Source organism: Oncorhynchus clarkii, chromosome 8, assembly GCF_045791955.1.
Source record: "Oncorhynchus clarkii lewisi isolate Uvic-CL-2024 chromosome 8, UVic_Ocla_1.0, whole genome shotgun sequence".
Taxonomy (NCBI): domain Eukaryota; kingdom Metazoa; phylum Chordata; class Actinopteri; order Salmoniformes; family Salmonidae; genus Oncorhynchus; species Oncorhynchus clarkii.
In genome coordinates, this window is record NC_092154.1 from 23,058,844 (window position 1) to 23,119,791 (window position 60,948).

A 60,948-nucleotide genomic window follows, 5' to 3' on the forward strand; every position below is an offset into this window, starting at 1 on the left:
CTCTAGTGGTGTGGGGGCTGTGCTTTGGCAAAGTGGGTGGGGTTATATCCTTCCTGTTTGGCCCTGTCCGGGGGTATCTTCGGATGGGGCCACATCCCCTCCTGTCTCAGCCTCCAGTATTTATGCTGCAGTAGTTTATGTGTCGGGGGTCTAGGGTTAGTTTGTTAAATCTGGAGTACTTCTCCTGTCTTATCCGGTGTCCTGTGTGAATTGAAGTATGCTCTCTCTAATTCTCTCTTTCTTTCTCTCTGTAGGAGGACCTGAGCCCTAAGACCATGCCTCAGGACTACCTGGCATGATGACTCCTTGCTGTCCCCAGTCCACCTGGCCGTGCTGCTGCTCCAGTTTCAACTGTTCTGCCTGTGGCTATGGAACCCTGACCCGTTCACCGGACGTGCTACCTGTCCCAGACCTGCTGTTTTCAACTCTCTAGAGACAGCAGGAGCGGTAGAGATACTCTAAATGATCGGCTTTGAAAAGCCAACTGACATTTACTCCTGAGGTGCTGACTTGCTGCACCCTCGACAACTACTGTGATTATTATTATTTGACCATGCTGGTCATTTATGAACATTTGAACATCTTGGCCATGTTCTGTTATAATCTCCACCCGGCACAGCCAGAAGAGGACTGGCCACCCCTCATAGCCTGGTTCCTCTCTAGGTTTCTTCCTAGGTTTTGGCCTTTCTAGGGAGGTTTTCCTAGCCACCGTGCTTCTACACCTGCATTGCTTGCTGTTTGGGGTTTTAGGCTGGGTTTCTGTACAGCACTTTGCGATATCAGCTGATGTACGAAGGGCTACATAAATAAATTTGATTTGAAGCACACATGCTGAAAGTGTTCCATCAAGCGTGGAGTGAGTGCAGCATTATTCAACCTGGTGTAGTGGTAGATCATGAGCCTGGATAATCAGTTTAGTATAACAAGAATCACATCAGAGCTATTAGAATGTTGAGACCGGTGCATAAATGTGCTGTTAAAGGAAAACAACATTTGAGTCATTCGGACAAAAGATGTCATGAAGAATAGAGAATTTGCGGTTGTAATTCTCTATCTCCGTGATGGAGATGAAGAAGAGCTCAGTGTAAGCTCATGAGGATAGTGCCAGCCAGGTCCAGGGCTCAGAGAGTAAAAGTCAGACAGGATCACTGAAGGAGGGCTGACTGTTCTGTGCCAAAGCTGGGCTGTAAACTCTCAATCAGCTTTTCAAAACCCTCTGGACAAGTTAACCAAGGTTTCAGACAGCACATCTGTTGACACAATAAAGGTCATATGTGCTTCTAATCACACAATATTTGATTGCCAATAATGTAAGTGTTCATCAACAATTGTTTGATGTTTTTAGTTTTGTGTTCATCATATTTCTGAATAAAACCAAACTTCAAGGATACATCTGAAAATTCCTGAGCTGTATTAGTTTTCTGGCGTTAGCAGAACCAAGGGAATTTATTGGTGTTATGTCCCATTAATTGCTCAAGCTTTGTGGTGAGCAGTGTGTTTGTGGTCTGTGAATGTTGGCACAGCCCAGTTGTACATAGCCCATTGCTTGTGTTGTAAACTGTCCCACCCCAGCGGCAGAATTACACATACCTTGGATTTGCTTTCAATCAAGATTATGTTAATCTACCACAATCTCTTAAACAGGTGCTCAGCCCAGCACAGAGGCATGTTCACTACAGGCTGCATTCCAAAAGGCAGTGGTGTAAAGTACTTAAGTAAAATTACTTGAAAGTATTACTTAAGTAATTTTTTGGGTATCTGTACTTTACTATTTATATTTTTGACAACTTTTACTTTCACTTCACTACATTCCTAAAGAAAATTACCTACTTTCTACTCCATACATTTTCCTGAAACCCAAAAGTACTTGATACATTTTGAATGCTTAGCAGGACAGGAAAATGGTTTAATTCACACACTTATCAAGAGAACATCCCTGGTCATCCCTACTGCTTCTGATCTGGCGGACTCACTAAACAAAAATGCTTAGTTTGTAAATTATGTCTGACTGTTGGAGCGTGACCCTGGCTATCCGTAACTTTAAAAAATAAGAAATGGTGCTGTCTGGTTTACTTAATATAAGGAATTTGAAATGATTTATACTTTTACTTTTGATACTTAAGTATATTTGAGCAATTACATTTACTTTTGATACTTAAATATATTTAAAACCAAATACTTAAACTTTTACTCAAGTAGGATTTTACTGAGTGACTTTCACTTTTACTTGAGTCATTTTCAATTAGGGTATCTTTACTTTTACTCAAGTAGGAAAACTGGGTACTTTTTCCACCACTGCTAAAAGGGTTACTTCATGCTAGTCAATATTTACCCCTACTTCTCCTTTGAATACAAGTAGCTCATATTGTACTCTAAGGGACACACGCTGGTGTATGAAGTGTGAGTGTGTGAAGAGGGGATTCATTCAGATCTGCCTTAATTTTAGCTGCCCAGCCGGATTGGTTGCTTTATAACGATGGTTGACCGTTGCTCTCTGTCTGTGAGAAGATACAGTAACAGGGTAACTATCTGAGGGTCCACCAGTGTTGATCACATGACTTGTCTACGGAGCCTTGACCTGATAAGAAAACACTTACATAGCCATATTGTGCAATAGCTCTCTACTTCACCTAAACTGCAAATTCCAGAAGCTTTGCTTCTTAGTTTTCAGTATGAGATAATAACAATGTTACCTTCAGCTGTACATATAAACTCAGCAAAAAATAAACATCCTCTCACTGTCAACTGCATTTATCTTCAGCAAACTTAACATGTGTAAATATTTGAATGAACATAACAAGATTCAACAACTGAGGCATAAACTGAACAAGTTCCACAGACATGTGACTAACAAAAATGGAATAATGTGTCCCTGAACAAAAGGGGGAGTGAAAATCAAAAGTAACAGTCAGTAACTGGTGTGGCCACCAGCTGCATTAAGTACTGCAGTGCATCTCCTCATGGACTGCACCAGATTTGCCAGTTCTTGCTGTGAGATGTTACCCCACTCTTCCGGACATTTCTGGGGGGAATGGCCCTAGCCCTCACACTCTGATCCAACAGGTTCCAGATGTGCTCAATGGGATTGAGATCCGGGCTCTTCGCTGGCCATGGCAGAACACTGACATTCCTGTCTTGCAGGAAATCAAGCATAGAACGAGCAGTATGGAGCCTGCAGGAAGGGTACCACATGAGGGAGGAGGATGTCTTCCCTGTAACGCACAGCATTGAGATTGCCTGCAATGACAACAAGCTCAGACCGATGATGCTGTGACACACCGCTCCAGACCATGATGGACCCACCACCTCCAAATCGATCCCGCTCCAGAGTACAGGCCTCGGTGTAACGCTCATTCCTTCGTTGATAAACGCGAATCCGACCATCACCCCTGGTGAGACAGAACCGCGACTCATCAGTGAAGAGCACTTTTTGCCAGTCCTGTCTGGTCCAGCGATGGTGGGCTTGTGCCCATAGGCGACATTGTTGCCGGTGATGTCTGGTGAGGACCTGCCTTACAACAGGCCTACAAGCCCTCAGTCCAGCCTCTCTTAGCCTATTGCGGACAGTCTGAGCACTGATGAAGGGATTATGCGTTCCTGGTGTAACTCGGGCAGTTGTTGTTCGGATATACCGATCCTGTGCAGTTGTTTTTACATGTGGTCTGCCACTGCGAGGACGACCAGCTCCGTCCTGTCTCCCTGTAGCGCTGTCTTAGGGATCTCACAGTACGGACATTGCTATTTATTGCCCTGGCCACATCTGCAGTCCTCATGCCTCCTTGCATCATGCCTAAGGCACGTTCACGCAGATGAGCAGGGACCCTGGGCATCTTTCTTTTGCATTTTTCAGAGTCAGCAGAAAGGCCTCTTTAGTGTCCTAAGTTTTCATAACTGTGACCTTAATTGCCTATCGTCTGTAAGCTGTTAAGTGTCTTAACAACCGTTCCACAGGTGCATGTTCATTAATTGTTTATGGTTCATTGAACAAGCATGGGAAACAGTGTGTAAAACTCTTTACAATGAAGATCTGTGAAGTTATTTGGATTTTTACGAATGATCTTTGAAAGACAGGGTCCAGAAAAAGAGACGCTTTTTTTTTCATGAGTTTAGATATAAATTATATAGCAACTTCAGGGATGCCTCTTTTGAATAAGATATTTATTTTTAAAATGAACAGCATAAGTTGTAGTGAACAATTCTCCAAAACACAAAGGATGTCTCTATAGCAGCTATAAAACTAAACTATTTAAATTCACTCTCAGGAAGTGCAATGATCTAAGGTTGATCAATACACTATAAAAGTGGTGAGTGCTGACCTGTAAAGCCAAAGCTAATTTTAGAGCTACACAGTAGACAGTTGTGTTCAGTTGCCTCATTGAATGAGTTTCATGCAGGAATAACACACAAATCGGAGTATCAAGTCATTTTATTAAATCCATAAGTATAGCTATCACATGAGCATAATAACAATCTTCCAAAAACAGTAGTATGGTCATTCGCTGAAAAATAACAAACATGAGGAATACAAAATACACTGAGTTTTGTATCTGAGGGAACACAATATATTTTTAAATCCTCCACAGATTCATAGATGAAATTCATATATTATTCCTTTGATGACAGATTCATCTACCTTGACCTTGCCACTAGACTGATATCAATGTTTAATTTTCTTGGCTTGAGGCCTATATTGACTCCTTTAGGTCTGTAGATTTGGATTCAGAGGCAACAACTTGAGATGAACTGTGGTACAAGAACACAGCTTTCTGATTGGATGAAATCAAGACAATATCCATCTGGATATTGCCACATGAAAAAGAAACTAATCAGGATGCTCATGTACATTTCATATTTGGATTATTGACACTGGTGAACATAAGGTTTCCTTTTAGGTGGGAATTGAACTAGTAACTGGAGTTACAGTATGCGGTGCACAACATGTTTGCCACGAGACTGTCAAAAAGACATGACCAGGTTGAGGAAAGTGCTATGAGTTGAAGGGACAGACAACAATAACCAAGGTCTGAGACCAAAAAAGGCACTAAATGGAGATTAAGTATTCTGTTTAAATACAGATTTTCAATTTGAGGCTGGTGGCGGTAATATACATTTACAGTGAAGCTGGAGGTAGAAAATTCAGTACATGATCACTCACATTGAGGCATAGAAGGTACCGTGAACATTCTTTCAACTCCCCATTTTGAAAGCATGCTGTTAATGACCTCCAATCGTCCTCTGATGTGTATATTGTTCAATTGCATTAAATCAGTGAAGAAAACATACATAACAGATCAAACACCTGTATTATAAAACATTCTTGATATATTGTTCGGAGAGTAAACAGACTAGATGCATCAGGAAGAGCATTGCATTTTACAGTATCATTCCTAAAAACCCAATACATTTCAGCAAACGAGCATCAAATATACTCTTTGGTTTACGTACCAGAAGCACATGAATTGTGGACCAGTTTACACACAAAATTGTCAAAGTTAAAGAATGCATTTCTAGCTTAAATCATTTTGATACAGTCTATGCAATTAAATGTTGAGTGCGCATAGAAACTCAAGATAGGGGTCAGTTGGCTATGGGAGACTAGTCAACATTGCCATACGTGCACTAAATGCATGTCCTGGTGGGGTCAACATACTTTGACTTCGTAATGGGTACCCTGTATTGAGTTAATTGAAAACAAGGTTTATGGAAGCAACTGTACTTAATTCAACAATGCAGACTTCCCAGTCGCATTGAACTATTAACTGAAAAGGTATGGAGCCACAGCACATTATGAAAGGAAGCACAGTCTGGCGTCTGCACACCATAAACAGGGCTTCTGAGAAGCACATGCTTTACCCCTGTTTTTTTAAACCCTTCCAGAAGTAAGCAATTTCCAGCATGTTATACTTTTCTCCAGCCTATGCAACACAAACCAGTCACAGCTGCCACTACATGCCATCTAAAAGTTGATTTCCTCCCCTGATTGCAGGGACAGGAATCCCATCCATTTTGTTTATCAAGACTGTCCCAGTGTCTGGGATTTCAATCCTGTAAACATTGTGAAGATGACAAGGAGCTTGGCAGTACATACAACCCAATCATAGAAAACTCTAAATGTCCATAGTAATAAGGGAAAAAACATTTATAATAAATAATTAATTTCTGTATATATTTATATGAAAAAAAGTCTGCTGAAAAAGGACTATAAGCCAGCAAAACTCAATGCATGGCACAGCTCTTTATAAAAAGCGTATTGCCTCAAACGTGTAGAGTCAAGCTAAGGAGCAAACAGCTCAGCTCTTGGGTCACTCAAATGGTGATGTGAAAAGAGTCTTGTAGCCAGGAATCCTTGCTTGTCCCATTTTTGGGAGATGTTGCCTCACTTCCCTCCGGTTGGTCAGTTGGTGTTGTGCTGGTCTCCTGGTAGTATTCATCATCTTCGTCAAAGTAGCCGTTCTCTATCCCATGCCCGGCGCTGAGATCCTGGCAACTGCCTTTGTACTCTTGGATTGACTCATGGAGGGACCAGAGCTGACACAGCAACGACATATCCTGCTGACGCAATCCCACCTGGAAAGATAAAAATGACCCCAGAATTATTTTAAGATCTCCCAAACAAGTGCTTGATACTATACTTATGCCTAACCGTTAGCAATTAGACAAACGTTGGCAGAGGTGCTTCATGACTTTAACTAGAATTTTTTTCTCTCAATTAAGCAGAAATATTTTATGGGTTCAAATATTAATCCCAACGGAGGATAGGCCTACAGTGAGGCTGAAAAAGTTTGATTTGTAAACTTTCAAAGAGATACTCCTAATCCTCTTCACACAAATCAATGGAGTATAGCTTGTGTAGGCTTTCAAATGAAACCAAACTGGCAGAGCTGCCATGGTATATGTAGGCTATCAAATTCTACAAGCAACAATGTATAAATGTGTCATTGTTGTGGCACCGTTACTAGCAAATGTTAAAACACATACATTGGCAACTGCCAGTGTAAAATTGTTGGTTTACGTGTTAACGCAAGAGCTAGGATACTAATTAGACCATGAAGTAATTAACAGTAACGAAGTGATTTCTTGATTCTGTCAGAACAGCTGTTACTCTCATTTCACCTCATAAAAAGGAACCCCCCACGATTCTGTTTGCGATCATATATTGTTCACCTCCCCTTCACTTCTTACCATTTCTTTTCGGAGGAGTGCTAAAGCCGCATCAAGATTGGCCGGTTTATTTACAAGCAGATTGTCGGAATTGTTTCGCCCACGGCTAAGGTCGTCTTGGATCATGGTTTTCTTTGCATACATCCTCTCCATCTCTCTCCAAGACCCGCCGCTTGAATTCAGCAAGCCGCTTAGGCTCTTTGGCAGTGGGGGTAGCCCCTCAATGGAGGCCAGTGTTCCGCCCGCTGTGCCATTCGCAGATTTACCGTTCATCGTTAAACTTTTTTTTCCCTCTCACTCAAACAAATATAGTACTTTCAGTTTTAGTCGTTATAAATCACCACATTCGGGAATGAAAAGCACATCTCCGACAAACAACAGGCAACAGCCGTTGACACCAGACAGCAGTAATCTTCTCCTTTCGAGCTCTGGCTAACTCGCACTTCCTGTCCCTTTAACACAGTTCGAGGCTGATTGGGCGTTACCCGCAGTGACGGACAGGAAAGGGAGGTTGAATATTCATAACCTAATACCAGTGTTTTTCGTTCGTTCGAGTGACGGTCCTATCTAATCCATGCGGTGTATGCCGCGTTCAAGTACTAGTCGGAACTAGGAAACCTGGAAAAGTACGATTTACAAGCTGGTTGTCGTTACACGTGCCGCATTCAACCAGTTAGCAAGTCGGAAGTGTCCGAATTTCCTAGTTCAGACTAGCGCATGAACGCGGCATTATTCCTGAAGTAAATAACAGCTCTACATTTAGTGGAATGATTTATTATGAAGACAGTTATAATGAACCAAATAGCCATCATTCAAAATTGTATCAAATTAAAGTTCTCAAGCTTATTTTCTTTAGGATAAAGGAACACTTGGAAAAGAAACAAACTTGACATGTGCAACATGAATACCATTGACTGAGAATAATACAACAGGCATTACTGAGTGTGGGTGAGGTCATCATGACAAGTATGTGTCTGCAGAACAAAGGTGTCAGTATGAAGGACAGATGGTGGGCTGTCCATCCATGGTCCTTCTTCACTAACAACAGACCCTCAACAAAGAGATGAAGCCCAAACCACAGAGGCACATAGGACCTAAAAAATGGCAGATGTAATTGAAAAAGCAAGGTCTCAGCAACTGACATGCGTCATTTTAAATGTGAAAAACTAAAGAATGCATGTATTCCCTCAGTTAAAACAGATTAATTTATATGAATTGGCATTGCATCAATATGAGTTGAAATGAACTCAAAATTAGTTTTTAAATTGTGTAGTCAAGACAAGGACAGTTAGTGACTACCCCATACAGCCTTCATAATCAACATGAGTGCTGGTGCCTTTTCACTGCACTCAAGCTGAAAGGATTGTCAATTTACCCCGGAGGAAACATTAAATACAGGGTAGAGATAACAGGGTGCAACTAATTTTAGCGCTGCTCTTTTGTCTGTTTTCTTCCTAAAATCAATAATATGCTACTTATTTGTCATTGTGCTAATTGTCTGGGTTGTTCTCAGTATCTTGCAGGTCAGGAGGAGCAGAAGTTGGGACACAGCTGCCGGTCTTATTGTTGGTCTTTGACTCCTTGAACTCTGCTGCCTTCCTCTCTTCTATGACATTTAGCTCACCCCACTGCCCCTGCACTTTCCTTCCCTAAATAACATATTCCTTGGTTTTATTCTAGGATAAACATTCCTCAATGCATGTGAGACCACAGACTCAAATAGTACTGTACTTGAAAAGAGCACTATCGGTATTAAATTGCACAATAAGTTTGTCTTTACGGAAACTGTCATTGCTCTCTTGACCAGTCTAGTTACATCCTCATGAAACCATCCTGCACTCTTTGAATGTGAATCAACAGACATTTCTCATCGGTGGTCAACACCCTTGGGGAGGCAGGAAATCTATTCAAAAGCATCTGAGCATGTATGGGTATTGAAGAATATGTGTCCGAGAATTATGTTTCAATTGAATTAGTTTAGTGATATGATGAAAGGGTACTTGAGACTCTTATTGATTTCCATTAGTCTACCATTGTAGTCGGACATTGAGGAGGACTATGAAAAGGCACATTCAGCCAGATGATACTTAGGGTATTGTAAGAACATTTTATTATTTAAATTAAATTCATACCAGTGAATAGCAAGCATGTGTGAAATGTTATAATACCAGATCAGCATACCAGACAGACATATTTCAAATTCAAGACCGCAGCAACTATATAAATTGCCTATGTCATATCAATATTGCCTTGAGCCATCAAGTAGAAGTGGTACCAATTAAATCAATTATTCCTAAGAGAGGACATTTCCAACGCTAAAACATTTGGATAGTTTGAGTTAGAATTTCACAATTGAACAATGACATAGTAGATGCAAGCAAAAGTCAAACTGGAAAACTTCAAACCTGTATCTCTTACAGCAGTCCTACATGAGATAGAAAGTACATTTAAACTTATAAGCAAAATCGGCTTTGAATTCAAGGAAACAAACTCTAAAACTTCACCTATGCTGAGACTTGTGAAAAGTTTTGCAATATAAAATGGTTTCCGTTTCCGTTCTCATGAGAGACAGGAATCTAAATGTGCATTGATTATTGACTATTGCACCATGGCTTGGCATACTGGGCCGCTGACGGTCACATTAAGGCTTGCAGAGCTGGCAGTGCTGTTCTGAACAGCAGAAGGGGCTGCTTTGTCCTCCGTTGTACACCTAGACGTTGATGGTCAAAGATGTGAGCAGAAGTTTAGTCTTCCCAAGGCCTCTTCCTAGAAACTGGAATGTTGACTCTACTAGGATTTTCAGGGCCTTCGAAATAGTTGGAATGGTAAGGCTCGGGGGACCCAGGTTTTGATGCGGCCGGAACACCAGAGAAATGGCTGTCTGGTATCTGAGGAAATGGCAGTTTGTGGCTGGTTTCCCAAAGTTCAAACCACCCACAGATGAAGATGCCCTTTTGGTCTCTGCTGCTGGTTTTGAGACCGTGGAGGTACTAGTACTAGCTGCAGTTCCAGACTTCCAGCCACTTGGCATTAACAAGGCCTTGGACAAAACTTTGTTTGGTCTTTAAAGCATCTGAGGAGTCACTATGTGGCTTGGTCACAGTGCTGTTGGGTTTGTAAACCCTAGCAGGTGAACCATTGATGTTTAAAAATGCCTTGGTTTTGCTGACATTTTTGGTGATTTCTGTCCTCTGAAGGAACCATGGGCTCCCCCTGCTATGTAAGTTGTGGTGCTCCCCTTCTTCTGTGGGATAATCAGACCTGGCCGTTCAGGTGAGTTGATTCCTTTAGCTGTTGCCTGAGGTGGAGGAGACAGTACAGGTCTGGGAGACACAGGAGTATTGAGAGGTTTTGTGGGACTGTTGACAAGATGTTTTTGAGTTGATGATGGTGGCTGTGAACTCCCTCCAAGCAAAAAACCTTTGTCACTGAATGGAATGATATTCCTTATATCCTGTAATCCAGAGCCTGAGACCAAAATATAGGGTTCATAGATTCACGAAGACACATTCACAAAGCCATATTTTGAATTGCAAATAATATTACTGCTCTCAGCACTCATTAGAAGATTAAAAGACATGTATTACCTGCAGTAGATGTGCTGGAAGCTTTGCACTTGCTTGTGGGCTTGTCTGTAGGCTTCTTGTCTTTGCTGGTGTCTGTCTTGCCTTGGCTGTTGTCTGTCTTTTTTACTTTCTTTCCATAACCCTCTGGCTACTTGACCTTTGTATAGGTGCCCCCACAGGAGCATAGGTGATCCCCCCACAATGTGTCTTGGGCTGAGGGGGCACGGTTCATTACCCTCTTCACATATCCAAAGTAGGGCTTACGAGTCTGACAGGGCCCATCACACCGTCATCAGTGCGGACGGTAGAGATCCACTTCATCATGGAAAGTGTGATAGACCTGGTGGAACACAGTTGATTAAGGATTCAGAGACATATTAACACAAAGTACACTGACAGTTGACATTGATGGGACACCGAGCATAACTTACTGCGATTTCAGTTCCAGCGGCTTGGTTGATTCTTTCCATGTGCTTGCAGAACTCAGGTCCATGCCCATCATGACCTCTGTTGTTCTAACTCACGAAGAGCAGTGCATGGATTATCTCATGCAGAAGTGTCTGGAATAACAGGGTATTTCCATGTTATGTTATACTGAAGAAATTACATCAGCTACTTTGCTTACGTTATACAGTTGAAGTCAGAAGTTTACATAGCCAACTACATTTAAACTCAGTTTTCACAATTCCTGACATTTAATCATAGTAAAAATTTCCTGTTTTAGGTCAGTTAGGATCACCACCTTATTTTAAGAATGTGAAATGTCAGAATAATAGTAGAGAGAATTATTTATTTCAGCTTTTATTTCTTTCATCACATTCCCAGTGGGTCAGAAGTTCACATACACTCAATTAGTATTTGGTAGCATTGCCTTTAAATTGTTTAACTTGGGTCAAACATTTCGGGTTATGCCCACACATTGTCTATAGGATTGAGGTCAGGGCTTTGTGATGGCCACTCCAATACCTTGACTTTGTTGTCCTTAAGCCATTTTGCAACTTTGGAAGTATGCTTGTGATCATTGCCCATTTGGATGACCCAAGCTTTACATTCCTGACTGATGTCTTGAGATGTTGCTTCAATATATCCATATAAATATCCTACCTCATGATGCCATCTATTTTGTGAAGTGCACCAGTCCCTCCTGCAGCAAAGCACCCCCACAACATGATGCTGCCACCCCCGTGCTTCACGGTTGGGATGGTGTTCTTCGGCTTGCAAGCCTCCCCCTTTTACCTCCAAACATAACGATGGTCATTATGGCCAAACAGTTCAATTTTTTGTTTCATCAGACCAGAGGACATTTCTCCAAAAAGTACGATCTTTGTCCCCATGTGCAGTTGCAAACTGTAGTCTGGCTTTTATATGGTGGTTTTGGAGCAGTGACTTCTTCCTTGCTGAGTGGCCTTTCAGGTCATGTCAATATAGGACTCGATATTTAGTGTCAATATAGATCATTTTGTACCTGTTTCTACCAGCATCTTCACAAGGTCCTTTGCTGTTGTTCTGGGTTTGATATGCACTTTTCACACCAAAGTACGTTCATCTCTAGGAGACAGAATGCGTCTGTACTATTTGCGTACTATTGTTTGTACAGTTGAATGTGGTACCTTCAAGTGTTTGGAAATTGCTCCCAAGGACGAACCAGACTTGTGGAGGTCTACAATTTTTTTCTGAGGTCTTGGGTGATTTCTCTTCATTTCCCCATGAAGTCAAGCAAAGGGAGGTACACCTCCAATTGACTCAAATGATGTCAATTAGACTATCACTTCTAAAGCCATGACTTCTAAAGCCATGACATAATTTTCTGGAATTTTCCAAGCTGTTTAAAGGCACAGTCAACTTAGTGTATGTAAACTTCTGACCCACTGGAACTGTGATATAGTTAATTAGAAGTGAAATAATCTTTCTATAAACAATTGTTGGAAAAATTACTTGAGTCATGCACGAAGTAGATGTCCTAACCAACTTGCCAAAACTATAGTTTGTTAACAAGAAATTTGTGGAGGTTGAAAAACAAGTTTTAATGACTCCAACCTAAGTGTATATAAACTTCCGACTTCAACTGTATTTTATACAATTGCCATCAATCTGAAAAGGTTCAGGTTGGTTAGTCAAAGTACCTGTGCAAGATCCCAAAGGGGTCTAAGTTTCAGTAAAGGCTCACTGAGTCGAATAAAACACAGTCCACCTCTTCCTTCGTAAGAACACACACCTGCATACCTACAATTGAAGATTGTATAAAGAGACAGGTATTGAATAATGGAAAATTAACCACAGTAAAACAATCACATGGACCAGTTATAGCCATGACAGCCAACGTTCCCACATGCTTTAAATTCTGAGTTGATGGGCAGCCATTAATCTAATGTATGAGATATAATCATAGACACATTTATCATATCAGATGGTTGATACAACACTGTGAATCGTTCAGACTTACAGTATCATTCAGGGGCTCCATTTGACTTCTACACCACTGAGCTTTCCCCCGAAGAACGTGTCATCGAACTCCAGAAGCATTGCCCTCACATCTGGACTTGGGTCAAGATGGACATAAATAGGGAATGACATCGTTGCTGCTAGACTCAACTTTCATTTTTTTGCTGGTTTAGCCATAGTTATCATCAGTTGGTGTGTATGAGGATGCCTCGAAGTCAAACTGCTCCTGCAGCTGAATGGCAAGCACAACATCTTTGTCCATGTTCAACTAGCTAGCTACTGGTGTTGAAAAGATAATTCAAGTTAGATGGATAGCTACAATGAACAAAAATTAACACAACAAGATTTTATAGAGTTAGAGTTCATATAAGGAAATCCTTCAATTGAAATAAATAAATTAGGCCCTAATTTATGGATTTCACATGACTGGGAATACAGATATGCATCTGTTGGTCACAGACACCTTAAAAAAAAGAGTTAGGGGTGTGGATCAGAAAACCAGTCCATACCTGGTATTGACCACCATTTGCATCATGCAGTGCGAAACATCTCTTTCGCATAGAGTTGATCAGGCTGTTGATTGTGGCCTGTGGAATGTTGTCCCACTCCTCTTCAATGGCTGTGTGAAGTTGCTGGATATTATATTGATTTTTTAAAACCTTTATTTAACTAGGCAAGTCAGTTAAGAACAAATTCTTATTTACAACGACGGCCTACCCCGGCCAAACCTGGACGATGCTGGGCCAATTGTGCTCCGCCCTATCCCAATCACGGCCGGATGTGATATAGCCTGGAATCGAACCAGGGACTGTAGTGACGCCTCTTGCACTGAGATGCAGTGTCTTAGACCGCTGCACCACTCGGGAGCCCAGTTGACATATTGTTGGGAATTGGGACAAGCTGTTGTACATGTCGATCCAGAGCATCCTAAACATGCTCAACGGGTGACATGTCTGTTAAGTACGCAGAACATGGAAGAACTGGGACATTTTCAGCTTGCCGGAATTGTGTACAGATCCTTGCAACATGGGGCAGTGCATTATTATGCTGAAACATGAGGTACTGGCGTAAGATGAATGGAAAGACAATGGGCTTCAGGAGCTTGTCACGGTATCTCATTCAAATTGCCATAGATAAAATGCAATTGTGTTCGTTGTCTGTAGCTAATGCCTGCCCATACCATAACCCCACCACCACCATGGGGCACTCTTGTTCACAATGTTGACATCAACAAACTGCTTGCCCACACAACCCCATACACGTGGTCTGTGGTTGTGAGACCGGTTGGAAGTACTTCCAAAATCTCTAAAACGAAATTGGAGGCGTCTTATGGTAGACAAATGTACATTCAATTATCTGGCAACAGCTCTGGTGGACATTCCTGCGGTCAGCATGCCAATTGCATGCTTCCTCAAAAGTTGAGACGTCTGTGGCATTGTGATGTGACAAAACAGCACATTTTAGAGTTGTCCCCAGCACGAGGTGCACCTGTGTAATGATCATGTTGTTTAATTAGCTTCTTGATATGCCACACCTGTCAGGTAGATGGATTATCTTGGCAAAGGATAAATGCTCACTATCAGGAATGTAAACAAATTTGTGCACAAAATTCACATTTTTGTGCGTGTGGAAAATGTCGGGGATCTTTTTATTTCCGCTCATGAAACATGGGACCAACACTTTACATGTTGCGTTTATATTTTTGTTCAGTATAGTAGAGTTAGATTGGTAGTACTGACTAAAATATCGTTGACCTATAACGTTAACTAGCTAGCTATATAACGTTAGCTAGCTAATTAATGCGCTTTACTTTACCAACACTCAGATGACTGTCATCGTGGTCTGATAAATATTATTGTTATCTACGTAAGCTTACCTCAATATCCAGCTTAAGTCAAATATAGATTAATGTTGGTAATTTTTAGGTAGATAACAGCACAAACTACATAAAATTCTCGCTTGTTCAAAATATGTGTAATTTCAGTCTATGGTGCTTTTGGGAATTCTGGGATAGGTTGTCCTCCACTGAGATTTCACTAGTTACCACAGCCACAAAGCCAAGTCTTAAACCGCTGCACCACATATATATATATTATTTTTTTACAGACATTAATTTAGGGTTAGGCATAAAGTTAGCAGTGTGGCTGAGGTTATGGTTAGGTTTAAAAATCACATTTCAAGAAAAATAAATTGTAGAAATAGGCGGAGTTTATGACTTTGTGGCTGAAGTAACTAGTGATGACACGCTACAGCAGCACTCGCGAATAAATGTTGTCCAACTAAACATTTACTCGGGATTTTGCATAACACTTACACTGAAATAAAATAAAACTTTTAAACTAATATTGACTGTCATTTTGATCTCTCAATATCAATACAACTTCGATGACTGAGCACACCATGTATTTTCTGATTCAATGCATTTATTTTTTAAACCATACCAGAGAGGAGAAGCGGGAGGGTTTACTCTGCCCAAAATCTGTCCACGAAAATAAGACCAAGTGAGGAATTTTTTTATGGCGGTCAAAAAGAGTGTCGTATTTATATCGGGTTGTGCCTGTTGTACACGTGAGTATCTGCCCTCTTATTGGCTATAATGGTTACACCTGATCTCACAACCTTCTGCCTGCCTTCCATCTTTAACGACATGTATTTCGATTGTTAGAGCGGTCACTCGATTATCTTGCCATTTTAATCGAAAGTCTTTGACCATAATACACATTTTGTTGGCCACCTAGTCGCCGGACGTCTCGTGACGTTTTGGGTGTTAACCTATTTCCCTCTTCCTGACTGTTAGCACTGTGCAGCTAAAATTTAAAAAAGAACAAACTGGTCAGCAGTTGTTCTCACCTATTTCTGTATATTATTATTGTTCTAGCACATGTTTGTAATCTGAAGAATATACCTTAAAACGTTGGAGATGACAGACCAGGCGAACAGACTGCGCAAGCAATTGGAATCAGCTAATTTCGACCCCCAAAATTATGTCAAGCATCTCTCACAACAGTCTGATGGCGACAGAGATTTGCAGGAACATCGTCAAAAAATACAGACCCTAGCAGATGAAACGGCTCAAAACCTGAAGAAAAATGTCTACAAGAATTACAGACAGTTCATCGAAACTGCCAAAGAGATTTCGTACCTGGAGAGTGAGATGTACCAACTGAGTCATATTTTGACAGAGCAGAAGAGTATCATGGAGAGTATTACCCAGTCTTTGCTCTCAACAGATAAGGATGAAACGGCAAAGGAGATGCTTGCAGCATTCCCCAAAGAGACAGAGGAAGTGAAACAGAGAACACTGACTACACTGCTTGAGAAAGTAGAGGGGTGCAAAAACATTATGGACACCCCAGGCAGGTATTTAGTGTACAATGGCGACCTGGTTGAATATGATGTGGACAACATGGCACAACTTCAAAAAGTGCATGCCTTCCTGATGAATGATTGCCTTCTTATTGCCACCTGGTTAGCGAATCGCCACGGTACAGTGAAGTACAAATACAATGCACTGTATGATCTGGAGAGCTTTGCAATCGTCAACGTGAAAGACCATCCCCCAATGAAGGACATGTTCAAAATCCTGATGTTCCCCGAAAGCCGCATATTTCAGGCAGAGAACAGCAAGATTAAAAAGGAGTGGCTGGAGATCCTTGATGAGACAAAGAAAAATAAAGTGACTAAGGAAAAACATAAGACGGAAGAGGTAGAGTTGCCCAATTCACCTGTGAGACCAGAGGTCTTGGTCTCGACCAACCCTTTTGATGACGAAGAGACCAACCCTTTTGACTCAGAGGAGGCAGTGGATCTGGGATTGGAGTGGATCCAGGAGCTTCCCGAGGACCTGGACGTGTGCATTGCCCAACGGGACTTTGAAGGTGCCGTGGACCTCCTGGACAAGCTGAACGAGTACCTGAAGGACCAGCCTGTCAATACGAGGGTGAAGGAGCTCAGGGTGAAGGTGGATGAGCGTGTCCGACAGCTGACGGAGGTGCTGGTGTTTGAGCTCTCTCCTGACCGTTCCCTCCGTGGGGGACCTAAAGCGACCCGTCGGGCAGTGTCTCAGTTAATCCGGCTGGGGCAGTCCACCAAGGCCTGTGAGCTCTTCCTGAAGAACCGAGCCGCTGCTGTGCAGACCGCCATCCGCCAGCTGCGCATTGAGGGGGCTACTCTGCTCTACATACACAAGCTCTGCAACATCTTCTTCACTAGCCTGCTGGAGACGGCCAAAGAGTTTGAGATGGACTTTGCCGGTAACACAGGCTGCTATTCTGCATTTGTGGTCTGGTCGCGCTCATCCATGAAGACGTTTGTGGATGCCTTCAGTGGGCAGGTGTTTGACAGCAAGGAGAGCCTCTCCACTGCTGCTGAGTGTGTCAAGGTGGCCAAGGAGCACTGCAAGCAGCTCAGTGAAATTGGCCTGGACCTCACCTTCACGTTGCAGTCCCTCCTGGTGAAAGACATCAAGGCAGCCCTGCAGAGCTACAAGGAGATTATCATTGAGGCCACCAAGCACCGAAACTCTGAGGAGATGTGGAGGAAGATGAACCTGATGACTCCAGAGGCTCTGACCAAGCTGAAGGAGGAAATGCGCAGCTGTGGCATGAGCAGCTTCAATCAGTATACAGGAGATGACTGCTGGGTCAACCTCAGCTACACCATCGTGGCCTTCACCAAACAGATGATGGTTTTCCTGGAGGAGGGGCTGAAGCTCTACTTCCCAGAGTTGCACATGGTCCTGCTGGAGAGCTTGAGGGAGATCATCCTTGTGGCTGTGCAGCACGTCGATTACAGCCTGCGGTGTGAACAGGAGGCAGAGAAGAAAGCCTTCATTCTCCAAAATGCCTCCTTCCTGCACGATACTGTCCTCCCTGTGGTGGAAAAGAGGTTTGAGGATGGAGTGGGGAAACCTGCTAAGCAATTACAGGACTTGAGAAAAAGTGCACGGCACATTCGTGTCAATCCTGATAGCACTATGTCTCAGGTCTAGTGTGTGGATGATAACCTGTTTCTGAACAGCACTTTTTGTTGTATTGATGCCACTGTTGAACTTCAAATCTTTGGCCAGAACTGATGAAATCTGTATTCTGCTATGTCATATAGGCTATTCCGTGATGATTATTTCTGTTGAATGTGATGTTGAAGACAATGACATCGATATAGTTTGTGGTTTTAGAATTTCACTAATTTTTCCTGTGCTTGATGATATAGCATTATGAATAGTAGGCTAACTGGAATAAGATGACTGATTCATAAAGCCATGTATTAACTTAATGTAGTTAGGAATGTTATTGATTTGTATGAATGTGCCTCTGAAAATCGCTATGGTATCCCAAAAATTATCTTTCAAAATAAAAAGTGTATGCATTATAACAATTTTGTCCAATTAATGAAAAAACTATTTGTTAATATACTGTTTGATTAACTTTCTGCAAGACAATGGAAATTCTAAGGATTACTGAACCAAATGGTGAAAAAGGATGTTGACCCTACGATTGAGTGTTATGATTTTCAAAATATCAAGAGGGCAGGGAATTTTTTTGACACTATAATCTTCTTATACAATCTTTTTCATATCCCTAGTGAAGATTTTCAGAACAAAGCCTCAAAAAGACCTTTTGTTATTTCTGGATAAAATAGGGGTTTTATGTTCAATGTTTTCCATCATAACTGATTATATTCTTCTAACATGGCATCAAAATTCACATAGTAAGTCTCAGGATTTTCTAAATGGATAATGGATTGGATATTCAAAATATTTCAATTATTGTTGTAACAAACTCAATTCACATTGTAAAGACAACAGAGGGTAAGGTGATAAATATTATTTTGTGTGACAAGCTCTTCGATAGGCAATTCTTTTCCATTTGAAATAACTGCTATGGATATTATTGACAATTTTGGGGAGAAAGAAATTCTGGCGTGCAATCTATGACAGCTACCATATTTCCTGCATCATTGGAATACATGTTTCATCATTAAATCAAAGATAGCCTATAGTAAATTTTTTGATAGTCTAATTTGGGATTGTGTCATACAAAGCATTAGTTATAAATTGTTCATGTTGTGGCGTTTTTCCCATTGTATGAAGCAATTATACTCTTGAAATGCCAGCCCCTTGACTGGATCTCAGATAATCTGAGACCAATTGATTTATAAAATGCCACAATGGATGTAAATTATTCCAAGCCTGCTGCATTGCACACATCAGGGCAAGGGAACGCATTGTCCTGACTAGTTAATTATGCCTGACAGGACATTTCATTGACAGTGTGCTCACAGGGATGCCAACCAATTTGTCAAGGACAATGGGTGCATATGCAAAACATGTGAATCATGAATAGATATAGCTTGACCTACATATCAGTAGGTAAAGGGAAACGTTCTGGGAAAATGTGCCACATTTTCAGAATATGCATCCAGCATTTAATTAAATGGTTAGGTTGAAAATCTATATTAAATTAAATCACCACCAACATGCATTGCACATTCAATAGCCTATGAAATGTGCAGGCAGGTGCGTCTGCTACCCATATGGTTTAAGACAGCCTACTGGTTAATAACAAATTCACCGATGTGTAAATAGCCTACAATGACCATATTTTTCACAAACGTTGGGGCTCCTCACTGTGATTAAGGGGGTTGTAGTTTTTTGTTGTTGATAAACGTGAAATTCTTATTGTGAAGCTGCAGTTGCAGAACTGATCCACTCGGACTACAACGCCAACAATTCCCACTCGCGCGCGCCTGCGTAAAACGGGCAAGGGAGCTGCCAGTATTAAATAGTGCTTGCTGCTCTTGCGTTCTGTGTGAGGAGCGTTGAATAGAAGACGTGATGGATGAAGAATTAAAATGCCCCGTTTGCGGTTCTCTTTTCAAGGATCCTATTCTTTTACCTTGCTCGCACAATGTGTGTTTGGCGTGCGCCCGAAATATCATTGTACAGACCCCAGAAGGCGAAACACCACCGCATAACCGTGCCTCCAACTCGGACTACGATTATTTGGATATGGACAAAATGAGCATGTATAGTGAAACGGACAGCGGTTATGGATCATACACGCCGTGCCTCAAGTCTCCAAATGGGGTGAGGGTGTTTCCTCCGACTCTGGTGCACCGCCACTGCTCCATAACGTGTCCTCTCTGTCACCGTAGTGTCTCTCTGGATGAGCGGGGGCTGAGGGGCTTTCCACGTAACCGGCTACTGGAGGCGATCGTGTCTCGGTATCAACAGAGCCGCTCTGCCAACGTGAAATGTCAGCTGTGTGACCGCAACCCTGTCGATGCCACTGTGATGTGCGAGCAGTGTGACGTGTTTTACTGCACACCTTGCCAGCAGCGATGCCACCCTTCCCGTGGACCGCTGGCCAAACATCGATTAGTGCCACCGACCCAATCGCCAGTTGCAGGAGGACAGCAGATGCCCACCGCCACCTTGCGCAAACAGGGAACATGTGCAGACCATGACACGGTGAACTTTAGCATGTACTGCATCAACTGCAAGACTCCAGTGTGCATGAAGTGTCTGGAGGGTGGCAAGCATGGGAGTCACGATGTAAAACCTTTAGCGGCCATGTGGAAACAGCACAAGGTAAGGATGGAGGTGGTGGGGATGCCTTGGCCATAATCCGCTGCTCTGTGCAGCATCACATCACCGATGTCATCAGTGCCATTTAAATCATACCAACAATTTACTGTAAGGGACAATTCATCCGTGGTAACCTATAGTAAGCCTAGCCAGCCAGCAACATTATAGCCTATTCACAGATGAATAAATAATTGGAGCCCACAAGTCTGACTCACTAGTGTCAGTTTACTAAACTCCAGTTTCTAGGCCAGATTTTCCCTGCCTACAGTACAGCTCTTGGTTTGTGAAAAGGTCACCAGTGCTGTGTAACATTCCCCATGGTTTTCTCAGCTCCCACTACATGGTGAAGGAGCTGGAGGAGGAGTAGGAGGCTGTGACTCAGAGCTGGGCTCTGCTCCTCCCAGGCATAGCATTTCTAAAGGCAGATTGTGGACTGAGAGATAGTAGAGTAGTACCCAATCACACACACATTACATTGAGCTATTACACAGCTATCACAAATGAAATTAAATGCCTTTATCACCCTCAGAGCAAACTGGGTCACTAATCTCACATTTTGCATGATTGGGACTGTATGTATGCCCCACGACCTTCCTTCCATCCATCATTTATCAAACAGCATGCATCCGTCTTCCCACTCACCCTCACTGTTTAGAAGGGTTGCTCTGAGTTCAGTTCACTTTTATCACACTAGCCTACTGTCCCACAAAAGGACTGTGAAAATCACATAAGTGTGAAGCAGCATGTATAAGTAATGAGCCCTATAAATAAAAGATGCAGAAGCGCGTAGTCCATATATTTCCTGGGGTTGAGTGAGCTCAATTAGACACCAGTACATTGTCCATTTTGTGTTTTTATGGCCAACATTCTGTATTGTCAAGAATGGGATGGTCAAATGAGCTCTTCTCAGGTTGGATGTGTGTGTGTGTGTGTGTGTGTGTGTGTGTGTGTGTGTGTGTGTGAGCGAACGAGAGAGAGATGGAATGGGAGTATGTGTTGATGAAGATGGGGAGGACATGATGTATTGGTCTGCTATTGTGGCAAATGATCTCTGTACTGTTGAAGTTACACTATCACTCTTCACACCTCTTCTTGAATGAGTCCACTGCACCAGACAGCTCCCCATGTCACTGCACATTTACATTGAAGTAATTTAGCATATGCTGTTATGCAGAGCAACATACTTTAGTGAGTGCATACATATTCATACTGGTCCCCCATGGGAATTGAACCCACAGCCTTGGCATTGCAAGCACCATGCTCCACCAACTGAGCCCAAATGTAAACGAGCCCAAATGTATGAATGAGTCCACTACACCAGGCAGCCCTTCATGTCACTGTCACTAGGATGTAATTCTGTTGTGACATAGGGGACTAATTCACATCTGTTACTCACATTCTCATCCACAGCTCCAGATCCACCCTATGCTCTGACATGCTTTATCATTTGTCCTCCTCTAGGAGCTGACAGAAAACTCAATTGAACAGACTCAACAACCAGTCTGTTAGTTAGGGCAGGAAGGCCTGGAGATTGCAGTGTTGATAGGAGAGAGAGAGAAAGGCTGCTGGTCCAAGGTTTCTTTTATGACCACAGATGGATTGTGGCATGTGGCCCAGAGGCAATTGTCATCCTTCATGCTGCAGAGATCCTTCATGCTGATAATGGAGAGGCATGTGTGTGCTGACCGTCTGTGGACTGTGGAGAACATAATCAGCACTGAAAGTCCAACTACACACACACACACACACACACACACACACACACCTCCTCTGCCGGACTGCTGCTGTCTCACTCCTCAAATCTGACCCACGTCCACTGGGAATGAGAGACAGTGTGTGTGTGTGTGAGCTCTTGTGTGGTGGGGTGTGTCTCTTATTACAGTGCTCAAGCTGTTGTATTGCACTTGGCTTGCTAGTGAGAATAACAATAAACCCCCATTAGTTTTTGTTGGACCTTCAGTTGTCAATCTTATCTTTCTATATGGGGATGCTTTTACAAAAATGATTTGAAAGTAATGTAAAGAAGGACATCGTTATGTTTATGTTATTTACAGTATGTCAAATGAAACAACGAAACACAAGGGACTGCCTTAGGGTATCAATTATATTTTTTCTCTCCTTTTACAGTGCCACTGTGAGTTAGTGAAAAAAAATATTGCCAGGAATACATCATGAATATGTATTTACTAGAGGATAAACCACAGATGAGGGATTTGATGGTAAGTCACAGGGGTGTAGTTTCCTGTGAATGTCCTGTGGGCAGCCAAGCAGAGGCATCCAAAGTCCCCCCCCCCCCCCCCTGCATGCACAATTCCAGGGCATTGCTCACTAGGCACCAGCAGGCAGACATGCGCAATCGGGCCCAAGTCCAGAAGGGCAGCTCGCCGATTGTTAAAACCAACTTTGTTTTGTCCTGAATTCCCAAATACTGCACATTATAAATAGCCACAAAGACTCTTTTAGGAGATTAGAGAAACCATGGTTCCTCTTTGTAGATACAGATGATACTGCAGCTGGAGACAGCTTGCTATGCTACCTCAGGCATACAGAAAAAGGGAGCCCCTCTCCCATACCCAGCAATGGCGTTGGCTCCAGAATGTAGGTCATGTAAAGTACAGTATCTCCCATCCCATTGAATATGTGTGCTGCATAGTTCCTGATACACTAGGCTTGGTAAATGCTGTGATGAATAAACGTTTGGTGATGGGGGAGCCAGGGGTAAAAGGATGAGTGCGTATACTTTATGTGTGCAACTACTGTAACCAAAGGCATAGGAACAGGAACATTTTTGAGCTATTTTTAGAGGAGAGAATGAGTGCTTGGGCAAGACCTTTGTGAAGTGTGTGGACATGAGATTGTAGTGCTGTGCGCAAATACTGCAAGTGTTACCATGGCTACACAGTGGCAAGTTACCAGAATGTTGGAAAAAATTGGGATTAATATATCCTAACTTTGTAAGTGTATGTAACAGGTTTTACAATATGTGTATCAAATCCAATCAAATCAAATTTCTTTATATAGCCCTTCGTACATCAGCTGATATCTCAAAGTGCTGTACAGAAACCCAGCCTAAAACCCCAAACAGCAAGCAATGCAGGTGTAGAAGCACGGTGGCTAGGAAAAACTCCCTAGAAAGGCCATATTAATATCTCAAATAGCAGGAATAATTTATGATCAATGCTTTTCGATGTATTTAGCTACACAGCTGAAAGCTGACTGACCCATAGTATGAAAAAATAATTAATTCATTATTCCTTGCAAGTGTAATTTGAACTGGGCTTTATGTCATGGAAATTGTCCATATTCTGCACGTTCATACATATATTAATGTAGCAAATCCTATCAATATTTGATATCTTGTTAAGGCGCTTCCTTTTAAGTATATAACATAACGTTATTACTATAACTACTGTTCACTGAAGGAGGGAAATGAGGTCAAAAATAGTACGGGGAGTCGCACTCTTGCGACTTCTGTTGAAGGATCTACAATCACAACTGACAAGGCCAATGAAATCTGCACCTCGCTGGAAGTCCGGCTGGAAGTCCGGCTTTCCACAGGTGATAAGTGTGAGGCTCAAATTCATTCCTTCAATTTAATACCGCTCTTCACCAAGCCCAGGAACAGACGGTGCGGGGCCAAACAGGTGTTGTACCTCCTTCAGGGAACAGTAGTTATAGTCATAAAGTTACGTTCCCTTTGTCAGTCAACTTCGGTAGAACATACTATGGGGAAATATAATCGCAACCCAAGCCGACCCCAACAGATACTAAATGAAACGGCCCATGACAGACCACCCAGACCTGATCCCGCCAAATGCGGCAGTCTGGGTATTGCGCACACGGCACACTGCCTGGTGACTTTTCCCTATCCCAGCCATTAGCACACTGTGTGCTATACTGGGAGCAGTGAGATCCAAGCGATAAAACCTCACAAAGTGTGTGGTGATGCCCAACCTCCCGCAGCACAAATATCTCCTATAGTCAACCCTTTAAACAACGCAGTGGTTAAGGGCGCTATACTGCGGCGCCACCAGAGACTCTGGGTTCACGCCCAGGCTCTGTCGTAACCGGCCTAGCGTCGTCCGGGTTAGGGAGGGTTTGACCGGTAGGGAAATCCTTGTCTCATCGCGCACCAGCGACTCCTATGGCGGGCCGGGCGCAGTGCGCGCTAACCAAGGTTGCCAGGTGCACGGTGTTTCCTCCGACACATTGGTGCGGCTGGCTTCCGGGTTGGATGGCGCTGTGTTAAGAAGCAGTGCGGCTTGGTTGGGTTGTGTATCGGAGGACGCATGACTTTCAACCTTCGTCTCTCCCGAGCCCGTACGAGAGTTGTAGCGATGAGACAAGATAGTAGCTACTAAACAATTGGATACCACGAAATTGGAGAGAAAAAGGAGTAAAATTCAAACAAAAAAATATATATGAAAAAAAGAAGCTGGAGATGATGGAGTGGGCGTGTAATGTAAACCTGGCTCCTTACTGGTATATCCAGAAAATCCAGTGGGATTTGCATAGAGAGCGCCCTGCCGCGAGCTGGATTAGCAAAAACAGACAGAAAGTTGGTCACATAAGCGGATATCCCGGTTACGTGCATAAAGCTCACACCGGACACAGGGCATGCAACCTTTGTTGCTCTTCAGAAGCAAAAAGGGAAATAGCTCAAAAGCTAAGGACCTGCAGGACTTTCAGAGCGAAGGACGCATTTGGACACAACGCCAACTTAGAGTTTCCCGAGGCGAACTGAGTACAGGAAGGGTGTACGGAAAACGCATGGAGGTCCCCAACATGTTTAGGCAAAGCCATGAGCATGGAGGTTTTGTAGGAGAGGATTTTCAGATCCACCAATTCCAGAGGCTCAAAGGGGATGCACACAGTGCGTCCAAAACCAGCGCCAAGTCCCATGTGGGCGCAATAGGTTTAGAGATCGGTCTTTAGAGACCGGTTCTCTCTTTCAGGAACTGCCCCACCAGGTTGCTCCCAGTGAGGTTCCGTCAATTCCCACATGACACGCTGAGACAGCGGCCATGTACACTTTTAACGTGGAGAATGCTTGAAAAGCTACTGCAGGAACATCAGGATGTCCCTAAAAGAGCACTGAAAAGGAACAAGTCCTTTATCTTGGCACCAGAGCTCAAATGCATGCCACTTATGCATGGAGGGCACCCTTGCAGACTGAATGGTAACAATAACATTCTGAGGTAATTCTCTAGCCATGAAATTGGCCCTCTTAGGGGCCAGGCCCATAGGAACCAAATCTCTGGCCTCGGTGCCAAACCTGCCCTTGTGCCTTGGACAACTGGTCCATGTGCTACGGGAGTTTCCACGGGTCCCCGCCTAAAAAATTTATGTCTCTGCCTGGGCCACTGGAGAGCCACAAGAGTCAATGGTAAGAACTCCTGGTGCACACACTCCAACGTGAGGTGAATCAGAACCACTGGCGGAAACGTGTAAAGGAGGTTCCAAGGCCACTGGTGCATCAGACTGTCCGTTCCCAATGGGGCACTTGGGTCCTTCATCAAGAAAAATGCTGAAAATGTCCCATACCTGGGAGAGAGGGTCCCACCTAGATAAAATATCTGCACCCGAGTAAAGGCAACTGGGGACATGCGTCACCCAAAGCAAAAGCATGTGCACACTTTTCCCCAGCAATAGGGAGTGAGTAAAGGTTAGGCGGGAGAGAGACAGTCTCTTCCCATCTGTTGATGCACGCCACCACTGAGATATTGTCGGTTCTGACCAGCACAAGCCAGCCCAACAAAAACTGGGGGAATCGCCTGAGTGCCAGATACTCTGGGTAATTGACATGCAATGCGCTCTGCACAGTGCGCTCTGCACAAGTGTCCATGCCCCCTGAATCGAGTTTCCATCTCCGCCGCTACCAGCCAATTGCTGTGAAAGCTGGTTGCTTGTGAGCATTCTGAGTTTATAGACTCTGAGGTCCTTGCTGAGGGCTTGTAGGTCTACAATGGGAACAAAAGTCCCATCTCTTTTCGTAACCAGGAATACCGGCCGTATGGACATAGGACCCACTCAGATTCCCTGCTTCTGGAGATGGGAGGATTTTTCCTCCCTCAAAATGGGCTCTGAGGCCTCGGAAACAGTCGATGTGATGACGTTGCATAAGCGTGGGGGATGCACAACAAGTTGTAGCTTGATGTCACTGTTCCCATATTTACAATGACGGTCTACCCCGGCCAAACCCTAACTCAGATGACATTGGGACTACCAATCTCGGCCGGTTGTGATACAGCCTGGAATTTAACCAGGGTCTGTGGTGACGACCCTCTAGCACCATGACGCAGTGCCTTAGACCCCTGCGCCACTCGGAAGCCAGAAAGACTGTGCTTCCGTGAGACTGTTTGCCAAGATGGGGGCACTGTTGTCACAGTAATGTTTTTGCGGAGGGGCACACTGGTCATGGCCCCTTGCTCCGGGGGTTACCCCAGCCAAGTGCTCAGGGGGCTACTTTTTCATTGGAGGTGCGCGCAGGACTCTAGGACCTGAAAATAGGAATGGGGTTGCCATAATGCTGGGGAAAGCTAGTAAATTTGACTTGCCAGAAGTTAAGCATGCTTGCCGACTTTCACCAGGAGGCTTTTTTAGCATAAGCTAGGCTAGCTTGCGTCTTTGACCTCAGCGCGGTCCGTTTAGAATAACCAAGCAATTTAACACTACATACGGTATACTAAACAAGAGCGCTAACCCAGCAACACCACTGTGGCGAGGCAGGGATAGTTAGTAATAGCTAGCTTGCCTCAGATAGTTAGCCAACCTGGCTAGCACGCTATGCAGGGCTCATTTAGCTAGTCCGGTCTCGAAAGTCCACGTAGGACCGTATCACTGAGGTGGGACCGGACCCTTCATCAACAAGTCTGGGAAGAGAAGCAAGCAGTGCTTGACCGAGGCAGACACAGGTGGCGGGGGGTACACACCAAACCTGGCTGCGCTCTCTTTTTCGAGTAGCCTCCCGTAACTGGCATCAGAGTGCACAAGAGCCGGGTGCAGGCAGATGACATTTGCTCCCACCACCTAATCCGTCTCTGCTTCCTGTACCTCGGTCCAAGCTGAGGTACTGGCTTTCGGGAAAGGAAAGTTGCCATCAGTAATTCCAAGCTTCCTCAAGAATGATACATGTCCTTCCAGGGAGTTTGTACACAGTACGTGGCAATGCAAACACAAACTGTGTGCATTCTCTGTGATGCTGTACTGAGCTGGCTGTGCTGTGAAGCACTGTGCTGTGCTGGCTGTCGTGGACATGCTGTTGAGCGTTAGTCGGTCGTGGAGCAGCAGTGTGCCATACGGCCAGAGGATTTGTGTGAGGCTGAGCTGGGGAGGGAGATTGGTTCTGCTCTCATCCAGATGTGGAGTGCTAATGACACAGCTGCTGAGAGAGGGAGAAAAGGGAGGAGGTGGAGACAAAAAGAGAGGGGAAACAAAAAAGGAGATGGAGGCGATAAGAATCTAAGCTCTTCCTCCAGGAGTGTCCCTAAAGACCCATTTGAAATCATGGCCAACACCGCAGATGAGCGCTGCAGCTTTGCATCGTCTTACCCAGATCCCCAAACACTGGGCTGGAAATGAATAGCTATGCTCCTCCACTGTTGAAAGCCTCTGCTCTTGAATGTCATGCACATTACTTAAGAGTTCTCTCTCTAATGACATTACTGGGTCTCTTCATTGCATTCATTGCATCAGATAATAAGAGAGGAAGGATTCTGCTGGCTGCCCTCTCTCTATGCTTCACGGAATTGTGGCTGAATGACGACATGGATATTCAGCTAGCGGGATACACGCTGCACCGGCAGGATAGAACAGCACACTCCGGTAAGACGAGGGGGGGGGCGGTCTGTGCATATTTGGAAACAACAGCTGGTGCAGGAAATCTAAGGAAGTCTCTAGATTTTGCTCGCCTGAAGTAGAGTATATTGTGATAAACTGCAGGCCACACTACTTGCCTAGAGAGTTCTCAGCTATACATTTTGTGGCTGTTTATTTACCACCACAGACAGATGCTGGCACTAAGACCACACTCAGTCAGCTGTACAAGGAAATAAGCAAACAGGAAACCACTCACCCAGAGGCGGCGCTCCTAGTGGCCGGAGACTTTAATGCAGGGAAACTTAAATCAGTTCTACCAAATCTATATCGACATGTTAAATGTGCAACCAGTGGAAAGAAATTCTAGATCACCTGTACTCCACACACAGAGACGCGTACAAAGCTCTCCCTCGCCCTCCATTTGGTAAATCCAACCACAACTATATCCTCCTGATTCTTGCTTACAAGCAAAAATTAAAGCAGGAAGCACCAGTGACTCGGTCTATAAAGAATGGTCAGATGAAGCAGATGCTAAACTACAGGACTGCTTTGCTATCACAGACTGGAACATGTTCCGGGATTCTTCCGATGACATTGAGGAATACACCACATCAGTCACTGGCTTTATCAATAAGTGCATTGAGGACGTCGTCCCCACAGTGACTGTACGTACATACCCCAACCAGAAGCCATGGATTACAGGCAACACTCACACTGAGCTAAAGGGTAGAGCTGCCGCTTTCAAGGTGCGGGACACTAACCCGGAAGCTTACAAGAAATCCTGCTATGCCCTGCGATGAACCATCAGGCAAAGGCAAAGTGTCAATACAGGGCTAAGATTGAGTCATACTACACCGGCTCCGACGCTCGTCTTATGCTGCAGGGCTTGCAAACTATTACAGACTACAGAGGGAAGCACAGCCGCGAGCTGCCCAGTGACACGAGCCTACCAGACAAGCTAAATCACTTATATGCTCGCTTCGAGGCAAGCAACACTGAGGCATGAATGAGAGCATCAGCTGTTCCGGACGACTGTGTGATCACACTCTCCATAGCCGACGTGAGTAAGACCTTTAAACAGGTCAACATTCACAAGGCTGTGAGGCCAGACGGATTACCAGAACGTGTGCTCCGGGCATGTGCTGACCAACTGGCAGGTGTCTTCACTGAAATTTTCAACATGTCCCTGATTGAGTCTGTAATACCAACATGCTTCAAGCCGACCACCATAGTCCCTGTGCCCAAGAACACAAAGGCAACCTGCCTAAATGACTACAGACCCATAGCACTCACATCTGTAGCCATGAAATGCTTTGAAAGGCTGGTAATGGCTCACATCAACACCATTATCCCAGAAACCCTAGACCCACTCCAATTTGCATACTGCCCAAACAGATCCACAGATGATGCAATCTCTATTGCACTCCACACTGCCCTTTCCCATCTGGACAAAAGGAACACCTATGTGAGAATGCTGTTCATTGACTACAGCTCAGCATTCAACACCATAGTACCCTCAAATCTCATCACCAAGCTAAGGATCCTGGGACTAAACACCTCCCTCTGCAACTGGATCCTGGACTTCCTGACAGGCCTCCCTCAGGTGGTGAGGGTAGGTAGCAACACATCTGCCACGCTGATCCTCAACACTGGAGCTCCCCAGCGGAGCGTGCTAAGTCCCCTCCTGTACTCCCTGTTCACCCACGACTGCATGGCCAGGCATGACTCCAACACCATCATTAAGTTTGCTGACGACACAACAGCAAACAGGAAACCTTGCCTGATCACCGACAACGACGAGACAGCCTATAGGGAGGAGGTCAGAGACCTGGCCGGGTGGTGCTAGAATAACAACCCATCCCTCAATGTAACCAAGACTAAGGAGATGATTGGGGAATACAGGAAAAGGAGCACCGAGCACGTCCCCATTTTCATCGACGGTGCTGTAGTGGAGCAGGTTGAGAGCTTCATATTCCTTGGTGTCCACATCAACAACACACCAAGACAGTTGTGAAGAGGGCACGACAAAGCCTATTCCCCCTCTGGAAACTAAAACAATTTTGCATGGGTCCTGAGATCCTCAAAAGGTTCTACAGCTGCAACATCAAGAGCAAGTTGCAACATCAAGTTGCATCACTGCCTGGTACGGCAATTGCTCGGCCTCCGACCGCAAGGCACTTCAAAAGGTAGTGCGTACGGCCCAGTACATCACTGGGGCAAAGCTGCCTGCCATCCAGGACCACTACACCAGGCGGTGTCAGAGGCAAAAGGCCCTAAAAATTGTCAAAGACCCCAGCCACCCCAGTCACAGACTGTTCTCTCTACTACCGCATGGCAAGCGGTACCGGAGTGCCAAGTCTAGGACAAAAAGGATTCTCAACAGTTTTTACCCCCATAAGGCTCCTGGACAGGTAACCAATGATTACCCGGACTATTTGCATTGTGTGCACCCCCCCAACCCCTCTTTTACGCTGCTTCTGCTACTCTCTGTTCATCATATATGCATAGTCACTTTAACGATACCTACATGTACATACTACCTCAATAAGCCTGACTAACAGGTGTATATAGCCTTGCTACTCTTTTTTCAAATGTCTTTTTACTGTTGTTTTATTTCTTTACTTACCCACACACACACACACACACACACACACACACACACACACACACACACACACACACACACACACACACACACACACACACACACACACACACACACACACATACTTTTTTTTCTTTTTGCACCATTGGTTAGAGCCTGTAAGTAAGCATTTCACTGTAAGGCGTATGTTGTATTCGGCACATGTGACAAATACATTTTCATTTGATTTGTTGACAGGAAAAAGGATGTCTCTCCCCCCTTTTTTCTGGAGGAAATACATTACTATTAAGGGTACATTTGTAAAATGATGAATTGGATTCCTCTTTGAAGAATAGAGCCTCACCTTTCATCTTATGACCCATATTAATCATTACTTCACAACAGGTGTTTCTTCCTGCCATAGCTCACCTGTCATCCTTAGTGACAGTGAAGGGGTTATGTAGGTCGTCTACCACTGAGGCTGTAATCCATCTCTACAAATGAGATCGTTACCACTTCTGAGCCACATGAGGACAATATCCATAACTTAATTATAACATGAAGTTTAGTATTAGCTCATAAAGAAAAACTGGATCTTACAATGGGGGCTCATGACAAGACCGATAAAACCTTGAAGATATGGCTCCCTTGGTCATTTCTTCATGTTGAGCAGTAGCATCCTTCCTTACCATATTGAATCCAACTCTCCCATACAACACTGTCAGGATAAACAAGCACAACCCAGTGAAAGGACATTAATTGGTGTTGTGCAGGAGGTTGCCATGTGGCAGGCTCTGTCCCCATAGGAGGGCCCCCGGACCCCTCCCCCTGACCCCCGGAGGTCACCCAGACACAGTGTCACAGTATAGAGAGAAAGGGCTTAGCAGACATACACTGGCCTGGCAATGCCCCCTTGTCTTGTCCTATCTGTCTGGTGCTGTGACTCGGGCCCTGGTGGAAAGAAACAGCAAAGAGGAGGAGAATCACTCATCCCCTTGTTAGCGGTGCAGACAGACAGCTTGTTTTGCCAGATGGCTTGATTTGCGGCCCTCTTGAACCTACGCACATAGCCCACAGGCCCAGCCCCAAAGAAGCCCTACAGGGAGGCCCAGAGGAAGAGGAGCAGGTGGGAGGAGCAGGTGGAAGGAGCGGGGGTGGGGGGGGGGGGGGGGGGGGGGTTGGATCCTGGCCAGATTGATCACAGCAGGGTTGGTTTACACCATGATTACCCATCACTCATGGGCCATGAGCCTCAGCACAGAGCAGATCTGGTAAAAGATAGAGAAATAAATGACAAGGTGAGGGCTTGACTTCTACACATGGCTTTGAGGTGCTCGTTTGAATCTCCTTGATTATTATGACCAAATAGGTCATGTGGGTGGGCTTGAGTGAAGTGTTTAATTGTTGTTTGCATCATCGCTGGTACTGTACTGAGTATTTCGTCACTGGTACTGCCCCAGGCTTTAATCTTAACATGTTAGAGAAGTGACATGGAGAGTTATTGCTCAGAAATGGCTGCATTCTCAAACTCATTCACTTGAAATGTCTGCATAGATTGTATTTTCTATTTATTTTGGATGATTAATTGTGTGTTTTTGATTCACAGTGTCAACTGTCCCAAGCTTTGAATGGTGTGTCAGATAAAGCCAAGGATGCCAAGGAATTTCTGGTGCAGTTGAAGAACATGCTTCAGCAGATACAGGTAACATTGGGTCTTGCAGATCCAATTGAAATATTTACATGTATTGAAATAGAATACTGTTATTTCTGTCCTCTATCAATTTAACTTATATTCCCCATAAACTACTTACCTGTAGTCAACTTTGTAGATCAAGGGTATACAGATGCTCAACAAATACTTAAAAGAAAGAAGAAATAAGCTCCAGATTCATACAATGTCACTTTCTGGAATATTTTTATTATGCAGGAAACTTGTGGGGACTATAAAAGGTTTTTATTTATTTTTAGGCTGGCACTACATATAATGCACTTCTTGTCGCTCAGCGGGTACAAAGGTATCTGTTTGTGACCACGCTCACAGCTGAAGCAGGAGAGGGCTGCTGTGCCACTCTAATCAGCACGGCAACGCTGTCCACAGAGACTGCCCCAGACAATCGCAGCTTTTATACTGCACTTCCATGTCTTATCAGCCGCAGCAATGCTGTGTATTGTCAAAGACCCCCCCTTGTTTTTACACTGCTGCTACTTGTGGTTTATTATCTATGCATAGTCACTTCACCCCTACCTACATGTACAAATTACCTCAACTAACCTGTACCCTGCACACTGACTCAATACTGGTACCCCCTGTATATAGCCTTGTTATTGTTATTTTATTGTGTTACTTTTTATAATTTTTTACTTTAGTTTATTTAGTAAATCTTTTTTAAACTATTTCTTGAACTGCATTGTTAGTTAAGGGCTTGTAAGGAAGCATTTCACAGTAGGTTCTACACCTGTTTGGTGCATGTGGCATGTACTGTATTTTGTGCATGTGACAAATAAAATGTGATTTATTAAGACTCTTATTCTCGGTTTGAGAGGATTGTATTTGAGTAAAATCCCAGCTCTGCTCATCCTTGAACTGAGTGCAAAGTGTTTCTAGATTAGAATTCACTATCTCAGGCCTCATCTACTCTCACATAAATGATTGACATACAGTGTCGATGATGGATGATTTAACAGAAGTCAGCGTGGTGTCAGAATATGCAGTCCGGTGGTGTCCTTGCCCCCTGTCTCTCTGTGTCTCGCCCTAGCGCCCTGTACCTCCCTGTTCTGTCATTAAGCGATGTGTTGTGTTCCTGGCAGGAGAATGGGGTGGAGTTCGAGGCCTGCCTGGTGGCTCAGTGTGACGCCCTTATTGAGGCTCTGACGCGGCAGAAAGCCAAGCTCCTCACCAAGGTTACCAAAGAGAGGGAGTACAAGCTCAAGGTGGGTCAGTGGGTCTGATCTGATGGACGCTCCAACAGCTTGATGGGTGGGAACGTCATGTTGACTGCAGTCTCACACACCAGACCAAGCTTGGATTATACTGTGCACAATTAGCCTGGGGACCAAGTTATGTTGGCTGTAATGTACAGATGGCATCATTCAGTTCGGTGAATGGTTTATGGTTTATTGATAACAATAATCACAGTACTCTCTCTGCCTCAAATATGTTAACATGACTTTGCACACTTAAAAAATATGATCAATAGATAACTGTTATTCATAATACAACTCTGAGTAGTGATAGATTCAGCTGTCAGCTCTCTCTAGCAACAAAGGGCATCCAGGGTTGTGCACTTGTTTTGGCCTAGGTCGAGGTTCATCTGGACCCAGGTCTCTTTCCTCTCCTCCCCCTGTCCTCTCCTTCTGAAGCCCCAGCTGAGGGGTGGGCCTTGGCCTGCAGGCTGGCTGGCGTTAAGCTCTCAGTGGGTCACATGGATCCATGCCCAGGCTCAACGTGCCCGGCTGGAGGATTGGGGCTTCAGAGGACAGCTGTTGTGTTTATCAGGGCTGGAGCTGAAGAGCAGCTAGGACTGCTGCAGCATCACACAGCAGAAAAAAGGGTCTTTTCATTTCACTTTGATTAAGGCCATCAAACTAATGTGCCCTTTTCAGAAGATTACAAAATAAGAGTTTTATGGACTTTAGTTCACGGCCATATGGTAAAGTCAGTAACTGGACTGTAAATAGCAGTTGTTGGGCTTTTACCAAACTACTGTCGTGACAGCATTTGGTGTCCATTACATTTGATCTCCTACAGTGTGGTGGAGATGGATGGTGGTGATTAGCGGTAAGCTACTTTATATCAGCTACAAGACAATGATCCCTGACTGAAAATATTTCAGCTATCACGCAGCTGTTTCTATCATCAAAGGCACAAATATCTTATTTTTTTATCATGTAATCCCAACATCGGGGCATTTGTTTCCCCCTGTTCAATCGTCAAGTGTTGTGTTAGTTTGTGTCGGTGAACGTCATTTTCTACTCTAATTCATTTCTTCCGAGCCAGTAGTCTGTCGGCTGTGTTTTTATCAGTGGCCTCTTTCGCCACGCTACACATTCCCAAGGAGAGAGTAATGTCATGTGATTCGTGAAAGTCTAGTCCAGGCATAATCCATAGAATGCTGGATTGTTATTGTTTTCATGTTGCGTGATGTGAGGATTATACAGTCAATTCAATCTGAGTTGTTACAGTTATTTACTGCCCATTCATTATCATTGGATAGATATGACAGTTCCTGACTGTCCTCTGGTGTGTTTATATTTGTGTGATATTTTATTCAATCTAACCTTTCGGAATGCTAATTTTATGCTTATTTTATTAAATTAAGATCCAGTTGAATAGTTTATGAGCATTTAATTAATTATGGGCCTATTGCCTTAATGTGTCAGTGACTTAATCAAATTATTTATTGGATACGTTTGGAATTGTAAGGCTTGATTTGATAATAGAGTGATTAACTGCTTTGAAATTAATCTACCTTGTATGACCTTTTCATTATAATCTGATAGTCATATTTTTTTCCTGAAAATGCAAAGATGAGTTGAACACATGAGCAGGTATAAGTGGTCTACCCAAAAAATGGCTCATAAAATGGTGACAGTCCACTGAATTTCAATTAGCTGTGAATGAATGGCTTTGACACTCACCCAAATCCCTTTTCCCCAGTGCTCTGTGGAGAGGGGGAAGCACACAGAGTCAAACATGTGGTTTCCATATGTTTGATGCGTTTGATACCGCTCCATTTATTCCATTCCAGACATTACAATGAGCCTGCCCTCCTATAGCTCCTCCCACCAGCCTCCTCTGATGTGCAGCTACTCTTCCTGGGGTCCACGTGTGTGTGTGTGTGTGTGTGTGTGTGTGTGTGTGTGTGTGTGTGTGTGTGTGTGTGTGTGTGTGTGTGTGTGTGTGTGTGTGTGTGTGTGTGTGTGTGTGTGTGTGTGTGTGTGTGTGTGTGTGTGTGTGAAATGCCTGCCCAGTGTTAATATGACATTAAAGGGTGCCTGTCTGTGTCCTTCTGGCTTCTCATGTGTTGTGTTCAGGTGGTGCGTGACCAGATCACTCACTGCACTATGAAGCTACGTCAGACTACAGGCATGATGGAGTACTGTCTGGAGGTGATCAAAGAGAACGACCCCAGCGGCTTCCTGCAGGTACAGTAGTGATGTATGGAAGGATAGATGAATGGGTCAGGAGCTCTGCTAGTAGAAGGTTATGGATGAGGCTATCCTTGCTGCCTGCCGGTCTGCCTCTCACGCAGAGAAAACTTCCCTCAGATGTCCCTGTCTCCTACTGGGCTATAAATGCTAAGACCAAATAGAGGAGACCTTTGAAGAACCGCTTATATCTTTTACTATACTTATAAATATTGATTGAGTACATATGATAAGTTTGTAGAAAGATGTGAATACATGTTTTTGTTGTTGGCGAAGTGTGGATGAAGATATTGATACTTGATAGGTCATTCCAAACCATTTCTCATTGGCTTGCACTAATACAGATTAACGTGATACTGAATGTTGGTATGTGACACCCTCATCTAGGTGACATGTCATATTTAGTTCCCCACACCATTAGCCGGAAGCCATTGATTCTCCTGGTCTTTTGATAGGAGTGGTCTGAATCAGATGAAATAGAGTGGAAAGACTATCTTCTGGGAATCGATGCTTATCTCCTCCCTTCAAATTTGTATGAAGTATTGATTGTACAGTTTCTTATACCCCTTGGAACAAAATCTGTGCTCTGTACATGAAAGCTTGTATAAATTCTTACAAAAGCTCTGCAGGTAGCATGAAAGCTGGTACCCTACAGCAGTGATTCCCAACCAGGTGTACTAGAACCCCAGGGGGTACTCGGCCCATCCACAGGGGGTACTTGAGAAGACTCCTGAGTCCACTGGGCTACTGGTAAAATGCACATGAGGGGGTACTTCAGGGGCACTTTGCGCAGAGCCAAATTCAGTTGTTGGTGTAGTAACTGAATAAGGTTGGGAACCAGTGCCCTACAGGGTTATTCTTAAATGCAGCACATTTCCTGCTGGCATTTTTCCAGAAGCACAAAGCCTCGAATAAATCATAAAAAGCCAACCATATTGCGCTCTGTAATAGTATATTTACTATGTAGATTAAAGTTTTAGGGGAGTTGTATCTTCTTTGATGCTGATCCCTCCTGCTGTGTGTGTGTCTGTGTAGATCTCCGATGCGCTGATCAAACGTGTGACATCGTCTCAGGACCAGTGGGTCAAAGGGGCTCTGGAGCCCAAGGTGGGCCCTGAGTTTGACCTGACCCTGAACACCGACCTCCTGCTTCAGACCATAATACAGCTGGACTTTGTCCCGAGCAAAGGTACCCAATCTATGTAACGTTTTAATCCGTTTTATACGTCATATTCATATACTTGCTACAGTTTGTATAGTGTGAGTCTATTCATACACATTTAATATATTCTTACATTGTTAAGGACAGTTTGAAATTTACTGGGGGGGGGGGGGGGGGCTGGTCCAACTCAAGTTGTCATGAAAAACAAATGCACCCCTTCCCCAAAGTTTTCACATGACCCTCCCCTTGTACTGTAAAATAAATTGAACACCCTCCCCCTGCATAGAATTAACTCTAAATAATGTTTAAGACCACAAATAACAATAACTGTAGCAACCATGTATTTATAAACTTGGATATCTACTTTACCACTTCAGCATGCTTTTGTGGAACAGTCGATGCCACGCAGGGCTACGGGCCAGAATGTTGAGGGTTCGCCGACCACCACAGACAAGCTCCCTCTCCCTGTCTGTTTCATTACACAACGATCAGAGCCTGTTGCAGACAATGATCAGCTAGGGGGAAATCTGATTTCAAACATTTTGATGCCATATTTATAATTATATAAAATATATGCAACAAATCTTAGGTTTCTGTGCCAATGCACCACACAACCAATAAGCAAAGCATACAGACTTCGGGCACTTCAATATCATGGTTTCCGTTTTCAACACCACAATAAATAGACTATATCAATCTGGACAAACAGAATACATCCCTCCCTCTTGTAGGCTTACCCTGTATTAAAGACTTGGCTTGGAAAAAGCAGAATGTCATTAAACATTTTGATGTTTTGTAACAGATGTCTCTTTCCATTCATCAATTGGCCGCTGCAGTTTGCATTGATTGATCGATAGATTTTGTCAGTTAAAAAAATACATATACTGTACACAAATATATTTTTTTTAAGTGACCAGGATTTCACAATAAAGTTGGCAACTTATTTCCATTGTGGTCCCTATCTGTTTACATAAATACTATACAATTACATAAATACAGACACGTTACAGAGATAGACCAAAAAAATGCTCAACCTCCAGATGAGTGTGAAGGGGGAGTTTAAGTACAATTCTCTCAAGCTATTCCTTGTGTTTCGATGAAATCACATCGGTGTCGTAGCACCGGCATATCTCTCTCTGAGAGAGCATATAGCATATGCAAAACTTTAAAGCCTATTTTTTTGAGGGGGGTTTAGGCTACTTTCCTAAAGTAAATCATTGTTCACCTCACGGTTCAGCTGTCAGAGATTTTAGTGTAAAATGTATCAGGGCATTGCATGCCCACTGTATTATATTCATGTTTAAATAAATAAGTTTAGGCCTAACCCCAGAGAGAGAGATATGCCGATGCTTCGACATCGATGTGATTTCTTTATGTCAGATGGCTACTGCGTCTGCTATACAGATTTAGACCTACATAAGGAGGGTAATTAGTAAAAAATGTATCCATCAATGTTGTATAAAGATAAGCATTATATTGTTATATTATAGGAGTAGTTCTGGTAGGGCTGAAACTGTCTTCCTCAAGTTCAGCTTTCGGAGTCAGTTGGAGAGCTTAAAAGCCACACCATACTAAACCTTCACAAACGTTTCTAAACTTTATTAGGTTAATATCAAAAGTAAGTCGAGCCATTCTTTATAGCAAAAATACGAGCAGATGAGTGAATGTAAACCAGGGACTAAAGGCACTACCCTCCCCTATGCCCCTCAAAAAACACACAACCCTCCCCAAAGCAAAACAAAAAGGTTTGATAACCCTCCCCTAACCCTCCCCCCAGTGAATTTCAATCTGTCCCTTAGATTTCAGTGGACTCATCTTTTAAGTGTCCTGACTGTACTGTGTTTTTGTATGGCTGTTCATCAGTTGAGCAGATACTCTTGTCTCTTGTGAAATGCATAATCTGTACTCATTCTGTGCTTAATTGCTTGGTGAAGTGGTAGAAACGTTTTTGCAAAACTGACCAGAAAGGTGTCCATGTTTTACAAATGCTTGGCTGATGTGACCAAGTTCACTATTCTGAGTATACTATGTGTCCACAGCTATTTTGCCATTAGTCTATTTAACCATGCAACAAAATATTATGCTTGAGTAAATCTGAGGAAGATTTGTAGTGTATATCCCCTGGTAATGTCCTAGAATACCAGGATATATTTTTTTATAAACTAATATGTATTTCAGTTCGCTTCAACACTTACTGAAGCAGACAAGATTTTCCCTTACCCAGTTGCCAACTCAGTCTGGCCCAAATAAAACGTAATGTAAAACAAATGTGATTTTGAACCCATGGGGAGTTGAACCAGCATTCTCTTGAGAAAGCACTGCAGTTGATCAGTTCCACTATGTTGCAAAATAACTCAAGCATCACACATGAACAAATGTCCAATATCGTGTTTCAGATATTCAGGAGACTCCATTATTGAAACAAATGCATGCAGGTGGACTGAAAGACACGGAGAGCTCAGGAGGTATTTCAGAGCTGCTATATGATCATCCAAATCCAAGTTGTCCCCTTTTCCTCCTTGAGACCTGCCAGCCCACACCAGGCCACCACGTTAAGGGGCATAGAGTGGTCCCGACAGTGCTCTCTTCCCATGCATGTTTTACCCTTTACACTCTTCCCTTTTCAATTTGACACCTGCCTGACAACAACCACTATCACCGCTACTTATCCATGCACTGATCGATGTTAACTCCTCTGTGGTGTTCCTGCCATCCGTTTTTATTCCAGTGGAGTCTGCCACGGTGCCCCCGGCCCCCCTGCTGCAGCTGGAGAAGTGCTGCACCCGCAACAACAGTGCCACCCTGGCCTGGAGGGTCAGTGTGTCCCCTAGCAACCCCATTGAAGGCTACGTCCTGGAGCTGGACGACGGCAACGGGGGTCAATACAGGGTCAGATAATACTTCATATATTAGAGACGGTGTGTGTCGTCATGTCCGACGCTCCATGTAGTCTGACACTAGGATGGAGCACTTCACGCTCTGCTGTTTTAACAGTAGATTTAGTCAAAGAATTGAATACTTTAATCAAAGAAAGTTGATGCTCATTATGCAATGCAAGGAATCTATGGGAAATATTTTATTTAGCCAAGATTATTTCAATATGTGTAATACATTTCCACTGTAATTATATGTGGAGTAAATTTCCCCTATAGACAACAGTTGTCACCTCTACGGAATATTTTATTATTCATAGTGCTTATGCTGGAGTCAGAGCTCTAACTAACGCCAGAAGGTCCTGTGCTGTACTGTATATCTGCATGTCCTAGGAGGTGTATGTAGGGAAGGAGACCGTGTGCACCGTGGACGGCCTACACTTCAACAGTTCCTACAACGCCAGAGTCAAGGCCTACAACTCCACCGGGGTGGGGCCCTATAGCAAAACTGTGGTGCTGAAGACATCTGACGGTGGGTCTTCTTTCTGTCTTCTCTCTCTGTGGACCTAACTGTAGACATGAAAGGGAAGAGCACTCTCTGACTGGGGACCAGGGGACGGCAGGCTTAATTAGTACCCGGGGTGCAGTATGATACTCTGTATTCAGCACTGCTGAGCCAAATAGTCCTCTGGGACATCCAGGCCTGCTGTTTGCCGGCAGTGCCTCTCCCTTCCATCAACCAGCAACACTCTTGTTTTTGTCCTAAATGCAAAGGCGACTCTGAGGAATGCCAACTGCTCGGCATCTGACCGTAAGGCACTACAGAGGGTAGTGTGTATGGCCCAGTACATCACTGGGGCCAAGCTTCCTGCCATCCAGGACCTATATAATAGGCAGTGTCAGAGGAAAGCCCATACAATTGTCAGAGACTCCAGTCACCCAAGTTATAGGCTGTTTTTTCTGCTACCGCACAGCAGGCGGTACCAGAGGGCCAAGTCGAGGATCGAAAGGCTACTTAACAGCTTCTACCCCCAAGCCATAAGACTGCTGAACAATTAATCAAATGGCCACCCAGACTATTTACATTGTTTTGTACACTGCTGCTAATCGCTGTTTATTATCTATGCATAGTCACTTCACCCCTACCTACATGTACAAATTACCTCAACTAACCTGTACCCCCGCACACTGACTCAATACCGGTACCCCCTGTATATAGCCTCGTTATTGTCCTTTTATTGTGTTACTTTTTATTATTTCTTACTTTAGATTATTTGGTAAATATTTTCTTAACTCGTCTTGAACTGCACTGTTGGTTAAGGGCTTATAAGTAAGCATTTCACAGTAAGGTCTACACTTGTTGTATTCGGCACGTGACAAATAAAGTTTGATTTGACTTGTGCAATCTGTCACTGTCCTGGCTGGGTGTGGTGGTGCTAGCCGGGACCGAGTCCCCAGAATCCTCCTGGTTTATCTGCCCAAAGCTGAGAGCAGTAAACATCAGGCAGCGCCATGCCAGAACCAGAGCTGAAGGAGCTCCATTAAAGAGGTGTCCAGCCCTGATATAGTGCTGGCAGACAGTGGAAGTGGTTTTGCAGTTTAGCAAAGCATGACAGCGAGCGCGTGCCAGACTGTGATTACTCTAGCCTGTCAGTTCTGGAGGGAAGACAGAGAGAGAGCAGAGGGAGAGAGAATAGGCTGTCGATGCCATTGATTGAGTGTAAGGCTGGGATTGGGAGGCAAAGCATGGCAATGTGCTGACGGCTGACAGAGCGGTGAGGCAGGGAGAGAGTTTAGAATTAGAGTACAGGCGGCTCCAGCTATGGCTCTGCCAATTGCAATAACAATGGATCTCTGCATGTGGAGGCCTTAGAAAGTGCCTGTCGTGTGCCAGATAACTGTTTATTCCAAAATAGCAGTGTCTCTCTGAGGAATGGGGCTAATTAAAGCAATACATTGCAATGATTTCATACAGCAGTGCCTTATGGGCAAAGTGCTGCGGAATGAGAATTAATCCAGTGCTTGACATTTAAATGAGAACATCACGTTGAGTTTTTCATTATGGCGCTTTGTGAATATTTCATGTGTCATCTCCCGGTATGCAGCCCACCATAGGGTCCTAGCTGACCGTGCTGTTCTATAATAGCATCATGTTTCATTCTTTCCTGCTCTCCATCTTCCACTAAGGTTCACTCAGGCAGCCATGGCCTAGAGACCTGGAAATGTTCTTGTTTCTCTCCAACTCATCCTACTGCTCTACTTTGTCTCTCCTGCAGTGGCCTGGTTCACCTTCGACCCCGCCTCGGCTCACAGGGACATTGTGTTGACCAATGAGAACCAGACGGTGAGCTGCAACAGCTATGATGACCGTGTGGTGCTGGGGACTGCCGCCTTCTCCAAAGGGGTACATTACTGGGAGCTCATGGTGGATCGCTATGACAACCACCCGGACCCAGCGTTCGGGGTGGCGAGGATCAACACGATGAAGGACATGATGCTGGGGAAGGATGATAAGGCCTGGGCCATGTACGTGGACAACAACCGCAGCTGGTTCATGCACAACAACTCCCACACCAACAGGTAGGTGGGACATGTCTCAGGGGCGGAAGGCTGACTCCTGCTCCTCCACAGCTTCCGAGTTTAGAAATAATCATCATCCTCATTGTGTGTCATACTGTCAGAAATAGCCCACTTACGCACGTACAATATTGGCAGGCAGTTAGTTGTAAATGGAAGAGATCATTTGTAGGGCAATAATCTTATTATTTTGTGATAAGTTAAAATGGATTATCTTATACTGTATACTTACTGAGTAGCATAGAGTAATGAAATACATAGATTCAAATTCCACAGGCTTAGCAATCTACCTCCAGGGACAAGAATACACAAAGCACAATCCTCCTTCCCCCTTAATGAACAATAATGCAGTAGTAGTTACCATTTTCAGTAGCTGATTCAAAAGTTTCCCTGTGATCATCTTCGTGTTTGTTCACCCTCATTATTTCTCTTCCTGTCAGCTGTCACGTTGGAGCCTATCACCCACAATGACTCACTCATTTCCCTCATTAAAGTGCCAGGTATACATGAATGTCAGGTAATCATCAAAGGCAGATTTTTGCTTGCAATCCTGCTTGTTTGTTTCTTTCGCCTAGTGGATTTCTCTGGAAATCCACTAGGAAGTCCTGTAGCTTTGTGACATGGCTGTTTGACAACGGTGATGCTTTCACACTTCCACCATTTTGTTGTTTGAGCTGCTCACTCTCAAAAACCAAAAATCTGCTGGCTTTTTGGGTGAGTTGACTGGATTGAGTTGAACTATTTACATACAGCTTCGCATTGCCAAAGTATTTAAGATGTTTGGATACTGATGTATTTATCTGACTTTGTGCCATTGGAATGGAGTAAGCTACACACCCTGAAGGAAAAGCTCGAGAGGCGTTTTTCATATATTTGTTGAACCACAAGTAATCCGGATTTACTGTACATCAATTCACACACAGCCTACATACAAAACACACATTATTTTGCAATTAGGTCAAATCTAATGTTTCGAATAGAGGAAACGATTAACTGCTGAAAGCCATTTGCTGCAAACTGTGTTTGGAGTCATTGGCAACCCTCTATCCCTCTGAGATCCCGTACCACTCTCAAAGGGCCTGTTTGATCTGTTTTGATATGGTCCATTAGGCCTAGACTCAGTGTGTGTCGGTGTGTGGTTGGTGTGTGTGTGTTCTGCAGGGCCGAGGGGGGCATCAGCAAGGGTGCCACTGTGGGCATCCTGCTGGACCTGAACAAGCACACTGTGACGTTCTTTGTCAACAAACAGCAGCATGGCCCTGTGGCCTTCGAGAACCTGGAGGGAGTCTTCATGCCTGCTGTCAGCATCAACAGGAATGTCCAGGTGAACAGACAGTCAGACAGAGTTGCTTAGATGGGAAAACATTGTTTTTTTGTAAAAATGTGGGTAGTTTTGTCTTGAAATTCAAGAATTATGGGCTTAATTTAGAAATTAAATTAATCTCCAAATTAGGAATATGTTAAACTGCATATGCACATATTCTTATTAAATTCCTACATACCAGAAAATATACATTATGTTGAGTTAGTACACTCTGTGGCTCCTGAAAGTCAAATCCTGGATCTCGAGTCAGCAGCTTAGTCTGTCATGATCTAATTTTGTAATGTTTGTCCTTCACAGGTTACCCTACTAACAGGAATGGAGGTGCCAAAGAATTTTAAGCAGCAGTAGCCTCCTAAGGTGTCCTGGCACAGTCCCACCAATGTCAAAATGTACTCCTCCTGCTCCATCCCCATCTGTTCTTGCTACTACAGCATATCTTATGCTGTTTAATGCCTACGATCAAATATCACCCTCGGAGGGAGTCTTATATACGAGGGACTTTTGTATATAAAATATTCTGTTGTTTTTGTAATTTTCCAAGTCCTAATTGCATCTCAAGCCGTACAATCAGATTCTGTGTTTACAGTCAAAATGCCACAGGGTGCTTTAATGAAGTGCATCACTAGAACAAAATCCCATATGAGGGTAGAGTCATGAGATGTCCTACAGTACAATTTCTCTACTTCTCTTCTCTCAGGTTCCTTCATAGAGACTTTCTATACTTTCTTTATAGGAAATCACTGGATGGGTTAAATGCGGAAGACACATTTCAGTTGAATGCATTCAGTTGTACAACTGACTATTTATCCTCCTTTCCCTTCCCTTCTCATTCAAAAGTTGAGAATAATAGCTTTTCTTAGACACATTATCAGTGAAATACTGTCTTTGCAACTTTACAAAGCCTTTCCATACTAGAATTGGAATAAATTAAACTTGAAATCTGCTCAATTGAAAATGACCTATGGGGATTTTATACACTATACATTTAATTTAATGAAATTGAATTCACCCCAGCATAGATCGTGAGATCTGTGTAAAGGACTAATCAGAGGACAAACGGAACCTACAATTCTGTCACTAGATGACAAATCTTGGTTCAAAGTGAAGCCAAACCACTGTGACATTGAGATGTAACATAGCCATGTATATTTTGTCAAACTATTTAAAATGCAAATATGTATCTTTTCTCAAACAATTTACTGTTTATGCATTGGGTTTTACTACACTATTGAAATATTTATTAAGAGGGTGTATGCTCATGTGAATAAACAAGTATTGTTAAAGGTTTTGTAAAGCAGTTAGAAATATTGTATTGACAGACCACTACAGGGTCAAGATAGTATGTAAGGAAATTGTAAATACGACTAATGTGTCCTAAGCATGCATTCTAAGCAAACTAGTTTACTAAACTCCATCTGTACATAGTAAAACTATTCCTAAAACAGTGATATGCAGAAGCCTTTCAAACTACCTAGTACAGTAAAATACATTTGCCCCCTAGAGTTTGAAGTCAAAATTACAGCATCACTTTAATTTCCTAAAAAAAGAAGTGTTTAATAATTTACGTGACAATTTAATATCTTATGAGGCTCAAGCACAATGTCAGATGACCAAATTAATTTAGAGGGTTAAGCAGTGCGTTTGTGATTTGTCTGAGGGAGCCTTAATGGAATTGTAGATACTAGGCAGGCTTATTATCCCACATTTACATTTGACCATGTCCTCATAAAGTTCACATACTGGCATATCATTAATCATAATTAGATGCAGTTAGGAGTTGTTTTGTATCATATTCTGTAATTCTAATTTTTTGAACATTTTAATCTCCGACTGCTACTAAAAGTGTTACTTCAAAGTGATGTGCCCTTAATCCAAAATGGTAATAGGTTTTTGGATTAAGAATAATAAAGCTATTGTTATTAGAATAAAAATTATACTCAGAGTCTGTGTTGAAGCATGGTGGTACACCCTTGGTGAAAATGATTTGTACTGTTCTTGTATGCTCGCTTTGTAAAAACACCAAATATAGTCATGCATTGTTGAATGGTCTTAGAATCTAATGTTGGGTTTATTTAACTGTGTTTAATGTTCTCTGAACAGAGCCAATGCCTTGTACATTAAACATGTTGATATGATGTAGAGCAGACTGTCTGATTACAGAACTACAGTATGTCCAAAGCTAAAATGTGGAGGTGACCATTCCCAGGGTACATAAATTATATTGACTAAAGCCATTTTGTATAGACAAGCCAGTGCATCAGGTTGCAGCATGTACAGTTGGTTGAGTGTCTCCTAGTGAATGTTGTCAATGAGAGAATCATCCCTGTTATGAAGATATTCTTATAAAACTCAATAAGTGCTTGTGTTGTCAACTACAGTATAGTGAAGTGTCATGTACCCAAAAGGGATGACTGCAGAGGCCTACAAACAAAATTGGCTCCATGTAGCCAACAATCACCATGGAAATGGTGTTCACAAACACACTGCCGGCACAGACCATAATATCAAAGGAATCTTTGTAGTAAATTCACATAGTAGCTTATCGTCTCTAAATGTCATATTGTAGTGTTTGGCATGCATTTACCAGCCTGCTTCTGAATGTGAACATCCCAAACCCCCCAAAAAGAAAATAGTGCTAGAAACAGTCATGACTGTCAGATTACAATTGGGTTTGAATCCTACACTCTGCCTCAAGAGACTGACAGACACATTTATTTCATCTATTTATTTATAAATGTATAATACATTTCAGAGATTTATTTTGCCCACGTTTACTGTTCCCACCCTCAGTATGCCATGTGGGGAAGGTTGTTGCCGTGTCTGGGGGACATCTCTCTTCTAAACACACATGCCCTGGGGTCGTGGCTAGTGCCCTCTCACTGCCACACTACCAGAGAACTAGGCAGGGTGCACCACCAAACCTCATAGGGAATGTCAACTGGTCCATTAGGACACTGGCATCCGTGTCCAGTGTGTTCACAAAAAGCTGTGCTTTATTTTATAGAATTCTATTACGTATGTTCTTTAGTTATCATACGATGTAAACGTTTCGTACTTCTAAGTGGTTTGTATATGAAATGAGTTGGCATTGTTTTCATATTATACAGTTTAAAAGAAGAAAAATGCTGTCTTTCCTTTATATAATGAATAAACTGTGATGGAATATGAATGTGCTCTTCATATCTTTTCTGTAGTCTTTCTGGGATTATGTTAATTGTGGCTTGGACATCAATTGTCCGTTACTGCATCTTCATGTGAAAAGTCTCTTAACTCCCAAAAATGCTCTTAATCATTGTTTTCACTTCAACACTTTTGTGGCATTTATTTTAAACTTATTTTTTTTTGATGGAGGCTTTTATTTTCTGAATTTCTTTGGTGCTCAGGACCAGCATTCCATTTTTAAAGCGTCCCACCTGGCCTGTTGGAGCTTTACTGGACGATGACTTCCTCTTCTCATCCCTAGTAAATGGTACAGCATGAAACATTCAGTGAACAGAGTATGAAACATGGAGATTTAACACTTAAGGGAGGCAGAAATTCATAATAAGTGGAGGCATGGAGCAAACATGTACTACATAACAGTTACTGACAGTGGTTCATACCTATTCAATTGTGGCAAAATGTCCACATATTTGGAAATCTATTTAAAAGCTAAACTTAGATTAACATCACTGACCTTGGTTTAGTCATCTTCTTTTTCTTTAAGTCCTAGAATGGAAAATAATTGGTATACAAATTCAGAACTGAGATGACACCACACTCAATGCGAAATTAGGGGGATATCATTCAATTTACCGTCTGAATCTCGTCCTTTGCCTTTTGCTTTTTGTCCTTAACCCTTTGCTGCAACACTTTGTAGTTTACATACTCCTTCTTAGGGGGCTGTGATAAAAAAAAATTTAAAAAAGTTTGTCAGACTATTTACTCTGCTTCATCATAACCAACTCCCACTTTACACAACTTTGTCAGAGGATCATGTTTGTAGATTACGAGGGAGGGAAATTATATGGTAAACTCTGTTGGTGTGCAAATAGCAGGAGAGATGACATTTTCTGGAATGTGCATAAAATATAATGTTTACTTTATGCAACCACAGTTTACCCTTGCTCCAAGCATGATGGCTCGCTCCTGTTCAAAAACCCTCTGCTGCACTTTCTGGTATCCAGTGATTCCAAATCTATGAACTTCTAACCGAGCCTAGCAAACAAAATAAAACAGGAAAACATTGTATTTCAACAAAATAATTGGATCATTCGTATACGATTGTATCATAATTGGGTAGAATTTCAATATCCTAGAACATTCACTTTTACCTTTTCTAGACTGAATTCATCTGGGTCCACCTTTTTCTCTTTTGTTTGAGGAGGCTGGAAGGGAGGAAAAATGTATGAGATGCAATAATTCTGACAAGAGGCTCAGGTTGAGGTGAAACCGTAATATGCCATTTACAGATGCCGTTAGGCATAGTACCTTGTCCTTGACCTCGGGCACTGGTGGCTTTCTGGCTTGTCTCGGTCTCTTTGTAGGATCCTGGAATGTGACCACCTCTACTGGTGGTGCCTGTTTAGTGGTTAAACTTGTGTTTCCAACTTCAGAAGCACCAGGAAGGTCAATCGCTGAGATATCTGAATGTCTGACTTCCAGACTGTCTTTAGTATCACTGCAATCGTCTGCAGCGGTGTCCTCGTCCTCTACCTCACTCCTTTGGGAACTCTTCTTCTGTGACTTGTGTTCTCTCTTTGATACTGTTCGATCACCTGTAACAACATGATGTGAGAAAAATATTCAAGACCACCCGCACCAAGCCACACAAATGAGCAACTAGCTACCTTTCTCCTTGAACTGGGGTGGCCACGGCTCATGGGGAGCTGCTAGTTGCGTGGGCTTTTGCTCCAAACCTGCTCAAATACACTTGATTATGCTAATCACGTTTCTAAAAAGCAGCTCATTAGTATAACAAATGTTAATGCAGTACTGGAGCAAAAGCCTGCACACCCAATTACTATCCAGGAAGAGGTTGGCCCTGTTTCAACACGTCACAGACACAGCTAGCTAACGTTAGCTTTTCTGCTAGCTAGCTAAATTAATGGCTAGCAAGTATAAAAAGCAGAGCTAAACTGGTAAATAAAGGATGACGTCCAACCACTACTAGTAAGACATCCATCTCTGGATAGCTAATGCTAGCTAGATTCCAACACGCTAGCTTTGCTTTGTTTGCTAACTAGCAAGCTAAATTTCTAACTTCTGCTTACCGAAATCATACAGCGTATTCAGGACATGGTCAAGAAAAAACTGATCCGTGTCTTCTTCCTTTCCATTTTCGTTGTTGTCCATTTCAAGCAGTGACTAAACTAATACCATAAAAATACGAAATAAAATAGGGAAACAAAGAAAAAACACGATTGTGGATGACTGATAACAATCCAATGTACACACGTGTGTGTACTATGCAACAGGATCAGGATGTCGTATCTTGGCCACCGTAGTTTAATGTACAAACAAGGAAGTAGCCATTCACAGCAGGGAACTATCCAGCGAGTCAAACATATATATCTATCTTAAATCTCTGCTGACGATTATTCAGCCAAAGCAGCATCTATGTTTTTATGATACCTGCTAAGGAATGGCATCAAAAACTCTTTATTCGGTACGTAGGCTATACATTGCTAGCTTGCCCCACCCACCCACATGTTTGACACTTGAGCTAAATGTCAACTGTTTGTGCCAGCTGTCTTAACATTCTTGCGTTTGTAACGTTACAGCAAAGGGACCCAATGCTAAAGAGAGATGGCTTTGAAGACATTTTAGAAGAGAGGAGGAACTCCAGCGACTTGAAGTACGCGTTGAGGTGCTATGCACCGGTTCTTTACAAGGGAGTCACTCCCTGCAAAGCAAACATGCTCAAGAATATCGTTCTCCAATCTGATCAGCTACACTATGTCATTAATCAAGTAGGTAATCGGTGCCATAGCCCGCATGTGCAACGTTTGTCATTGGTTGTTATAGGTTGTCAAGTGTTACATCTCAGTTCTTCTATTGTGCCTCACACCACAGTGACATCGCAACCCCTCTGATCCACAATTTTAGGCTACATGTAGGTTACAATATGTGTTGATACAATGTGTGCATGAATGTAACTGACATTGATTTGCATGCATGCAGGGTTATCCTTGACTTTGTCACCTAAAGGGTTAATTCCATCCCTTCAGTGTTTAAACTAGTTTGACTACCAATGATGAAATTATTGACAACATACTCTGAAACTGTCTTTAGGGATATGGCAAGACATGTATTATTAATAACCCCTACCTTCTGGTTGATGATCATGCCCAGGTGTCACAAGAGTCTGGCGAGGCCCCTGACATCATCCAAGAAGAGGCCTCTGTCATTCTGGAGGAGATGGCCCACCGGCTCCAGATCAGCACCGTCCGCTTCTTTGCCTTCGCTCTTAGCAAGGCCTTCAAAACCCTCTTCCAACATGTCTGTGTCAACGAGGAGGGCATCCAGAGAGTGAGTGTCCCGAGTCTGACAATAAGAAACGGTAGATCAAGGAGCATCGGACATATAGGATATTAACTATTTGTCCTATTAACAAGTTCATTCATATCCACACATTCTTAATTTCCCCAGCTCCAACAGGCCATCCAGGAGCATCCGGTGGTGCTGCTCCCCAGTCACCGTAGTTACATGGACTTCCTGTTGATGTCCTACATCCTATACACTTATGACCTCGCCCTGCCTGTCATCGCTGCAGGCATGGGTAAGCATCTGCTCCAATGTCTCTCTGAACACCTTAATGTTCACTCTGTGTAAAGACACTCTCTCCTTTGTTCTTGTATCTTTTGTTTGGCCGTTTCTGTTGTTGTTGCTCGCCTTAGTATTGAGGATATTATTGTGTGATCTAGATTTCATGGGGATGAAGTTTGTTGGTGAGATGCTCCGGATGTCAGGAGCGTTCTTTATCCGGCGCTCGTTTGGAGGAGACAAGCTGTACTGGGCTGTGTTCTCAGAGTATGTGAAGACCATGCTGAGGGTATGTACAATGACCTACTGTTCTGTTCTGCTGTCCTTTTATTGTGCTTTGTTGCTGTAACAGAGCAAGTGCTGAGTGTTTAATTTGTATGTCTGTCTATCTCTGAATCTGTTCTTTTAGAATGGATTTGCACCTATTGAGTTCTTCTTAGAGGGTACAAGAAGCCGAACATGCAAGTCCCTCACCCCTAAATTAGGTAAATAAACATTATTTTTGTTTTGATTGGAGACTTGACCAAAATCCTTATTTTCATATATCTGACTTGGCTCCTTGCTTTTGATTGAGCTTATTGCTGAGCTCTGCATTTGTTGTGCAGTATGTAGCATTTAAGTGTTTTGTTTTATGACATTTTCTTCTTTCAGCAAGAAACCTCTAGGTGACAGGAAATAGCTTTTCTGCTACCATTGCCAGATTTTCTGTTATATACCCAGGGAGAGGTGCCAGAATTGACCCCAATAAATGTCTTTTTTTTGCAGTGGCATTATTTCAAAACAATACAATGCTCTTGTCTGCAGATGTATGAGAAACCAATCCACTGTAATCATTTTGGACCATGGCTCTCATCATTTCAGGATTACTGAATATCGTGATTGAACCATTCTTCAAAGGAGAAGTGTTTGATGTCAACCTAGTGCCTATCAGCATCAGTTATGAGAGGATACTAGAGGAATCTCTCTATGCCAGGGAGCTCCTGGGAGTGCCCAAGCCTAAGGAGTCCACCTCTGTGAGTCTCTACTATGTGCCTAGTCCTGTACTGTATTGATGGATCGGATTAGACATTCACTTGATTTCATCGGTTTTTCAGTATTGATTGAAAATAACTTACTTCCTGCATATATTGATATCTCACCTCACCTAGTTGATATCATGCACCTGTGTTAACACAGCACAATGCCAGGCAATTGCATATTGACACTCAAACATAGGCTGCTATTTTGCCTTTCAGGGACTGTTGAAAGCCAGGAGAATCCTCAGTGAAGACTATGGCAGCATTCATGTGTACTTTGGCCAACCAGTGTCAGTACGGAGTCTGGCCCAGGGCAAGGTCAACCGCTCTACGTACAACCTTTTCCCAAGGTACACTGTGCTGTCTATTTATGGTAAACCTTACACTTATAATTTACAATAGCTCACACGGATTGACATTAAGTGTTGCCTTAATCCCTGGGGAATAAATTGAGCCTGCTTGTATGTTGCCCTATTGGGCAGGTGTTAAAAAAACAACCAAACTGCGAAGATTTCCACTAAAACGTATATATTTCTGGTTCGTCCCCAAGTCAAAAACAGTCAATTTGTGTAATTTCAGGCAATCGGACATGTTGAGACTGCTCTGATTTTAAAAAATAAAAATGATAACAACAAAGATACAAAACTCCAGTACTGATCTTTCTGATGTGTAGGTGAAAGGCAGGCCATATATGGCACTTTTGCATGTAAATAGCAAATGTACTTTTTGGATCTTCAGGCAACCAAAAAATATTCCTGACATGCCATATGGGCAAGTGCCTTTCAGACTTCAATGTTAATCCCTGACTCATAACTCTCCCCACTAGCTAATACTTAAGTGGCTTTTTCTTCTTCTGAGATTAAAAAATTAATACAATTCAGTTGAGACCCTATTTTCATTTGAGATGGTTATTCATGTTCTTCAGTAATCACTGGAGTCTTATCCTGTTACAGACACATCCCTAGGAAGCCCATGGAGGAGACCCAGTCATTTGTGAATGACACTGCCTACAGGATAGTGCGTCTGCAGGAGGACAACATGGTGCTGAAGCCCTGGGTCCTGATGGCCTCCCTCCTCCTGCAGAACCTGGAGGGCCTGGAGCTGTCTGTGCTGACAGAGCAGACCGTCTGGCTCCGAGGCCTAGCCCTGTCTTATGCTGCCTTCCTGGACTGGCCTGGTAGGATCCACACCAGCCATAGGCAATGCACATTGATCCCAGTGTAACTCTTACTTTTAACTTTAACACACCATTGATTGTGCTTTAACTCTCTTGTTGACCTCAAATGATACAGTAAGCTCTTTGATGCTGTTTTGTAGCCTCAGCGCAACTTGGCCTAAATATTTATTTAAACCTTATTTTACCAGGTAAATTGACTGAGAACACATGATCATTTACAGCAACGACCTGGGGAATAGTCACAGGGGAGAAGAATGAACCAATTGGAAGCTGGCGCTGATTAAGTGGCCAGATTGGGAATATAGCCAGGACTCCGGGGTTAACACCGCTACTCACGAGACCCATTTAACAGCACCTTACACAGGGAAATGTCCCCAATCACTGCTTTGGGGTATTGGGATATACAAACTCAGCAACAACAACAAAAAACGTCCCTTTTTCAGGACCCTGTCTTTTAAACATAATTTGTAAAAATTCAAATAACTTCACAGATCTTTATTGTAAAGGCTTTAAACACTGTTTCCCATGCTTGTTCAATGAACCATAAACAATTAATGAACATGCACCTGTGGAACAGTCATTAAGACACTAACAGCTTACAACAGACGGTAGGCACTTATGGTCACAGTTATGGAAACTTAGGACACCAAAGAGGCCTTTCTACTGACTGAAAAACACCAAAAGAAAGATGCCCAGGGTCCCTGATCATCTGCGTGCCTTAGGCATGCTGCAAGGAGGCATGAGGACTGCAGTTGTGGCCAGGGCAATAAATTGCAATGTCCGTACTGTGAGACGCCTAAGACAGTGCTATAGGGAGACGGGAGATAGCTGATCGTCCTCGCAGTGACAGACCACGTGTAACAACACCTGCACAGGATCGGTACATCCGAACATCACACCTGCGGGACAGGTACAGGATGGCAACAACAACTGCCTGAGTTACACCAGGAACGCACAATCCCTCCATCAGTGCTCAGACTGTCCGCAATAGGCTGAGAGAGGATGGACTGAGGGCTTGTAGGCCTGTTGTAAGGCAGGTCCTCACCAGACATCATCGGCAACAACGTCGCCTATGGGCACAAACCCACCGTCGCTGGACCAGACAGGCCTGGCAAAAAGTGCTCTTCACTGTCGAAGGAATGAGCGTTACACCGAGGCCTATACTCTGGAGCGGGATCGTTCTGTGAGTGATTTCCTGCAAGTCAGGAATGTCGGTGTTCTGCCATGGCGAGCGAAGAGCCCGGATCTCAATCCCATTGAGCACGTCTGGGACCTGTTCGATCGGAGGGTGAGGGCTAGGGCCATTCCCCCCATAAATGTATGGGAACTTGCAGGTGCCTTGGTGGAAGAGTGGACTAACATCTCACATCAAGAACTGGTAAATCTGGTGCAGTCCATGAGGAGGAGATGCACTGCAGTACTTAATGTAGCTGGTGGCCACACCAGATACTGACTGTTACTTTTGATTTTGACCCCTCCTTTGTTCAGGGACACATGTTTGTTGTTGAATCGTGTTATGTTCATACAAATATTTACACATGTTAAGTTTGCTGAAAATAAACGCAGTTGACAGTGAGAGGACATTTCTTTTTTTGCTGTGTTTATTTTTTGACCAGAGGAAAGAGTACTTCATAGTGTTTCTTGTCAAATCCCAGAGCTGACAAGGTTAACTTCTGTCGTTCTGACCATGAACAAGGCAGTTAACCCACGGTTCTTAGGCCGTCAATGTAAATAATAATTTGTTATTAACTGACTTGCCTAGTTAAATAATGTTAAAATTAAAAAATTAAAAAAATCCTACTGGCCCTCCAACACCACTTCCAGCAGCATCTGATATCCCATCTAGGGACCTATCCTGCTTAGCTTCAGAGGCAAGCCAGCAGTGGGATGCACAGTGGTATGTTGCTGGCCAAATATAAATGCAGCACATTTGGTTCACCTCCAGGCAACAAGTGAATGTCATACTTATTGCATTGGAATTTAATCAAAGGCAAAGTAATTCTATTTAAATTTTATTTTATTTTTTTAATTTACTGCCCCACATGTAATCGGGGGTTGATTGCGGTATGGTCGTCTTGGAATTGACCCAGTGAAAAAAACCTTTATTTCCTCGCCAAGGTCTTTCTTGGACAAAAGTGTTTCATGAGCCCTAAAAACATTCTCTACCTGAAAGTGCAGAATCTGTTCACTCACTGACTTTGACAGGCCCTATAATATTTATCACACCCACTGCTCCTGGTGCGATATGATGTTTGATATCCAGTTCCCTTTGATGTCAAAAGAATACATGTTTGAGTATGAGCGACTGATCTAGCTTTATAATTAGCTCTGTGTGAACCTCTGGGCTTGCTAACTACACCCAGATGATGCTCTCATGGCCCTTCCAGGCCTCAGACATCAGTCCCTTGTCTCTGCTCTGGGGATTTCCCCTGCCATCCTTAATGAGTCACTGATGTTGTGACAGGATCTGAAGGATCATCTCAGTCACCTTGTTACTTCCTTCTCTTTTCTCTGTCTCATTCTTTGTTTCTGTCTCTTTTCTCTCGCTCCTCCAGACCATGCTCCCACAGCGAAGGTGGTGTCGTCCAGCCTGGCTCTCCACAGGGGCTTGGCGTGTGTCTCAGGGGGCCGGGTTAGTCTGGTGGTAGGGGAGCCCCTGGGCCCAGTGACCCCAGAGGAGGCTCTCTTTAACAGAGCCGTCAGCGTGCTCTCCTGTGCCTCCTACAGGAACCAGGTCCTTCACGTGTTCCTCCGGCCCGCCATGCTGGCTGTGGCCATGCACACTGCAGCCTCCTCTAAGAAGAGTGAGTGGCCTGGCTGTAGGCCAACTCTGATCTCATTTAATAATAATAGTACATTAATGGGTTTTATATAGTGCTTCATGGACTCAAAAATGCTTATTAGAACAAATTTCTTAGGGTTGAAATATAGTATATAGCCCCAGTTTAAGTTTCCACTCAATATTCCTGCTTTTATGTCGTCCCAATAGGGTCCTAGCTAGTATACATGGCTGAGGTTTTTGAATGTGTGTTTTTCCACTTAATTAAATGAAGGCTGCATCTTTCAGATGAAGTGTACAACTGCTTCAGCTTCCTTTGGGACATGTTCTCCAATGACTTCATCCTCTGTCCTGGGGACACTGTCCAGGTAATACTTAAATGCACAGTGACAAATTATTTTAAAGAATTTAAAATCGTAAGTTCTTAGTATGCACTTATTCCTATGGTGAATATCCATACAGGACTTTGAGGAGGCGTGTTACCTGCTGGTGAAGACTGGTGCTGTCCAGATGCCGCAGCAGGACATAGTGATGACAGACATAGGGCAGCCCACCCTCTCCTTCTTCAATGGCCTGCTGGAACCATTCCTACAAGGCTACCAGGTACACTGGCCCTCAGTCTAGCACTAATGTAAACCTTTTATCTGAGCATGATACTTCCTGATGGCTTTATAGTAGCTTTATTACTTTATCATAACTTAAAACACTTTTCTTACATTTTACTCAAAGCACTCAAGAGACTTTTACAGTGGCCTGATGATTTAGCAGTATTGTGGACATTGGAGTTCCCAAAAATTGTCAATTTTTTTACAGTGGCAACTGTCTTGCAGGAGAATCCTCAGTGAAATAAGAATTTTCATGACCGGTCTCCAGTAGAGGGAGCTCTATAACCAGAGCACTGTCACGTTATGGTGTTACTTGATGGGTGTCCACAAATCAGCACTGCACATTCCTTTGGATAGTGCCACTCCGCGGTCTTCAGTGGCTGTGTGTGAGTTGACTGGTGTTGAATTCTTGTGTGTGCCTCCTCTAGGTGGTGTGTCGGTACCTCTGTGAGGAGGCCAGTGAGGGCCTGACAGAGAAGCAGTACATCCCTGCTGTCCGCAGCTTCGCTGTCAAACTCATCCTAGCAGGTGCCTTCACTTCACTCTCTGAAATGTTTTGAGTGTGGTCTGGGTTCAGTCAGCAGGATAACAAATTTAGTTTACAGCCAAGTGGAACAGTATACATTTATTTGGATAGTCCCATGGTTTGTAGATGTTCAGCTGTCTGTCAACAACATTTTAACTTACTATCCACTAACCCTAGTCATAACCATAGCTTTATGTCCACGCCTGTGCCCAGCGGGTAGGTTTAGCTGGACATCTGTCTATTACACATTGGTTCAACGTAATTTCATTGAAATGCCGTGGAAACAATGTTGATTCAACCAGTGTGTGCCCAGTGGGCAGCTTCATGTCTACACCCTTGCTCTTGGTTTATATGACACAATGAAAACTGCCATCTAGTGGCTTTAGATGCTACTGCCAACTCTCAGAAGTGAGCATTCTGTGTTGTGTGTTTTCACAGGAAACCTGAGGTGCTATGAGGTGCTATCGTCCGACATGCAGAAGAATGCTCTTGCCGCTTTGCTGCGTATGGATGCTGTAAGAAAGGTCCAAGTGTAAGTCCAGTTCAACTACTCCTATATCTGGGTTGTGAAGTCCCATTTTGCTGTGGGAATGTTTGTTCTCACTGTGAATACTTTATTCTTTAATTTCAGAGCTGATCAAGTCACTCTCATAGTGAACAAGATGGCTGTGAACTCTATAGACGATATACTGGGTAAGAATAGAATGATCAGTCATATCAATCAGACTCAGATCAGCCCAAGTCTCTCTCTTGTTGCTGTAGCAGAAGATCTGTATAGAGATGGGTTGACACCAAGTTATATAAGATGATGGTATATTTAATTCTATTTAAGTCACACAGGCTTGTGTAGTGCTGTTTCATTTCAAATGGCTGCATCAGGTACTGAGGGCTGGCCTACTTACAATTTTTGTTACAGCAGTTGTCATGACCCAGTTTGGATGATGTGGCACTGGCACATGCATGACAGCTAGCCTATAGTGGATGTTCCATTACACAGTCCTGATGGTTGATTTTGTTTTTACTCTCTTCAGGAGGCAAACTTCCCACTCAGAAAGCTCTCCTCGCTCGACTGTAGTTCACTCACTTCGCGGGCCAATGAAAACTCTGGAGAGTAAACTCTGCCTTCATTACCATAATGCCAAATTTTCCAGGAGAGCATAGCTTTGCTGACTACAAAGGTTGTTTGTCATAGTTTTTTTTAAAGGAACTTCACTGGTTTGCCATCTGGGACACTGTTTTCACACACACACGCTCTTCAAAATGTTTATATGACAAATAACACCAAAATACTTCTTTTAGATCTTCGCTCACACTAACTACGTGTCTGTCTAGAGACGTTTTACATTTCCGAGGTTGCCAAAGTAATTTAAATAGTAACCATTTTAATTAACACGTTTTGTGCAATCCCGGTTGTTTTCTAACACTGCTTGGACTCATTAATATCTTCTTAATTTGTTATTTTGGTGTTATGGCGCCTGATGTGGTATTGCTGCTTGTGTAGTCTGTTAGTGTTTGTATTGTGTTTGTGTTGGTGTGGACCTCTCCCTTTCTCCTCCTCTGGGATCGTTGCCTTTGTGTGTTTTTCAGAGAAATCATTGTTACAAAAATGGGGTCGCATCATGTTGTTTACAGACCGAAATGAGGATACCAGCCTATTTATGCAACGTTAACACTGGGTAGATAAGAAATTGTATTTACTATATTTTATTATATCATAAAAACAGATTTGGAGTAGAAACACCCCCTCTCATGATCAAAGCCAAAGAGTTTGGGATTTCATCAGATATGCTGATGGTATAATATCCAAACATGAGAGCCATATGTTGTTTACATCTGTTTTATACACATGTGCAGCGCTACATATCCAACTGCATCATTGTTACTCTGATATATGATGACTATTGTGGAATACTCAGTTACATCTTAAGACCTAAGATCACAAAGGTAACCTGACCACTGAGGATTTGCCGTAATCTCTCCTTTCCTATACTTCCTGGTTTGTTTATTTTGACCGAAGTATGTTTCTGAACTGTTTTGATATGACTGTTTACAATGCGGATTTGACAAAAACATGAAGAATGTGACCATGATCTCTGTTACCAAGAGCAGTAGATGCTTTGACTGCTGGTCTCCTGCCAAAGTATACATGTCTGTTACCCTACCATTCTGTCATGTACAGTAGGGTGCAATGTGTTTTTGATGTGGAATTAATGTTGTTCTAACATGAATGACTACTGTTGCAGTACAGTAACATTTAACTATATGACAGTGTGTGGCAGTTAACTGTGATCAATGATGCTTTTTGAAGTAAATCTACAGGCAGAATAAAACATTTGAAATGATGGTAGATGGTCTGACTGTTCTGAGGACTTGGGGAATGTTGTGGTTATCTATAGGAAGGAATGTTTATGACCTTCCCATAGATGGCAGGCTTGCTCCTCTTCTATGAAATGCTGTAGGTTGTCGATTTCTAGGGAAGTAATGTGGATGGACGTGTCATATCAGGGAAGTATTTTCCATCATCTTGTTTTGTGGTCATGCTGCTGAGTAAGATAATACAGCCAGCAAATCCCCTAGCTTCCATCAATTTTTGTCTGACATACTGTTGGGTTCTCTAAAGTCACCACACTCTATTTACCTTCTCAATCCAGGCCTCTGAGCTCTTTTAACAGCTATATCAGCACTTAGATTTTTTTTCTCATGACATGCTTTATTTAAGGGGCATGAACCAGATTAACTCTGTTCAACTGAAGTGCTGCTGCTGGGGCTCTGTGGAAAACAGGTTAGGCCAGTCAGGTGGGTTTTCCCATCTATGGAAGTGCAGTTAAAAAATAAAACTACATGTTTTTAACACCCATCTTTGCTTTTCCTATTACTCTGTGTGCTACTGGGAGTTGTGGCCTCATGAATGTGAGATATAGTCGCTGAAATGGGTTGATGCCTAGTAGTTAACCTTGGACAGTCTGATTTCATTAATTTCCTTGAATACATCCTGCCTAAATACAAACACCATTAGCCTTGGCAATTTGCATCGTGGCGTAATACCCACCTGAACATATACAGTGCATTCGGAAAGTATTCAGACCCCTTCACTTTTTCCACATTTTGTTATGTTACAGCTTTAATGTATTGTATTGTTTTTTCCCCTTATCAATCTACATACAATACCATATAATGACAAATCAAAACAGGTTTTTATATATTTTTCAAGATGTATGAAAAATAAAAGCAGAAATATCACATTTTACAAGTATTCAGACTCTTTACTCAGTACTTTGTTGAAGCACCTTTGGCAGGGATTACAGCCGTGAGTCTTCTTGGGTATGATGCTGCAAGCTTGGCACACTTGTATCTTCTCTGCAGATCCTCTCAAGCTCTGTCAGGTTGGATGGGGGGTGTCGCTGCACAGCTAATTTCAGGTCTCCAGAGATGCGCGATCGGGCTCTGGCTATGCTACTCAAGGACATTCAGAGACTTGTCCCGAAGCCACTCCTTCGTTGTCTTGACTGTGTGCTTAGGGTCGTTGTCCTGTTGGAAGGTGAACCTTTGCCCCATTTTGAGGTCCTGAGCACTCTGGAGAAAGTTTTCATCAAGGATCTCTCTGTACTCTGCTCTGTTCATCTTCCCTCGATCCTGACTAGTCTCCCAGTCCTCTGCCGCTGAAAAACATCCCCACAGCATGATGCTGCCACCATCATGTTTCACTGTAGGGATGGTGCCAGGCTTCCTCCAGATGTGACGCTTGGCATTCATGCCAAAGAGTTCAATCCTTGTTTCATCAGACCAGAGAATCTGGTTTCTCATGGTCTGAGAGTCCTTTAGGTGCCTTTTTGGCAAACTCCAAGCGGGCTGTCGTGT

The 60,948-nt window shown here is 43.2% G+C and overlaps 5 protein-coding genes and 2 pseudogenes across 8 annotated transcripts; 4 read left to right on the top strand and 3 right to left on the bottom strand.

Annotated features, from left to right (window-relative positions):
* The window catches only part of LOC139415123 (protein ARV1-like), a 7,697-nt pseudogene extending 7,222 nt beyond the window's left edge, over window positions 1-475 (top strand).
* Window positions 476-4,411: 3,936 nt separating this feature from the next.
* Window positions 4,412-7,622, bottom strand: LOC139415124 (family with sequence similarity 89 member A). Its single transcript, XM_071162973.1, has 2 exons — window positions 7,183-7,622; window positions 4,412-6,567 (listed from the first exon to the last, which is right to left on the bottom strand). The coding sequence occupies exons 1-2, from the start codon at window positions 7,432-7,434 to the stop codon at window positions 6,307-6,309; spliced, it is 513 nt and encodes a 170-aa protein (XP_071019074.1). The 5' UTR covers window positions 7,435-7,622; the 3' UTR covers window positions 4,412-6,306.
* Window positions 7,623-9,528: 1,906 nt separating this feature from the next.
* Window positions 9,529-14,866, bottom strand: LOC139415125 (DNA-dependent metalloprotease SPRTN-like; annotated as a pseudogene).
* Window positions 14,867-15,922: 1,056 nt separating this feature from the next.
* LOC139415126 (exocyst complex component 8) lies at window positions 15,923-18,542 on the top strand. The gene has a single exon (XM_071162974.1). The coding sequence runs from the start codon at window positions 16,090-16,092 to the stop codon at window positions 18,157-18,159; it is 2,070 nt and encodes a 689-aa protein (XP_071019075.1). The 5' UTR covers window positions 15,923-16,089; the 3' UTR covers window positions 18,160-18,542.
* A 1,389-nt stretch (window positions 18,543-19,931) lies between these two features.
* On the top strand, window positions 19,932-47,412 carry LOC139415127 (E3 ubiquitin-protein ligase TRIM9-like). Of its 4 annotated transcripts, XR_011634940.1 has the most exons (12): window positions 19,932-20,760; window positions 32,766-32,861; window positions 33,968-34,090; window positions 36,194-36,304; window positions 37,343-37,496; window positions 39,866-39,934; window positions 40,198-40,358; window positions 40,736-40,874; window positions 42,619-42,922; window positions 43,360-43,436; window positions 44,081-44,243; window positions 44,541-47,412. XR_011634940.1 is itself a non-coding variant. In XM_071162975.1 (11 exons), the coding sequence occupies exons 1-11, from the start codon at window positions 20,005-20,007 to the stop codon at window positions 44,589-44,591; spliced, it is 2,127 nt and encodes a 708-aa protein (XP_071019076.1). In that variant the 5' UTR covers window positions 19,932-20,004; the 3' UTR covers window positions 44,592-47,412. The 4 variants fall into 4 exon arrangements, 2 of the variants coding, with proteins under 2 accessions (XP_071019076.1, XP_071019078.1); XR_011634941.1 differs by lacking the exon at window positions 39,866-39,934; XM_071162975.1 differs by lacking the exon at window positions 43,360-43,436.
* Window positions 46,954-49,713, bottom strand: LOC139415129 (40S small subunit processome assembly factor 1). Its single transcript, XM_071162979.1, has 7 exons — window positions 49,496-49,713; window positions 48,714-49,000; window positions 48,557-48,610; window positions 48,345-48,440; window positions 48,039-48,125; window positions 47,920-47,951; window positions 46,954-47,702 (listed from the first exon to the last, which is right to left on the bottom strand). The coding sequence occupies exons 1-7, from the start codon at window positions 49,575-49,577 to the stop codon at window positions 47,576-47,578; spliced, it is 765 nt and encodes a 254-aa protein (XP_071019080.1). The 5' UTR covers window positions 49,578-49,713; the 3' UTR covers window positions 46,954-47,575.
* A 6-nt stretch (window positions 49,714-49,719) lies between these two features.
* On the top strand, window positions 49,720-60,335 carry LOC139415128 (glyceronephosphate O-acyltransferase). Its single transcript, XM_071162978.1, has 16 exons — window positions 49,720-49,890; window positions 50,006-50,194; window positions 50,577-50,753; window positions 50,874-51,003; window positions 51,149-51,276; window positions 51,397-51,472; window positions 51,849-52,000; window positions 52,223-52,353; window positions 52,957-53,180; window positions 55,736-55,984; window positions 56,248-56,327; window positions 56,422-56,562; window positions 56,993-57,092; window positions 57,529-57,622; window positions 57,722-57,783; window positions 58,122-60,335. The coding sequence occupies exons 1-16, from the start codon at window positions 49,867-49,869 to the stop codon at window positions 58,163-58,165; spliced, it is 2,001 nt and encodes a 666-aa protein (XP_071019079.1). The 5' UTR covers window positions 49,720-49,866; the 3' UTR covers window positions 58,166-60,335.
* The last annotated feature ends 613 nt before the right edge of the window (window positions 60,336-60,948 follow it).

Coding starts and splice junctions, on each gene's coding strand:
- LOC139415126 (XM_071162974.1), top strand. CDS start 16,090: ATGACAGACCAGGCGAACAGACTGCGCAAGCAATTGGAATCAGCTAAT.
- LOC139415127 (XM_071162975.1), top strand. CDS start 20,005: ATGGATGAAGAATTAAAATGCCCCGTTTGCGGTTCTCTTTTCAAGGAT. Junction 34,091..36,193: donor AGAGGGAGTACAAGCTCAAG/GTGGGTCAGTGG, acceptor TGTTGTGTTCAG/GTGGTGCGTGACCAGATCAC. Junction 37,497..39,865: donor GGACTTTGTCCCGAGCAAAG/GTACCCAATCTA, acceptor ATCGTGTTTCAG/ATATTCAGGAGACTCCATTA.
- LOC139415129 (XM_071162979.1), bottom strand. CDS start 49,577: ATGGACAACAACGAAAATGGAAAGGAAGAAGACACGGATCAGTTTTTT. Junction 47,952..48,038: donor CAAAGGACGAGATTCAGACG/GTAAATTGAATG, acceptor TTTCCATTCTAG/GACTTAAAGAAAAAGAAGAT. Junction 47,703..47,919: donor AAGAAGATGACTAAACCAAG/GTCAGTGATGTT, acceptor ACCATTTACTAG/GGATGAGAAGAGGAAGTCAT.
- LOC139415128 (XM_071162978.1), top strand. CDS start 49,867: ATGGCATCAAAAACTCTTTATTCG. Junction 49,891..50,005: donor CATCAAAAACTCTTTATTCG/GTACGTAGGCTA, acceptor GTAACGTTACAG/CAAAGGGACCCAATGCTAAA. Junction 57,093..57,528: donor TGTCAAACTCATCCTAGCAG/GTGCCTTCACTT, acceptor GTGTTTTCACAG/GAAACCTGAGGTGCTATGAG.
- LOC139415124 (XM_071162973.1), bottom strand. CDS start 7,434: ATGAACGGTAAATCTGCGAATGGCACAGCGGGCGGAACACTGGCCTCC. Junction 6,568..7,182: donor CACTCCTCCGAAAAGAAATG/GTAAGAAGTGAA, acceptor TTATCTTTCCAG/GTGGGATTGCGTCAGCAGGA.